Source organism: Hippocampus comes, unplaced genomic scaffold (genome assembly GCF_001891065.2).
Source record: "Hippocampus comes isolate QL1 unplaced genomic scaffold, H_comes_QL1_v1.1 scaffold168, whole genome shotgun sequence".
NCBI classification, from domain to species: Eukaryota; Metazoa; Chordata; class Actinopteri; order Syngnathiformes; family Syngnathidae; genus Hippocampus; species Hippocampus comes.
The window spans coordinates 1253547-1322285 of NW_017805955.1; the positions used below are offsets into that span (position 1 = coordinate 1253547).

The window sequence follows — 68739 nt, forward strand, 5'->3', positions numbered from 1 at the left end:
CCGAGACGCCGGCGGCCGGCGATCCGTCCCGCAGCAACTTGGCCACTCTGACGGTCAGCGAACTCTGACCGCTGGCGTCGCTCATGGAGGCCTGATCCTCCGGGTCTTCCGGAAGCGGGCAGAGACCGGCCGGCGGCGGCGACGCCTCGTCCGCCGCGTCGGGCGCCAGGGTAGCGAACGAGGCGGGGTCCCGGTCATCCGGAGTCAGTGGCGGTCCGACGGCTAGCGGCGACTGAGGGGCGGTGCTGCAGCCTTCCGGCTCGGCCCGGCGAAGCCAATCCGCGTCCCGGTTCCTGACGACGGGCGGCGCAACGGTGAGCTTCGCCGATGAGCTCGCACTCCCCAGGCGAGCGGGACCTTCTTCGGGTTTCTCCAAACAAGACGCTGACTGGACCGCGAACAGCGAAGAGCGAGCTCGGGGACCCGACGTCTCATCCAAGCGGGGATCGTGGACAGAGGGACGAGGGTCTTGATGACTGAAAGGTGACAATGTATTGGAGTCCAAAGGCTCGACTTTGGGGGGGCTGCCGGCTGGAATTAAAAAAGAACTTATTCAACAGAATCTACTAAGCGTGCTCAAAAATATCAACAGAACATCAATGCACTGCAATCTTCCTTTTCTCAATTTCAAGTCAATTTGGCAAATCCTCCTAATCACTTCACCTCCTGGCCAGCAGGGGGCGCTCTGTGCCTGATTGGCATCGTACCGACGGAAGCCTCGTCCAACCAAGCAACAAAACAAAGGGCGGCAAAACGCAAGCCTGCACTAAGTGCTCCCGCCTTTTCCATACACATTGAGGGACATTTTGGATTCTCTAAGGAAAGGAAAAAAATAATAATAATAATTTTGACCTTCTGATGACGTGATGCTCTTCATGGGTGTCCCTCCCGCAGAATCCTTGACAGTGCTGAGATCGGTGGGTGAGAATTCCGGCTCCCTGATGGGCCCCCTGGGCGCAAACGGGGTCAAGATGTCGGCCGGCGACTGGTCAATGCCGAGGTTTTGGAGATACAACTGGCAAAGAAAAACGGAGCACGTCATCGACTTTTTTTGAGGTGCTCTGATGTTTCTTACTTTCATGCCATGAAAATAACCGAAGACCCTTTTCCTGGCCTTCATTTTTGCTCTTGAGAGCACAGTTATGCAAATGAGCCACTGCTCACCCCGCCCCCTTCTACTGCTGAGCCAATCCGGAGCCGGACAAGACACATTTTCACTTACCGGAATCCTGTCCTCGATGTTGAGGTCCGCCTGCTTGGACGACGTGGTGGGCTGGGAGGTCCAGTAGGGGGCGTCGTTGTCGACTTCCAAACTGACAGCAGAAGAGGATGCGGCCAACTTGGAATCCGCCGATGCCTCGGAATCCAGCGACACATCGCTGGAGGGTTTGGCATCGGGAACTGGAACGATGATTAAAACGAGAAAAATAACTCGCTGAAACAAAGTCAGGAGGTTTTTTTTTGTTTTTTTGTTTTTTAAAGTGAATCATGACAAATTGGTTCAGAAATAAATGAAACAATAAGCGAATGCTGAACCACGAATATGCGAGGTAAAATGGACTTCTTTTCATCACGCACCTGACCCCATAGTGCAAAAAAAAAAAAAATAATAACCTGGCTGACCAATTGGCAAAAAAATGGCTGCTTTTTTTTTTTTTTAAACATTAGCATATTTTCAACAGAAGACAAGGATAATGAGATTCAAACAACCCCCCGTCCCCGGTCCAGAATTGGCTGATACTGAATGGGTTACCGGTAAATATTTTCTGTTAATTGCATAATTGGCCAAAATATGATTTTATTTTGAATAAGAGATTTTTTTTGGTACTGTAATTGAATTATTTGAGTTATTTAATGAAGAATTTCAGCCCAAAACCAACACCGAAACGAACCTAAGGACAAGCATTTTCAAAGGACTAAAACAAAACAAATATATGAAAACCAAACATTCTCAGAACGAAAACAAATGACAAATCCAGAGGTACGCTAACCTTGTTGAGAATTCTCGTCGCTGGAGGCGATGACGGAGAGTCTCCCCGACTTGACGGCAGACTCGGCCGGCCGCGTCGGAACCGCCGGCGCGGACTGGGAGTGCGGCAGGAAACCCAGGTAGGACTGCTCAGCGGCGTCACACTCGGATCCCGGGACGCTCGGTCCGCCTTCGGACATTTGCGGAGTGGACTTGTTGCTCTGAGACAGCAGCTCTCGGTACAACAGCTCGCTGGCGGCGTCGGGTTGCGTACTGCGAGACCCGGAGGTGATGTGACTGACGTCGGCGGCCTGAGCGACTGCGTCGACATCCCCCGGCGTGAGAGCGCTCTCGCCCTCGGAGGTCATGGTCTCCTGGGCCAGAGGGTGCTGAGACAAGGAGCCCTCATCAGACTCGTGCGCCACAGAAAAGTCGGGACTTGCGCTGGGAAACCAACAACACAAACATCATTCGTGACAATCATGACTAATTATTCTCATACGTCAAGCTCCCACTACACCGTGTAAGAAAAAGGGTCAGTGTGAGGCAATGTTTGTCTTTCAAGCAGTGACAGGTCAATAAAGAACTAAAAAAAAAAAAAGTAAATAAAACATTTCTTTTACCTTAAAGGTAGAAATTCTACATCGCTTTTTTGGAATAGGGAGTCGTCTGCCACACTGGCTTCTTCGGCAGCGTTCGCGGGCAACAGGGCGAGGGCTGGAGACAAAGCGCTATCCTGGAATTCTGAGCAAGGTCACGAAAACATCAGCTCATCTCGAAAGTCCCCAAAAACTAGAAGAGAATACGTGAAGACTAAAAAGATTTCCTACGGAGCTGCGAATGCAGAACACTGGTCTTCAGCTTGCCATTTTCGTGAGAACCACTTTGGAAACTTCCCGCTTTGTCCGCTTGGTTTGCTGTTGTTCCAAAAGACGCGCTCATGTCCTCATCGTCGGACAGCTCGGCAGACATCCGCCCTGCTGGGAAACAACCCACACGAAAACATATAGGACAACATTTATATTCCATTACAGACCACAAGACAAAGATGCCACACCGCCAAAAAGGTTTCGCTACCTCCACGACCACAAAATGGCGGCAAAGCATTATTCATGTCAAAATGAAACTCCAACTCAATCCAACATACTTCCCCGACCAAAGCCAATCATGTTATAGTTTTGACGCGAGCACAAAAACACCAAATGTTCGAGCTATTTGGATTACATTATATTTTACAAGCAAAGTTTATTATTATGGGTAAACATTTAGATGGGACATGGCTACTCAGTAATAAAACAAACAATTGAGAGGTAATTATGAAATGCACGCGAAAAGCTAATTAAAAAAAAAAAACTATCTAAACAGACGTTAGTATTATGCGACAGCAATGACGTAATTGAGGGTGCGCCCAGAGAGTGTTCCTAGTCAAATGACTGCTATCAATTTGTCCAGAATCCCTCAATTATGATTCGGGAACGAGTGAATGATTCCGAACTCAGCCTCTATGCGGCAGGCCCTGGGGTCGTTCCAGAATGTTATGTTGTCTTCCACAGTGATTCGCAATTTATTTCAGTTAAAAAATAAAGAAAATACGAATCACAGGACGTGTTCACGCGATGCGATTCGTGGACATGCGCCAACCTACCGTTGACGTCGCCCTCGCGGTCGTTCACAAGTGCAGAAAAAGTGAGGCATGAAGTGACTAAAAGCACTCTTATCACGAGTCGCAAACAACTTAGCCAAGAAGCAACAGTTTGCTAACGCCACCTAGCTGGCGAAACAAGCGTGGCTCGAACACCCAAGACAACTGTTAACAATGCCGCTTGAGTGATGACTTTGGGTCACCAAATGTTATTTTGATTACTTCAAAAGAGACGAGCCCACTAAGCGTGTCACCGAACTGTCTTTTAACTTACTAACGCTGCTAGGCTAGCAGCAAAGCTAGGCTAACTTCACTGCTCGCCCGCCTAATAAGGTGGATGTGTTCTGTGCAGCTTGCTTGAGTAAACACAAGACGATATGATGCGACAAAGCCCAAATAAAGCACATTAAAGATATTCTGGAGGTCAAAATTACCGTTGAGCAGCACGCATCTGATGCGACAGCTTTTTCTTTTTTCCGCCAATTGACGCGCGCTTCCCGACTCCACTAGTCAGTCGGTATCCAGGCACAATTGCTATGGGGATTTAAAAGTAGGTTAAACGCTAATAAACGCACACACACTGACCTCAATATAACCAAATATAAGTCATGACCGAATTCCACTAATTCTAGCGTGTCAACGCCACCTGGGTTCGGTTGTTTTCGTTCCAAAACGTTCAATGTTGTGGTTGTTGTACTCCAGAGCGACAGGTGGCGGTAAGGAGCTTCTTTTTTTTCTACCGACGGCGAACAATCACCATCGTCCGAAAACAACGAAATTTGGGACGAACACCATTTTAAAAAATTCGTTTCATGACAACAACATTTTAGAATTTGTATTTTTAAGGACAATATGAACAGAAACCATTCGTGTTTAATTCTGTGCCTCACCCTAAGTATTTTTGCCGTTATCGTTTGTTGACAATCGATCCTCCATTCATTGAATGTCTCAGTAACTTTTTTTGCTACGTTTCATAGTTGAAAAACTTTGAGACGAGCTTTTCAAACTGCAGGCGTGTTTTGTATTTGACTGGCTTTTCAGTTGATTGTCAAGCAAGCGCCTTCAGGGGGCAGCCTCTCCTCAAGTGTTGTCCATCCATGTCTTCAGTTGTTCACCCACTCATGAAGTTTGCAGTCAAACATTCCATTTCAGTGAGGGAAAAGCTCCCATTTCATTTTTCTTTTGTGAAAAAAAAAACACGCTATTTTGGGAAAATTGGCAAGGTGAAGTAATGTTCTGTAAAAGTACTGTAATTATGATACCAGACTAGCATTATACTTAATTTGGAATTCATTTTGTGGTTAAAGTTTTGAGTTAAAAATGGAATTTAAAGAGCACAGGTTTAGAATTGTTCATTTTTCAGATAAGAATTAAAGGATGTATTTTTTTGGTAATTAATTTGTAAATTCCTTAACATACAGTGTATATGCCATTTTTCACAGGTGGAGTGCCTCAAATAGTGACTGTTGCCGCGCGATTACTGTATCTGCATTGAAGGAAGCACATTCCTTCAGCTAAGGAAGTACACCGTTTAAAAAGCTGTGAGATTTTATTGCATGTGTCTCCTGTCGTAAATCAGTGATTGATGGTGACATTATTTTGCCTTGCTGTGGCTTAAAAAAAAATACAGCACTTTTTCTGCCCCCGATGTCTACTGTTGACATGTTTTTTTTCTCCCCCGATGCCCCCTCAGTAACAATGAGAAGATTTACAATGTCGGGACAACGGTTCTAGTATTATTTCAAATACGAGCTGACAGGAGAATGGAATGATGGCAGCTCAATTATTTTAGTGGGAAGGAAACATGGTGAATGGAGCTCAACAAAGCTAATCTTTTTGCTCACAGTAAACTGTTCCAGAGTGCTTCTAAATTTCCTCACAGGAAATACAGTTGTCGCTCGCTATATTGTGCTTCATTTCTTCGAAGTTCAGTGCATCACAGATTTTGGATTGTACGGTACAGTTATCCAACTGCATGTTTCCATTAACGCAAACAGCATTGAATACAGCCTAGCACCGCTGGTTGGAACGAAGTGTATTTCATGATAAGGTGCTTTGGAAGAAGGAATCAGCCGCTTGTGGGCTTTCAATCGCTTTATTCAACAAAAAGGAAACAGAGAAATCAAAAGCAGTCTTCGCACACCTGGCAGTAGCCTCAACGAAATGGACACCACGCCGGCTAATGCTATAGCTAAGAACTAGCATGTACGCTTGCGTTCACACCTACGTCAGTCAATAAGGCAGCCCGGCTTTTGAACATAAATACCCAGTTTGTCCAAATGTTGGATCTCATTGGGGAAAAAAACAGTTCTGAATGAAATTTGACCTTTTGGCCATTTAAGCGGGTCACACACATACTGACAATCGTGCCTAATTTGAATGTTGAATGTTGAATCGCTTCATTGTCATTACACTTTTGTGCAACGATACATCACTGAACAGGCACGCTCTGCACAAGAAGCATGAAAACAATTTGAGCAAAATTTGAGCATTTTTCAGCTTTCTGTCTCTGATGGGCTGTTCTTCCTCAGGCATTGGCGCGGTTTCCATTGGAGACAACAAAGGACCCGTTCCGAGAATTTTTTTACAAGACAGTCGATCGTCTTTCCCCGACATTGTCCTGGTTAAGAGCCATCATGCAAATGCATCGCACGCTACGCCAGCGACGCGAGGAAAGGGGATGCCATTGAATCTTTTTTTGGGGGGGGGGGGTCGCTTAGACCTCCCCCCCAAAAAAAAGGGCACAGCTGATTGCCCGAGTCAATCTCTTTCCGAACAAAAGACGAGGCAACCAGTAAACCGTCCGCCTTTGATGCCGCCGAGGACAATGAAAGCCAAGCAATCAATCCCTTAATTGAGTTTTGCGCCTCTGCCACGCGTTAAAAGGGGAAGGTCAACTTCTCAGTTCGCCATTTCATCCTCTGGGTGTCAAAAGCCCGACACAAAGTGGACAAAGGCGTGAATGATGCAAGTCAACTGGAAATGATGTCACAGTGGAAAGTACCAGTAAATTGTAACTGACCAGGAATAAAAGGGAAAAAGGAGACAATTCTCTGCAAAACATTATGATTTACATTTTTTTTATTTTTTATTTTTTTACAAAAAGCATAATATTGCCTTCGGAAAGTCAACTAGCTTAATGCTAAAACGTAACTCAAAACACGATGGACAAGGTAAAAAAATAGCATCGACGTTGTGGTCATGATAAAACCCTTCAAACAACAGACAGGTGAACACAAACGGTGGAGCAACGCATGTAGACAGACGACATAACTCACAGGCATACCTTTTTAGACCCTGCAAAACAAACAAAACTCATTTTACTGACGCTTATATAGCAGTTGTGACTGTCTTTGTTTCATTTGTGACACCATAAGAAGGCACAAGGAACAAATCATGATGTCTGGACTCTGACGTTCTCTTTTATTATGTTATGACACGTTTTTATGAAGAACAAGACTTGAATGCTATTTTCTTATGTTTAAAAAAAAAAAAAGTTTCGGTGGTGTTCTTGGAGGGGCTGCAACCGATTAGCCAAGGCTCCGCTGCATCTGAAATCCTCCGCATTGGTTTCTGCCAAGCAGCACAGAGACGCCGTGAGGCTGGCCAATTAGTGCAATCAAATACATGAGCCCCAAAGCATGCCTGTTTATGTGTGTGTGCGTGCGCACACGCGCGCCACAAAGCTCACATCGTAAACGCCCGGGCTGAAAGGACAATAAAGTGGCTGGCATCTTAAACGCCTGCTCTCGGCAACTGGACACTCTTTCTATTAGAGAGAGAGTGTGTGTGTGTGTGTGTGTGTGTGTGTGTGTGTGTGTGCGTGTTTGTGTGTGTGTGCGTGCACACACGCGCGCCACAAAGCTCACATCGTAAACGCCAAGGGCTGAAAGGACAATAAAGTGGCTGGCATCTTAATCATAGACAAGAGAGAGTTTCATGAAGCCAGATAATGGCCATCGCGCGCGCGTGCGGCATTTCATTAGCATAGATAACAACTCGGGAAGATTTAGATGAGGGGATGGTTGGTCGCCGTGGCAACCTGGATCCCGGCAAACAAAAGAGTCTCGGGAATGCTTGCCAAGCGACGCAAATGGAAAAGGAATGAAATGGAGCACGTTTGTCCGCCGATCCAAAAATAAATAAAAAATTTACAATTCCTTCCCCGCATGCACATGAATTTCAAATGAAGACGAAAATGACAGATCGGTCTAAAATGTGACCTTGGGAAATGAGGTCACGTCTAAACGGGGTAAATGACAATTCCTTCCCCGCATGCACGTGAATTTCAAATGAAGACGAAAAATGACAGATCAGTCTAAAATGTGACCTTGGGAAATGAGGTCACGTCTAAACGGGGGCAAAAATCATGACCGAGGACCCCGTCAATTGCAGGCCTTTTCGTTTTCCATTCCAACACAATTTATCCATCCATCACCGCAAATTTTGACCGGCAGCTGTTCTGTCCTTTGTTCGCAAAAAGCTACTCGCTAAGTCGGCTAACGTGTACGTCTTCGTTTTGCTGCTCCTGCTGGCCGGACGTCGCAAGTGCACCACACCAGTCAGATAAGATTTCACGAAGCTGTATTGTTCACAAAAAGAAGCTCAATACGCTGGATGTTCGACCTCTTGACTCGTCATTTTTGTACATAAAAAGCTGCTCGAGAGCTCCCGTTTGTCAGGCGCCGCAGATAAATCACACGGTGCTCCTGCTGGCCGGATGTCGCAAGTGCACCACACCAGTCACATAAGATTTAACGCAAGCTGTATTGTTCACAAAAAGAAGTTCAATACGCCGGATGTTCGACCTCTTGACTTGTCATTTTTGTACATAAAAAGCTGCTCGAGAGCGCTCGGCGCTCCCGTTTGTCAGGCGCCGCAGATAAATCACACGAGATTGAAATCAAAAAGTCATTTGTTCGCAAAAAGCAGCTCGGTTAATCTGTTCGCGTCAACATCTGTCGTACTTTTGGCGTACGTTGCAAACAGATGCCCTCGAATGCACCACAACAGTCACATGAGATTCAAAACAGTAATTCATTCACAAAAAGCAATTTTGTCAGCCGCTCATGTCAACATCTTGACTTTGACGCTCGGTGTTTTTTGGGCAAACGTTGCAAACAGATGCCCTCAAATGCACAACAGTCACACAAGACAAAAAGGAGCTTGAGTAGTCGCTAATGTCATCACTTTTGTGCTCCTTGTTTGTTTTTTTTCTTCAAACAATCATAAACAAATGCTGCCAAATGCACCACACCGGCCACACAAGCTGACCAAATAACAATGCCGGCGACTGCTCTCCGTTTCCAGAAGCGAAATGGCCACGCGCTCTCGGCGACGAGCTGAAAGCAGATCGCTGTCCAGATGGACGTCCGCATTCGTCTAAGCCCGACGGTCCACTTTAGCAGGAATGCAGCGCCGCCATCGGACCTTTGCCACGCGGGGAATTCGGCCGGCCCGTTTCATTTTCAGCGGCCTTCGTCTGTCCAGCTCGTTCGAATGTGCTTTGTTAGCTGTTGTCTTTTCATCCAGTCAGTCATTAGAATTTTAGAACCCAAAGATTGGCACCATTGTCCCGGAATGACTTTTTGTTCTTCTCAACTAAACTGAAGGGAGGGCTGCGCCCCTGTGGGAGAGGCCACAGTCGACTTCAATCGTGGCCAATCAAAGCGGATGCTTTTTGTTCTCTTGAAATGCGGCGCACTAGTTGTACACGAGAGTCTTGAGGAAAGCACATTTGCAAGTGTCGTGGTCGCTCGGGGGATCGATGCCCGTCGTTGACGAAATATATGGCGTTAGATCCGCTCTCTACTCCGCAGACAGTGACCGGCAACCGGCAACCAGTCCAGTGCTTTGTTAACACACAAAGCAAGTCCACAGCGGCGTGACGGTAAACCGCCATCACGGGTATTCCCCAATGTGCGAGGCGGCAGACTCCCGTCTCGGCCTTCAGTAACTCGAGCCCCTGTCGGGGTGGCCCATCTGGCCGGCGCCCCGGCGACGGCGCTACTGCCCGGGCGGGGGAACCCATCTGTGCTCTCTGTGAGGTAACAAACCGACATTATTCATGAACTGCAAATAAAATTGAAAAGGGAGAAAGCTTTTTGTCAAACGACACGCTTGCAAAAAGCTGCTTGATGAATCAGCGATGGAGCAGTCGACATTTTCACTCGGTGTTTTGTTTTGTCAAGCATCACACACACACACGACTGCACAAAACAGATCACTTGAGGAGCTTTAGCCGAGCAACAAGGATGCTTTGTCTCTCTTTAAAATGATCCCTCACCGCTTTAAATGACATTTTCCATATCAAAAGTAATAGTGGTATCGGATACTCGGTATCGGTATTGGCGAGTACCCAAGAGTTGAGTACTCGTACTGGTATCGGTCTAAAAATCGGCGTATTTTTTTGAGCTGTTTGAATCGTGATCATTTTTCCACATCGTCGATGCAGTTTGGGCTCCGGCTCGAAATGTTGTCAAACACAAGTCAGAGAAATTCAAACGAAGCGTTTATTTCAGCTCATTTACGAATCGGTCCTTTTTCAAATACGCAACGTGAGCACAAACCGGAGACCTTCCCGTGATGAATATTCCACCGTGCAGTCAGTTTGTTTGTTTAAGCGGGCCTGGAGCAATTGATCCCCATTTTCCCTCTGGTGAACACATTTTATCAGGAGGAGGCGTGTGTTTATAAAGATTAAAAAAAAAAAAAGAAAAAATGGAGGGGGGGCAGAATGAGGGTTAAGTAATAGCTGGCGACAAAGCACTTGATGTGCCTGAAAGGCAGCCCACGCCAGCCCCTGCTTAATTCCCCCTTGACCTTGGCCTGTTGGCGGCTCCCTGATGCCGCTGCCGGTGACACCCGCACCCGTCTGGGGGGGTCTCCATTTTCGGACGTGCAGATGGAGCAACCGTTAAGAGACGCGCTTGCATATTATCCCCTGTGGGTAGGGGTGGGCGTTCACGGGGTAGTGCAGTGGTCAGAGGTGAGGGATCAGAGTCGAGCCCCCCCCGCCCCCAACTCCCCAACTGACTACCAGGAAAGCTCCCGTGTGTCTGGGGACATCCAAGGATAAATGACACATTATGCACTTTATGCTATTAATGCGGGGGGGGGGGGTTCAGCTGGCCCGTGCGACACACATGTATGCACACAGCACAGACAGACAGATTTTTTTTTTTGGCAGGGGGGGGGGAGGATTTGAAATGATACAGGACAAACTTAGTAGCTGAATAATATTCAAATTTTGAGTGAGTTGATTTTTGTGAAGAAAAAAAAAACACAAAATGAGTCCTTGCACTGAATGTCAGTTTCTTGTTGAGCAGTTTTGTGCCATCCTTGAAGTTTTTTTTTTTTTTTTTTGAATGCAAGAAATAAAAAAGCAATTAGGCTAAATATATACAGTATCTCCAATGACATATGGCTATTTTTCATTGTTGTGTGCCGCTACTGTCAATGTGAAATTTCCTCTTTGCAGGCTTCAAACACGCTACTTGTCTTCTCTCCCCAAATTTAATTACATGAAATAGCCCCCAACACACACACACACACACACAGTGAGCAATAAATCAGCGCCTCATCAAATGTGTGCAAATCACCGCGGTCATTGTGCTCGCAGTCAAGCTGAAGTCGTTGTGTGCGACCGACTGCCTTACCGGCTAATGACACGCGTGTGTGCGCGCGCATACACGTTCGGGTTGAATGCATATTCATGAGCGGCCTGCTGTGGAGACAATGGGGTAGAAAGGGGAGGTGCTGGGGGGTTGATGCGAGGGGGAGGCATAGCAGGTGCGGGATGGGGTCATCACTTCACGTTCACTCACTGTAAATTCAACAAAAGGGACGCCGTGTTTGAGAGCACGCGCGCGTGCCACGTCCATCATCTGGAACGCAACGCGTTTCGTTTGGCGGATACTTGATCAGTCCGCTGCACCCAAATGCGGGTTTTTGTGTTCTGGACGACAGATGATTGAAATTGTAGCCCGGTGCAAGCATCTCCTCGCCGCTTACGATATTGACGAATCATGTGGACATGCAGGACTCGGGAAAAGAGTCAGTGTGAGATTGGGGGGGGTGGGGATCTGACTGGTGCCTCCTTTCCAAAGCCACGCCCCCTTCACCCTGCTAATGACGGGCACTTAACCGCGCCTGCACGTTGCCTGTCCCGCACACTGGAAGCAGCTACAGCGGCAAGAGGAAGAAAAGTCCAAACAAGACGACAGCGAAAGCGAAAAGAAGAAGAGGAGAACCTCCCGCAATTAAAGTTTGCCCATGCGGACACTTTTGCCCGCGCGATGGATTTGGCGGAGCGCCGCTACTTGTCTCCGTACAACTACACCTTCAATTTCTGGAACGACTACCTGGGCTTGTCCACCCTCGTGGCCCCGAACCGGATCCGGGGCCCGACCGGGTGTAGCGGCCCCAATTCCATAACGGAGTCGCTGAAAGCCACGCTGGGTTTGGACGACTCGCCGGACGAGCTCCGGCAGTGCTTCTCGCTGCTCCGCCGACGGCCACTCGGCGACCTCGGGGCGGCCGGGGACGGAGACGACGCGGCCGCCTACGCGGGGTGCGGCTCCACGATGTTTGCGGAGGGTCCGGAGCGCGGACGCAAGCCGGCTGCGCGCGGCAAGGCCGAGCCCAGGGTGTGCGTGTTTTGTCGGAATAACGGCGCCCCGGAGGAGGTGTACGGCACGCACATTCTGAAGACGGCGGACGGCCGGGTGCTGTGCCCCATCTTGCGGGCGTACACTTGCCCGCTGTGCAGCGCCAACGGGGACAACGCGCACACCATCAAGTACTGCCCGCTCTCCGCCAGGGAGCCGCCCGGGGGCCACAGGATGATGCCGCAGGCTAAGGGGAGCAGAGCGCCCGGCAAGAGGCTCAAACTCTTCTCCTGAATGTCAATGTCATGTCATCCGGATAACCGCCGCCAAGGTTGAAAAACATTCATCGCAAGTTTTTTTTTTTTGATGGGTAGGAGGTCACCACCAATCATTTGCGGGGGGTTAAAAATTCACCCACGTTCACTCTCATTTATAGGAGGTCAAATAATATCATCTCTGCTATTTGTTAATTCATTTGGACCAAAATGATGTAAAACCGGATTTGATCCGGATTGCACATTTAGGGTGAATGCAAATGGAACATGTTTCAGATGGGTTACGAAAGACAAAATGTCGAAGTCATTTTATGGGTTGGGAGAGAAAAAAATTAAAGGCCATGTCCAATTTGAACGTGGTGTATGCTGCAACGGCAAACGAAATTGAATCCAGATATGATGCTGATTACATATCCGGACTGATTCAAAGTGTTTCAATATCTTGTTTCTAATAGTATATTTCAATTATCTGCCCACTTATATCTTTATACGAGACAATGATGATCTAATTTCCACCATATGTTCTATCTACTTCGAAGAAAGTCAGAGAGGCGTTTTATGTGTATTAATCCAGATCTAATTCAGTTTGCACTTTTGCAATTTTAAACTTGTTGAGATGGTTTACAGAGACAAAATGTTAGCATTTTAATGAAAGGTGTTAAGATCCAATGTTAAACATAGTTTAATCCCGGTCTGATCTCGATTGTGGATTCACGACAAGTGTAAATGAAAAATGTGTATGTGGTTAATAAGAGACAAATGTGTTTTAAAAAAAAAGGTGAAATAGAATTCAATTCGGAAAAAAATGCATGTACGCACTGAAAAGTGACATCAAACCAGTACCAAAGTAACACCGTGTTAACGTATGTCGCCTCCCGGATTTCTTACACACAGCAATGTTGACTTTTTCATGTCACGTGGATGGTGTTTGGCATCATCGAATGTAAAAAAAAAAAAAAAAACGGCAGAATGTCGACATGACAATGCATTTGACGGATTGTTTCCTCAAGATGCTCCAATGGATCCTGTAAAATGTTTCAAAAGGGTCGCAGAGGAGCAACATTCCAAAGTCTCTGTGTGTGAAAAGCAAATGTTTTCGATGCTCTTATTTTTTTTACCTAAGTGGGCAGCAGGGGGGGAATTTTCACTGTACATAAACTCTGAATTAAAAAAAAAATTGCATTTGTTGCGCGAGAAACGTCGCAAACACTCGGATTGGCGGCAGTGATAGGGCGCCCTCTAGTGACTCAAATGAGTGACGACTGGCAGTAGATATGTAAAATTGATTACTTATAACGTGTTCAATTGAAATGCTTTCATACATTTGTATTTTATTTGTAATTCAACTTGAAGTAACCCTCCTGATGTCTGTTTCTTAAAAATAAAAAAATAAAAAACAAAAGCAGAAGTATTTGCCCGACCCACATATTCGGAAAAGGGACATTTGCATAAAGGGACAAGATGATGAATTTGACATTTGTGTTCGCGTCATTAAAAAACAGACTGGAACGAATGAAAACAGCCTTCTACATGGCTGCTATTTTCGGTGCCACTATTATGACAGCAAAGCCGGTTTTGTACTGCACTGTCTGTTCATTGCTTCAAGAGCAACTTCCACTGTCTCTGCAGAAGTCTGCTATTGGCCGGATGGCTGCTGACATCACTCGTGTGTGTGCGTGTACTTTATATAAAAGTCTGCAGCATCCCAGCATCCCCGACTGCTATTGGCCGGATGGCTGCTGACATCACTCGTGTGTGTGCGTGTATGCGTGTACTTTATATAAAAGTCTGCAGCATCCCCGAGGTGGTGCAGTGCACAAATGCTCGCTCATTGTGTGCAGGACGAGGGGGACTTCTAATGAAAACATCCATTTCACTTCCATAAAAAAAAAAAAAACAACAACAAACATCACCATGAGCTCCTCCGTCTTCTGCCGTCGACCTTGGGGCGACTTCAGCGGTTCGCACTTGAAATCATCCCCTTCCCGCTCCTCACCTGCATCTCCCGAGTCCCGCAGGAGGCTCCCGGAGGAGTCATCCTCCCCGGCCCGGGCCGGCGTCCTCGGCTCGCGGTTGCGGGAGAAGGAGCAGCTGGTGGACCTCAACGACCGCTTCGCAGGTTACACCGAGAAGGTCCGACTCCTGGAGCTCCACCACCGGGCGCTGCTGGCTGAGCTGGAGGCGCTGCGAGGGCGAAGGAGCAACCCGTCCCGCCTGCGGGGGGTTTACGAGGAGGCGGCGCGCAGTTTGAGGGCCGAGATGGAGTCGGAGAGCCGAGAGAAAATGCGGATGGAGGCGGAGCGGGACTACCTGAAGGAGGTTCATGGGAGGGTGAGGGAACGCTGCGAGGAGGAGGCGCGGCGGCGGGAGCGGGCCCAGGAGGCGCTGATGCGGGCCCGGCAGGAGGCGGGACGGGCGGCGCTCTCCTACCTTGACACCCAAACCAACGTGGCGTCCCTTTGCGACGAGATGGTCTTCCTCAAGAAGGTCCGTCGCTCTTTTGCAATGCCCTAAGATGGGTGATGGGCTTAATTTGCAGTAGATCCAGAAAATTTTTGTACGGGGCTGTAGTTTAGACACTCCTGGTCAATGAAATTTAAAAGCTGTACATGGCGTACGTGTCATTTGTAAGGTGTTTGCGGAGGAGAACGTGGAACTGCAGGCCCAGCTGGAGGTGGCCAACATCGGCGTGGAGGAGGTATCAGGGGCAGCGGCAGCGGCGATGCGGCCCCACCTGGGGGAGGCGCTGCGGGACGTCCGGGTGCAGTACGAGCGACTGGCCGGCGAGAACATGCGAGCCGCGGAGGATTGGTACAAGAGCAAGTGCGGCGCGGCGGCGGACGCGGCCGGCAGGGACCGCCAGGCGGCGCGCGCCATTCGGGAGGAGACCGCCGAGTACCGCAGGATGCTCCTGGCCCGATCCTCCGACATCGAGGCTCTCAGGAACGTCGTCGAGGCGCTCAACGGGCAGCTGGCGGAGCTGGAGGAGACGCAGGCCAAAGAGGTGGACAAGTACCAGGTGAACCTTCAAGCCCTTCCACAAAAGACGCCAGAAAAAAAAATCTTGTCGCGCATGGGCATTCCAAGTTCTGTCCTCGCAAATCCATCCCAATGTTTCGTGTTCCGTTCCCAGACGAGGATCAGCCAACTGCTGCGAGACATTGACGACGCCAAGCAGGAGATGGCGCTCTACATGAGAGCGTACCGAGACTTGCTCAATGTCAAGATGGCGCTAGACATCGAAATCGCCGCGTACAGGTGACACACTCTTACCGCAACACGCACGCACGCACGCACGCACGCACACTGTTTTACTGATTAATGAAACGCTTGCTTCGGGTTCCTGAGATTCATTTACAAGAATTGCTCCTCAAAATGATGAAGTCACTGAATCGCAAAACTGCTCCACAAAGAAGAAAAAAAAGTTATTTCAAGGCTTGAAATGCTCTTCTTTTTAATTGTAGGGGACTTCTGGAAAGCGAAGAGTTGCGGCTGTCGGATCCCTACTTTCCCACCGTACACTGAACACCCAAACACAACATGACAACATTCCCGCCATGTTTACAAACCGTCACCAAAACGTCATCCGCATCACGACAGACGCGCCCTTGCGCCAAAAAGCAAGCGAGAGGTCAACATCAAGTCCCCCTTCTTCTCCACACATTTTGACGTAGAGAAAAAAAAACCCGGCTGCACTGCATGAAGCATCATTATTGTTAAAGTCCAAGCAATTAGCTTTGTACAAACACTTGAGCAGGTGTTTGGAACGGGGCAGAAATACTGCTTGCACTTTAATAACTGCCTAGTAGTAGTTGAGCCAGTGACCTTAAACCATTTCTTTACATCTTCTTTTGCATTTACGCCCACGTTAACATCAATGGGGGGGAATGTAAATGCAGAGGAAGCCTAATCGTCGCTGGTGTCTTCGATTTATGATAGTCTTTATTGTTTAGCCGGGAATTCATGCTCAGCTACGGTCAAACATGAAACGGAATGAAAACTAACTGTAACCGCGAGCGAAAAGTTCAATAAAGAAATAAGAGCTGACTTATGACTCACTTTTTATTTTGTATACTGTACAGTATATGCTTTTTTTTATTACAGCGTATGAGCGGAGGCAGAGCTACATTTTTACCCTCAACGACTGTGGAATCGATTTCAATTGGTCTCTGTGAATGTTGCGATGAATATCGCACATATACTGTTGTGTCCCTTGACGGAACAATATTGAATTAAAAAAAAATCAGAATCAATCAGAATAAAAATGCAACCACGCTACGTATGTAATGAAGTTATTTTCTGGTTAGCCGCGGTATTAACTTTCTACCGGTAGAGGGTGCTAAAAGACAACACATTTTACTTTTTTTTTAATGTTTGTTTGTAGCAAAACTGAACACAAAAGCGATTCCAAACAATGACCCACCAAATAACAAAAGTGACACTTACTTCAGCAAGAGAGTTCGAGTGTCAGTTATCCTTCTTTTTTTCTTCTTAATTTGCCAGCCGTCTTCTTTTGCCAAAATTCAAACCAGTCTTCTTCAGGAGCGATTCCTCTTCCTCTTGTAATGTACAATATGTTCCGATACACAGCGCCAACTACTGCACAGGAGAGACACGGCAGTCAATAGGCGTCATTGTTTTTGCATGCAAAACTATCTGCAACCACTAGATGACGATAGAATCTCCAAGGAAAGGCTCTCCACCTTGTTATCGCTTCCGGGTCAGAGGACACACACAAGATGGCCGCCGCCTATGGACGCTGAATGTTGTTATTCTTCAGCGTCAATGTGACACTTTTGGACTTGTTCAACTTTTCGATATCGGCCGCGTCGAGCGACTAACAAGCCCGACAAACGACCTCCGGGCGGCGGCGGCGGCGATGTTCCGAAGCGTGCGGGTCGCCCGGCTTCTGGCGCCCGGGCGGGCCGCGCTGGTGGAGGCGCAACGCGGACGAAAGTCGCGCACCGACCCGGTGGCCAAGTCCAAGCTCGGGCGAATCAAAGTCCCTCCGCCGGTGGACCCGGTGGAGATGGTCGTGCTGCGGGAGAGATACTCCGACTACAAGCTCATCATGAGGGCGCTGCGGTACCCGCCCACACTTGACACTTCAAACCTGTTTTATTGATTTGGACAGCATTGTTGAGGCTACTTGTCGGGGTAAATGTGGTCCTGCTAATGCTAAATGCTAAGCGCCCAAACGGGGTTGAATTACGTCGCTTTAATTTAACGGAGTGTTTTGAAATATGAAAATGAATATATTTGCTTCAATTCATGTGTTTTGTAAATTGGATCATTTCAATTTAAACCCTTAGTATTTGTTGCATGGCAAGAAAAATGATTAAGAAAATAAAAAAAATGTTTGTGAAATTTGTGAAAGTCTTAAATCAGTTTTCACCGAGATAGCAATGCGACTGCTTCCATTTTATGTGGTGGGCTTTTCAGTGTGGAGTTCAAGGAGGAGGTGCTGCGGAGGAAGTACGAGGAGGAGACGGGCTCCATGGCGGAGGAGCGAGCGCGGCAGGAGGCCGAGGAGCACCGCAACCTCATGGAGTTCAACCGCCAAGAGAACTTGCGCCTGCTGCAACTTCGGTCCGCCTTATGACACTTTTGGGAAACCTTTTGTGGCTTGACATGTTCACACGCATTGTTTTCCATTTAATAATTTCTTCAGCTATGGTGTTGATTAGAGTCGTGGAAATGTCAGAGATTTACTACAAAAAATCTTAAGAAAAAAAATTATCTTCTTTAATGAATGTGAACAAACGTCTTCACAATTTGCAAACCACACTGCAACACTTTCGCGTTTGTCGCCTTGCACACTGGATCGTTCGCACCGTGCAATAACACCTGCAGTAGCTAAGCGTATACAGTATACATATATTTGTAATTTTCTCACAAAATGAGCTTCAAAAACGTTCACAAATGACAAGAGTTTGGCGTTTCCAATTTTCCTGAGCTTGTTTGTGTTTTTCCAGAATTGTGAGAATCCAGAAAGAAACGGAAGAGGCGGAACGTCAGAAGCTGGAAGAGGCTCTCCAGCGAGAACAGCAACAGCAAGAATTTATCAAGCAGAAAGAGGAGGAAATTGTGCAGTTGCAGGTACACTTTTTCACCTCAGTCAAGATCTGTATGGTTTTTTTTTTCACACCGCCTTGAAATTGGTTATTCGTATTTTGTTTTTTGGGCCACAGGAGGAGGCAAAGAACTTCATCACGTTAGAGAACTTGGACCAACGCATCGAGGAAGCTCTGGACAACCCCAAGAATTATAACTTTGCCGTGGACAAGGCGGGTCGAGTTGTGAAACAGACTGTGTTGCAGTGACAATTTGGGGACAAACGATCGAGCTCATCGTTGAACATCAAACAAGATGGACGCTTCCAGCAATTCGGGGATGACCCCGAAAAGCTCTTCTACGATCGTCTCTTGACGGCTGGCTTTTATTGTTCATGTTCTGATCGTCATTTTCAATGTCATGCCAATAAATCCGTGTACACACAACTGAATCGTTTGTATCACTTTAGTGCGTTGTGTATTAAATAGTTACGATAATAGCATGGTTGTTTTTTTTTTTTTTTTACGTTTTCAGAAAACAAGGCCGGTGGCCTCGAGTCAACCTCAGCGTTATTAAAATAAATAAAAACAGTCACCTCATGAGGATAAAGCACTTCGAATAATTGCTGGATGGATATGAATTTGAAATCTTTTTGCTTTGGTCCAGGTTGTCTCAGTATAATTGTCTACATTTTGTCACCAAAACAAATTATATTTGCCTTAATTGACCATAATTCTAAAAATTTTAAAATAACATATTTGCATCCATAAAAAAATACCAAATTTACGTTTTTGTCATTTGAAAAAAAAACATTTAATTATTTTATTGCTGTTTGAAAATATTTTACAAAACAAATTCTAAATAAAAATGAATATACTTGCCCGAGTGCACTTACAATCCATTCCATCCAAAAGGAATGTCTTACTTTCATGATTTTAAATTAGAAAATATATATACAAAACGATTTGCCTTGCTTTTACGAATTATTCCACTTCAACTTGGTGACCTTGAGAAAAAAAAAAAAGGGGGGTGGAGGGAGGGTGCTGCTGAGCGAGCCACGCGACCATCCTCGACATGCCAACATGAAGCTTAATGGGATTGCGCTAACGAGTGAACAGCTAAGCACTTCTTAAGTCGATTGAAATAAACTTTGCACAAAGGCCAGCAACACACGCCAGCCAAGAGCGCTTTTGCGCATTCAAAACGTACCCCCACTGTCATTTGAGGGTGCTGGGGCACCACCCCACTGCTGCCCAATACGGCTAAAAGAAAAGAATAAACCTGAATTATTTGAATTATCTGTTTTTATGACCAATTGATTGATCGTCTCCTTTAAATGAGTGCAGCAGGTGTGATTGCATCGGTGTACATACAGCATCATCATGCCATTTATTGATTTTTTTTTTTTTTTGTCCAATCCTTTGTCATAAAATCCTAAAAAAATAAAATAAAACAGCACAGCACCTCACAAGATAATTTTGGGTATCTTTAGAGCAACTTTTAACACGTAATAAATACATTCACAAGAAAGATAAAAACATAAGTGTAAAAACAGCCCCAAAGACGGATTTTCAAAATGGAAACTTCCTCACCAAAGCCTCATGACATCCAGTCGAAAAAAAAAAAAAGACGTCCGCTCCACAAAATGTCCGCCGCGCCAGCCGTCGGTGGTTTGGATTAAGAAATCTGGTTGTTCAACTGTCCTGGGTACTTGTCGAACCTTCTCTCCGCCTCCTCGCTGAAGGCATCGCCTGCGGGTGATTGTTTTTGCAGGTTTGAGCAACAGACAAAATGAAGACATTTTCACGCCCCCACCAAAAAAAAGTGCGTTGCTTTTTCAGGGTGCGCCTTACCGACGTGGCAATTGTGGAACCAGATCCGATGGCCGTCATACTTGCAGTTGCACTTCATGGCATTGTTGGTGAAGTCGCTCTCGGCCACTTCCAAGTTAGGGTTGATCACCACCTGAGTGGACCAGGAAATAAAAGCAGTCAGGGTCGATCAATGGATTAAAGAAAAGAAAAAAAAAAGCTTCCTTGTCAATTTGATGAAATTATGTGTCCGTGAACAGCCGCAGACACAAGAACAACCGTGGAGACGCTACTTGGAGAAAATATTTGAGATACATTCCACCTCAAGAAAGTAAGGATCATGAAAACTCAATGGACCTTGAACATTGCCCAGAGGAACTCCACAACTCCACATTGTGTCTGATTGATTGCTACATTGAGTTTGAAACCTCTGAGCTTGTTGTATGTATTTAGAATATCCCAAACACAACCCCCCGGAAAAATAACTCAGTCGCGTTTGGAAAAAAAAAAATCCCACCAGGGATCGATTCCAGCAATTGACACCAAATTGGTCATGCGTGTCTAACATTAAAAGCATGCACACAAACTACCGTCATCACAGAGAGGAGGTGATGCGAAACGGTGGGTGGGCTCATACCTGCATGATGTAATTTCCGGGTTTCACGTCGGTGATGTCGATCCACTGGCAGTCAATGTCGTGGCGGTACATGTCCCAGCAGCCCACCGTGATGCCCTGGTCGCCAAAGTTGGCGCACTCGTAACGCTTGGAAATGCCTGCATGTGGCGCAAATACGAGGATTAGATGCTTGCCGGCTACTTCTTGAAGAACACACGACCGACCGGGACCCCTGGGTGGTCTTGTACCATTTTACGTTGAACAAAGCACGAATGAGAGCTGCTTCGTGGACATTTGCAAACTATAACCACATCTTGGTGGATTTTACTGAATGTGAAAAGTTTCTGTGCACCTTCCTCGCAGTCGGAGTCCTCCAGACAGAAACTGGCTTTGTGCCCCTCGGCCACTTTGGTTCCGTTGGCGTTCAGAAGATCGTAGTGGGTGAAAATGTCCATACTGTGGTAATGTCTGAGAAAAGATTGGGGGGGTGGGGGGGGGTTCTTGTGTTAGCAATGAACATCCAGACTATTTGTCTATTTTGACTGTCTGTCCTGTTCAGTCCATAATTCACGCGCTTTTTGCCAAAGCACCTCCTCACACAGAAATTTAAATTTACCCTCTCCTAAAAAAAAAAAAAAACCACAACAATTGTAGCAAAAGGAAGTCAGGTCGCACAAAATTACACGGTGTATCTAAAAAAAAAAAAAAAAAAACTAGCAGATTGGGGGTTTGGGGACAAGTGGGGCAGTCCCCCACCAGATCCTTGCATGTTATTCTATTATAATTTTTTTTTTTTACCCGTGACAGGCGTGCCACACCCACGAGTGGCGTCCAGCTTTGGGCTTGAAGTCGGCCCGGCCGATGTTGTGGATCTGCGAGGAGAAGCGCAGGAGGCGGCGGTGACCGTAAGGCCAGTTGGCCTTGGCGGCCGTCTTGGACAGGCAGTCCTCCTCCGCCGCGCAGTAGAGCATGTGCAGGGGCCGGTCCTCGATGTAGACCGACTGTTGCACCAATGTGGCGTTCAGAACCAGGTCAGATGCCGCTGCCACCCAAGAGGGAAAAAAAAACCTTTTCATCACATTTTTTTCCAGATTTTAAGCACACTGTTAATTGGCTAGCCACATTAAAGTGGAGAGCTCATGGATGGACGTTATTGGCATTTGGGGGCAAGTGAAGCAATGCCCCACCAGTTCCTGAAGATTGTAAATAAAAAAAAAGAAAAAAAAAAAGAGGACTTGAGTTAAATTTGAGCAGAATGCTCAAGAAAGTCCACCAAACGGTCACAGCCGGAACTTGACGTCAGCGTACCTTACAAGAGCCCTGCATTTGGGGGCCAATGGGGGCCAATGGGGCAGTGCCCCACCAGATCTCGGTGATTATGAACATCAGAAATTCCAAAATCGATGAAAAGTTTTCCAGAAAGAGGCTTGGCCAAAATGTGTGCCATTTTATCTCCCAATGTGATGTGAGATGCCAGGATACCTCAAATGGATACCGATTTTGCATTTTGGGGCAAGTGAGGCAGTGCCCCACCAGTCCCCGCAGACCAGGAACACCAAAGAAAGTTCAATTTGCGTGGAAGATCGAAAGGGGGCGGGGGAATCACACAAAATTGCGCATTGTGAACTGACGTGCTGCGAAATATCGCACAACTTAAATACGCCACACCAAATCCCGCAGTTTGTGAACATCACACATGGCCTCATCTGCAAATATGAAAATCAGACGATAGACTCGGATCAAACGGCACAGTTTGAACAATAAACATATCTTAAAATCTAACCGTACTTTTTGAAAAAAACGTGTGAAAAAAATGGATGTAAATGAACACCAAACTTTGCGTTGCCACTCACTCTCTGAGCAGATGACGCCAGCGGCGAACTTGGCGGCGGCTTTCTGGCAACTGAGCGTCTTGTGTCGCTGGCACTGCGTCAGCGACATCTCATTTCCGGTGCACTTGACGCCACTCAAAATCATCTCGGTCACGTTGCTGCTGTCCCAGTACCATGTTTCCTTGGGGGTGGGGCAAACGCAGAGTGGCCAGCCAATCAGAGTTGAGAAGATACACACTCAGGAAGTAACCGCGAGATCGCTGACACAAGACCAGGGGTGGGCACTTTTCGTGCTCAAAGGGCCACGGTAGAAGTTTGAAACGGACAGACGGAGATGGACTCAGGAAAAAAAAATCTAATAAAATATGTACGGAAATACTTTTTTAAATTTATTTAAAAATGTAACTGTCAAACGTATATTCCGACATTTTTTCCACTGTTTTTTCTAACCTTATTTAGAATAAATTAACCAAGTGGTAAATAAAAAGGTTTCTTATTTGGAAATTATTTTAGTGTTATTTACAATAAATAATAATAAACTAACCAATTATTTCATAAAATTAATTTCAAATAATATGAAATAGATGTTAAAGATTGGATTTCACAATTTTTTAAAATTATTTACAATTTTCAACTGACCAATTAAAAATATAGTTAAATGTCGATTTCTGACAAAATACTTGATTTGAATAAAAAAAAAAAAACAATTGTTAAAAATGATTTTTACATTTATAAGAAATATGACAGTTTTTAAAACAGTTTGACAATTATAAGTCAATATTTTATTCTCTTATGTATAATAAATAAATGAACCAATTATTCACTATAAATCAAATCAAATGTATACAGAAATGGATTTGTTGGTCATATTGTATTATGCACAATAAATACATTAAATAATCATTTCAGTGATGCATGTAAACTAAATCAATTAAAAAGAAAAAAAAAACTGATTTTAGGGAACCAATTTTAGGAAAATGCAACAAATATGACCTGACTGCCGATTCTCTTAAAGGAAGGGAGCGGCCCCCCGTGTAATTTGCCCACCCCTGCACTTGAAGTCGGCTATTCCAACTCCCAAAATAAGATTGGCGCTTTTATCGCGAAGGGCGTCGAGCAATTATCTCATTTTGGAAGGTCGCCGCGGCACTTACGGTGATGGCGTGCATGGAGTAGCCCAGGCCGAGCTGCCTGCACGCCACCATGGCCTCCCTGGTGCTCCAGCCTGCGCTGCACACCGTACCCCACCTGGAGCCCACCCGAACCTCCACCCGGCCCTCGTACGTGCTGCGGCCGCCCACTAGCCGGATCTGCGGACCACACGCCCTGCTGGGAGTCACTCGGACATCGGGGGCACATGCACTTCCTGTCCGTGATTCGCTAACGCTAATGCTAATCACTGTTAGCATAGTCAAAAACTCCAAATTCAGTCTAATCATCCTTCCAGCGTCACATGACCGATGGAGAGTAACTTGATTGACTGGATGTTGGGAAAAAAAAAAAAGAGTTTTGTGCCATCTGAGTGTATATTTTAACTTCATTTTTTTTAACATCCCAAATATTTTTAAAGGAATACTTCAATGGTTTAAAAATAAAGAAAATCAGCTCGGGTTAATGTTCAAATTAAATCTTAGATGGCACAAGTTGTATTCAGGCAGTGGAAAATGTGTGCTGTGTACCAGGCGGTCCAGTTAGTTTTTATATTTTTATTTTTTATTTTTTTGCGAGGGTGGGATGAGGTCAGCGTTTGGATTGCGGTAGTGTTTCCACTTGGTGGGGCCGCGTCGGGGTGTTGTAAGTTGTTAGTTATAAATGTACTGCCACACTTCAAGCCAAAAGCACAAATTAAAAAAAAAAAAATGACTAAAGCACTGTGGTCTACCTCCAAAAAAATGCGAGCGTTGAATATTCAACTTCACTGTTTGTCACGTTTGTCAAGCAACAGGACGGCATGTTTGCCGTCTGACAATTCACGCGATTGCGCCGCTAAGCTAATTCTGCCTTGCAACAAGCAACGACATCACCGGGGGGAACACGGATGCCGTTCTCTTGCTATATGGGAGGAGTTTCATTTTGAAGCTGACGATGTGTTACTCCAGGCTAGCTGCGTCAGGCGTTAGCGACCTACTTGGTTAGCCTGGTTAGCGTAGCCCAGGCCTAGCTGCCTGCAAGCCACTATGGCCTCCTTGGTGGTCCAGGTCTCGCCACAGATCAGACCCCAGCCTTCCGTGCCGTTGGCGTCCACGCCCAGGACCTCCACGCGGCCCTCGTACCGGGTGCGGCCCCCTCCGAGGCGGATCTGTTTGGCGGGGCCCAGCGAGCGTTAGCGCAAAAGGTCCAGTGGGATCAGAACCAAAACCTCTTTGCCTTCTTTTCGGGGAAAAGGCGAGAGAAGGATTCCACTGGAGCCTTTGTAAGCATTTCCATGGACAAAACGGCGGCGGAGCTCTTTCAAGCTGCAAAGAGTCCATGCTGAAGCCTCGTCACTGCTGTCAAGACTAATTTTACCAACAAATCTGATTTGGCTCGATATACATGCCAGACTCGAGTTGAGCAACCACAGATTAGGACCAATTGGAACGTCAATGTGCAAATAAGCAACGGCAACATTGTTGAGTGTCCCGGAGTTGACTAGAAAGCAGACAAGGACATACACAACATTGCGGCGTGACCACACAGGTACTGCATTTGCGTAAAAGTTCGTCTTGACGCCAGTGAGGAGGCCATATCAGTTCGTTAGTGTGCTTTTGTTATTCAGGTTAGAAGACTAGCCACTAAATTGGCGTAACAATGTCTCAGCGTGACATCATGCCAAAAATATTAGTAGCCAGAAATAAATAAATAAATAAAATTCCTGCCAGACCAATCACAAGAGCTGCACACACGTCACGTGACTAAACTGGCTGGCCAAAATAGAGAGGCGGAGCTCTGACCGAATTTTCCAGGCCCATGTAGGGAACGTTGCAGCGCACGGCAGCGTCCTCCGTGTGCTGGCAGTCCTCCGACGTGATGTTCTTGAACGGGCACTTCCAGATGGAACGCTCGTAACCCGAGCACTTCACCTCATTCATGTAGATGGGTCCCACTCCTGGGAGGGGGGGGAATAAAAAAAAGAAAAAAAAGTTTGTGGAATGTTTACAGGCACCTGGAAAACACTTTTAACCAGGAAGGTTTATTCAGGAAGAACGTGAGCAAACAAAACATTTTTGTGGGGGGAAAAAAATGTCCTGGATTTGCTGAAAAGAGGAACTGTACCACGAAAAGACTCTCGACATGGATTGAAGAAAAATCCCTTCCTTGATTGAATCACAGTGGAAATTCGGCAGGCTTCGCAGGATGGAATCATGGCAGCTTTCAGGTATTGATTCATGGGTCAGCCGATTTAGGTGGCTGATATTAGCGTGACAAAATTGGCAAATTTTTGGCAGATGTTTTTTTTTCTAACACAATAACATATGACATCATAGGACAAAGTTTCAACAGATTCAAACACGGCACCCTCCCCAACCACCCACCCTCCCAAAAAATCTCTTAATTTTTATCGATTTTTCTCCCTGATTGACACAAATACAAGACAAAAAAATGTAAAACAGTAAAATGTCCCAAGTATTGAAAAATATCTTTCTTGTTATCAGCATGAAGGGACACAAAAATTATGGGGTAATGGGGTCAAATGTCAATTATAAATAATATTAAAAAAAATATACCCCCCCAAAAAATGTAATTCACTTGTGTTTTTATTAAACAGATGATTAATCTGTTACCGGAATTTTATTGCTGAAAATCAATAATGAGCCCCCCGCCCCCGAAAAAAAAAATCCACGTTGGTCAAACCCTTCCAACAAAAGAAAGAAAAAAAATAAGCTTCATGATTTGAATTTGGGAATGATCACTTTCTTCCTTCACGCCGGGTGAAAACATTTTTTCTTTCACTGAAGGAATTCTTCCAATTTTTAGACATTTTGAAATGTGACACGGACTGAAGTTTAGGCATGTTCTGTTTAAAATGTCCGGGAAAACAAAATAAATCTGAGATTTCCTGAAAAGAGGAATGGGAATCAAAAAGTCACACGTTCTGGATTTGGGAACGTTCCCTTGATGGAATGATGATGGAAATTCCAGAGCTTGTGCTTTCCGTGAAGGAATTCCTTCGTATTATTGACATGCGAATCCTCATCTCTCAGCATGCACATAATAGTCACAAGGAACTTGTCTGTGTCCGCATTCCCTCACTGCGTTTCAAAAAAAAAAAAAAAAAAAACCTCCAAAGAAAAATTCCAGAGAGAAATGAGGTCTGTGAGTTCAAAGTTGTCGTCTCGGGGGTCAAGCAAAGTCTGCAAAAATGTGTGTGCGCGCGCGTGTGTGTGTGTGTGTGTGTGTGTGTGTGTGTGTGTGTGTGTGTGTGTGTGTGTGTGTGTGTGTGCGTGCGCGTCTGGGCGCCCCACCTTGGCCCATGCGCGCCCCCGTCATGGCCTCCTTGGCGCTGCCGAAGCCGAGCTCCCTGCACACCACGCTGGCCGACTGCAGGTTCCAGCGGTCGTCGCATACGCTGCCCCACTCGCCGCTCTTCAGCACCTCCACGCGGCCCTCGCCCAGCCGGGCCCCGCCCTTCAGCCTCACCGTGCTCTGGCCAATTGATGGCGCGACCACGAATCAACGTTGACCGGAACGCAACACCCCCAGAGTCCCACAACATTGCGCAATGTCTACAGACAAGCGGGGCCCTTACCGAAGTTTTGGCTTTCTTCTTGAATCCGCCGTGCTGCCGCACGAAGAGCGGCCCCGGCATGCAGCTGACGACGACGGGGGAGCCGCCGCGGCACGAGGCCGTGCCGTTGGGCCCGTTGAACTCCATGGGGCACGCGGCCAGGTGCACCTCCGTGCCCGCGCACGCCACCGAGTGCACGCGGTACACATTCTTCTGACGCTCCAAAAACAACCTGCGAGGGCGCAAGAGAGATTGGCAACCTGAGTTCGTTTTACCCTGGCTCAACACATTTGGGGGTTTTGTTCTGTTTGTTTTGTTTTCATCAAGATGGTTGTTAGCAAAGACTTTTTTTTTAACATCATAGTCCAGTTTTTACCACAAATATGGGTCAACGTTTACAATGACTCAGTTCTTCCCATGAGTCTTTTTTTTTTTTTTTCATTTTTCTTTTCCCACCCTATGAGACAATTTCGGTCAATGTTTTGTCGCTCAAATTTTACCATCTGTCTAATTTAAGAGGGGTCAGTTCTTAGCATGACACGGTTAGCGCTCACGTTACCTTGAGTTGGCGCTGCTCTGTTTAGACTTAGCGTTAGCGTTAGCTTTAGCTGTCTGCCTGCAAGGTAAACACTGGTTAGACGCCACAATTTTAGCCCACGGCAATAAAAAGGTTAGGATCGACATTTCAAAACAAACGTGTCGCTTTAAACATTGCGGCGAACATTATCTGACCACGTAATACGATATATTTTTTTTTCCGTATTGTAGACTGTTTCCTGGCCATTGTTGAAAGTGACACGTTCGTCATGACGGTAAACAGCACGGTAGAATGGCACATCGAAGTGGACGCTGCGAGCAAACGAACAAAAATGCACTTGTTTACACAACAAATGCCATTTATTTAAAAAAACAAAAAAAAAACATCATTTTTTTGCCCAGCATATTTTTACCATGGTTCAAAGAGTCAACTTTTTTTACCATTGGTCAAATTTTCCCATGGGGCATTTTGTACCATGATGATTGTTTCTTTCTAAAAAGAAAAAATAAATCAAAATAAATCAAAAAGACTCAGCTTTATCTTAGGTGACATTTTACAACGGCTGTTTTTTAAAAAATGGAGCTATGAAAATTTTGAACTATTTTTTTTACACCGTGGGTAATTTTTTTGTCCTCCTTTTTTCATGGCATTTGAGTACTTTGATTTGATGACAGTAATCTACCAGGAGAACATTGGAGGGGGCTTCAACAAGACCGCGAGACCAATGACACTGGAGCAGTGGTTCTTAACCTTGTTCGAGGTACCGAACCCAACCAGTTCATATGCACGTTCACCGAACCCTTCATTAGTGAAAAATAAAAAATATCTTTTTTTTTACAAATTCAAGAAATTAAAAAAAAAAACACTTATTAAAAACAAAAAACGTAAATAAAATTACATGGCATAAGTACAGATTTTTTTTTTTTTATTGTATGACGTACTATCACGACAGTCACACGGTGACGACCGAGCCAACTAAATTTCCCCGCAGCACTGATTGGACAAGCAATGTCATGTGATCATCTGCTGCCAGCGATGATTAACCTCCATGGCAGAGGCTCCGTCGAACCCCCTGAGACCGATTTACCGAACCGCTGGGATTCGATCGAACCCAGGTTAAGAACCATTGCACTAGAGAGTGAAACTGGATGGAATTCTTCATGGCATGTTTTTAACCACGATTGTCCATTCAGTGCAACAAATGTGTAAATTTGGATCCTGAGTGGCCGACGGCGATGCCGCCAAGTTGTTTGTTGTTGAAGAAACCCATCACAAGGCATTTCCTGCATGCAAAGCTATTTCGAGGAGCACTAGTCCAAGAGAGCCAAACAGTCCCGCGGAAAAAGGTTGACTTCTTCTCTCCGCCATTGAAGAAGTCAACAGAAACCGTCAACGGAAGCTGTCATGAAGCAGGCCACACATGACAAAAGGCGAGGTCAACTCGGAGCTACAAATGGTTAATGGCAGACGAATCTGGCGGAAAGCATTAATAGCTACTCTACGAGGAAAGAAAAACAGAACCCGGCCGCACGTGGACAGTGCGACGGGCACGTTTTTTTTTTCCCCCCCCACCGGCGACAGAATACCTGGCCCCTGCCGAGGCTTTAACCTTTGACTTGGAGAACCTCTCGGCGGCGCGCTTTCTCAAACGTCTGCAACCACCAACACAGCCACATGCGGTCGGTCGCATTTATCGCACCCGCGCAACAGCGGGGGTCACCGTCCGGAGAAGAGAGACGCTGACCTTCAGTCAAGTCACACGCAAGTATTGCGGGTATTCCAAGTATTTCACATTCGGCGCCCAACTTTTTGCCTTCGTCAATGATCGCACTATCCATCGATCTTAACGTCTCCGTGGTTGTCACGATAAACATCCAAAAGGCAATCAAAAGTGGAAGAAGTGGAAAGGACGTGTTACAAAAAAAAAAAAAAAAAAAAAAAAACTAAGCCAATTCCTGTGAGGGGGGGAAAAAATGAAGCTAAAGGGGATTGGTTATGCTCAAAAAATAAATAAATAAATAAAAAGGTAAAATTAATCGTAAAAGGACATGTAACAGTGCAGGTCAGGGAAACTCTAAAAGAAAATGGTAAAAGTAATCGCAACGGTAAAGTACAAGGGGAAATATGGAATGTCAGTAAAAGTAATTGTAGTAAAGGTTCAATGTCAAAGCAAGTAAGCAAGTAGTTTAATAAAAAAAAAAAAAAAAAGGTCAAATGTAACGGTAACGAAAAAGGTTGGAGGAAAACGAAAGGTAAAATTTAATTAGTACAGGTCGTTTCTTGATAATTTTATTTTTTTTGTAATCGAAGCTTCAAATGGCTTTGATTTCGCTACAAACGAGGTCAGCAGAAGCACCTCGCGACCAAACTTTCTTTTAACAGGATGTACAGTAAGCCTCGGCACAGGATGTGGTTGGCTCCCGCCAGGGCTTCACACACACCTGACAGACGGCACGCGCACGCGCACACACACACACACACACACACACACACACACACACACACACACACACACACACACACACACACACACACACACACACACACACACTCACATGCACACGTTTTTAAATGAAAGCCTTTTTTTTTCCTCTCTCCTGGCCACCTGGAATTGGAAAGACAAATATCCTCATAGGAGAACAAATTTTCAAGTCTGCTGCAACTCCCATTACGGAACTTGAGGAAATAGTTTAAGCACCATCTTTTTTTTTTTTTTTTTTTTTTGTGCTCCAATTACAAGCCACATCACAATCGTTCCCATCTCTGCAGTCAATAAAAAAAAAAAAAGTCAAAATAAAATAAAAACACACCGGTGCACAAAACAACTCCCGCTGACCTCATTGAACCGCGTACCTAACATAGTGGCGGAACTGAGCGTCGCTACGGTAACGGGCGCCACCGACCTGTAGAAGTTCTTGTTGAACTTTTTCTCTTGAGGGAATCCCAGCATGCCGCAGACCACGCGCGTGTTCTTGGCCGTCCAGCCGGCGTCGCACACCTGCGCCCAGCCGTCCTTGTACTTGACCTCCAGGACGCCCTCCGTGACGGGCAGACGCTTCTTAGCCGCCGCCACCACCGCGCGCAGGCGCACCTCCTCCAACTTGTTCTCTTCCACGTGAGCCTGCTCGAAGACAAATAAAAAAAAAAAAATTACCGGGAATAAATCACGGTCAACGGTTACGGCATGCGGTCGACCATAAATTAGACCAAAGACCGCATCCGAGTGGACCCACCTCGATGACGTTGGTGTCGACGAATCCCGGAATCCTCTCGTCTTTGCACACCACGCCGGCGTCCTCGTCGTGAGTGCAGTCGCTGTTGCCCCAGCCGCGAGATTTGCACGCGGCGATGCTCCGCTCGCCGCCGCCGCACTGCACGTTGTCCAGCCAGATTTTGCCTTGAAACACAATGACAACGGCTCCAGACACTTGTTGCTCGCTAGCCACATTTCCGAGGGGCTCCAAAGTAACTGCCCCTAAAATACACTTTTGGGCTCTCCATGAAGAAAAAAAACAAAAACAAAACCATCGTCACTTAAAAGTTCAACGGACACTCGCTGCGAGGCAGATTCAGGATAACTGCCCGAAAATGTTTTTGGGCCGATGAAAATAAAATTGGAAATATTCTGTAGGTGAGCGACAAACTTTCGAAATAAGATTTTGAGCAATTGGAGTTTTCTGTGCAAATCAAAATAAACCACGACTTGTTGCCGGGCAGATATCATGCTTATTCACGACTGCCCCAAAACTGTGACAAAACGTGCGATTCGATTTTAGCTAGATAGCACAACTCCTGAGGTGATTGTATTGATTTATTTTTTAACCGGATACTTCAATGAGTTGGATCGCTGCTTGCTGTCAGGTTGACTTCATGGGGCTCCAGCATAACTGCCCCCGAATTTTTATTTTCTTTTTTTTCCAGGAAAAGTAAAATGCTACAAACTTTTAGGGTAAGTGCATTTAAAGTTTAGCTAGCCAGCACAACTGCGCCGATTATTTTCTTGGACACTTTGCAGATACATCACTTGTTGCTAGGCAGGCTTCATGAGACTCAATGACAACTGCCCAAAATATTTTAGCTTTTTGTGTGAAAATAAAATACTTATGAATTGAAATTATTTTTCCAGAAAGCTCGGCGGTATTGCTGTGATTTCGATTTGAGTCACTTGTTGCTAGGCAGACTTCACCGGGCGCAATCTACAAGGCCCCATCTGGACTCGTGCTTTGCCGTAAAGAAGTACAAAGTAGATCAACCCACAATGTGCTCCTGGCTGAAAAAGAGTGGCAGAGGGGACCCGTCCTACCTTGCCCCTTCCCGTATTTGGCACTGTGCGTCCATCCGGTGGCCTCGACAAATCCCAGCTGTCGACACAGCACGTTGGCATTGGAGATGGAGAAGTCGTCGTCGCAGATGGTGCCCCACTCGCCCTTGTAGAAGAGCTCCACGCGGCCCTCGTTGTGCTTGCGCGGGAATCCCGCCAGTCGGACCTTTAGCCTCTCCGTCTGGGGCTGCGAGGGCGACGGGGACGGAGAAGGGCGAAGGGTGGCGGGCGGCGTCTGGGCGAGGTAGCGGGGCGAGCACACGGCCAGGAAGAAGAGGAGGGACAAGTGCCCCCTGCCAGACATCATCATGCCTGCGCACACAAGAGACAAAGTCGACTCCATTCAGCTTTAAACGGCGCAAACGAAACGCGGCGCTCCCTCGACTTTCGCGTGCGTCAATTTTCGGCAAGTCACGAGCCGTCTCTCGGGCGAATGGCCGCAGTGGAAGTTGACCATAAAACAAAGATTTACACATGATGTACGCGACTTGACCAAAACATTATTCGACGAAAGCCTGCTAGCTTAACGCTAACAGATAACGAGAAACGCCATCGAAGGGCGAACGAAAGTAGCGCAATTTCGCAGCAGCTAAAAACTTAAAATCATTCAATTCCGTGTTTTCCTCTATGCCTGTGTAGCTTCTCTGTCATTCTTTTCACGATAACCGGTTTTTGTGTTAATCCGCACGGTTTACAGTAAAACCGGCCCCTGGTGGCCAAGGTGGGCACACAAGGAGCAACACCACAATGTCCATTGAATTGAAGCATGAAATCATGTTGCAAAAAATGTTTCATTCTTAATATTCGATCCAACGACGTGATTACTTTAGGTTTTGAGTGACGTACAATAATGTAGAGCGCAATTTTTTTTTGTTTGTAATAATTTTTTTTTTTTTTTGAGCCAAAACGGATATTGGAAAAACATTTAAGTAATTTCCAAGTCCTTATTTCAAGGAAGTGGCTCATATGTCTTTTGTAGCACAAATCCTGGAACAGGAAATGGAACGTACGTCGCCGTCGACTTCTTGTACGCTACATAAATGTGCTATTGACAACTTTGTGTGTGTGGAAGGTGGGAGAGGGGCACGGGGGGGGGGGGGCGCACAAATCCAGTAGTGTGTTGTGTTTGTATAGAGACCACTAGACGGGAGGCTCTCGCTCCAAAACATGACGGAGACTTTTTCCGCATCAGGGTCCATTTAAGGGGGGGGATTTCCATTAAAAATTATAGAGATAGATATATATATTTTTTTTTTCTGTGATGTTCGATACCACTTTTTTTCCCAGATCGAGAGCAGTACGAATATTCCCTCTGAGTACTCACCGATACCGGGTACCGATACCTCCAGTAGTTTTGATAAATACAATTTTATTTAACATAAAGCCCAAAAATTGTGAACAAGGCCCTTTCTGACCCGGATGACGATTCGCTGATCTGTTAAACTGTCACAATACAGCGCCATCTCCTGCAGAGGAGGACTTACTCGATGTCAGATTATTATTATTTTTTTTTTTTTTGCTTAATTATCAGTGTTTGTATCAACACCTTGCATGAGTAGCTGATACCTTAAAATAAGGCTGATATTGGCCTAATACTGGTACCTGGTATCGATTTTTTTTTCAACAACTACAACAAACGAATACATTTGGATTTTGCTGGGTTAAAAAGACTTCGTATTCCATTTATAAGCTCGCTTGAAAAAAAAAAAGAAAGGCTTTTCACAAAGCCTTTTTTTCCACCCCAGCCGCAATCACACCTCATGTGCTAAACTAAGCGATTGGTGCAGCGTGTTTGCTCGCTTCCCCGCATTGGTGCCAGAGGTTGCTGACCTCACTGACTGTACGGCAGCTGCACGTCTTCTGCTGCTCCAACCAGCAACCAGCCTGACTCAACATCGCAGTGGGAACATTTTGCACGTGTGTGTGTGTGTGTGTGTGTGTGTGTGTGTGTGTGTGTGTGTGTGTGTGTGGGTGGGTGCGTGCGTGTGTCCGGACTGTCTGGGTTCGGAATGAGGGAGGGAATACTTTCCCAAAGCCACAAAGAAACCTCTCCTAGCAGACGGATTCATTGGTGGTGGTGGCTGAAGTCGCACTGCATCATGGGAGGTTCATTAATCAAAGACCCTATCAATTGACTTCAGGTTCGTTTCAAAATAGATGATACAGAATTGCAAAAAAAAAACCATACAAAAGCTGGGAACTATGTGGGACTTAACTGCGTGGAACTAGATAAAAACTTGAGCACATTCGTTGACACCAGCGGGCGTACGATACAACTGCCATGTGCCGTTAGCTAGCTTTGCCCACGCCACGAAAATGCATTTCTCGTGGCCACTTTAGAGTGCCTCGTCAACAATGAGTGTGTGCGCATCAGGCGGAGAAAGGCGGGACACCAGAGAGCCCGATTTTTTTTTTAAATTTTAAGTCCAACGTGACAGCTTATTGTGTGGGGCAGGGCTTTAGACTGGCAGGGCTGCTATCGAGTGCCTCGTTGTTGGCCGCAAGTACGCGCAAGTCAAAAAGCAGAAGAGCAAGCATGACAATTTTTTTTGAACAACTCCTATATGGCTGCTAGTGTGTGGCCAGTGGCATCGTGCTGATGTGAAAAAAGGTTTGCTCTTTGTTTTCATTCAATACAGTATTGTAAACGTAATAATTGTAAAAAAATAACGATGACTATTCCACGGCTTTCACTTATCACGGATTATTTTTGGAACGTAACCCAGAGATAAACGAGGGATTCCTGTAGCCATTTTTCTTGAAGCCACATTTTCTGAGCGAACCGTATTTCTGTGAGAATATTTTTTCAAGATAACCTTGTATTGTTTTTCAAACATTTCTTTTTTGTCAATATGATGACAATTTCTTTCCAGATACAGCCGTATTTATGTGATGAAAAAATATTTAAAAATAAAATCAGCTTGATTATTAGGTTCGTTTTATTTTAGGAGGTCAAGCATTTTGTCCCCCAAAAAATGGAACCGCATTCCCTTCAAGATCGGTCTCTTGAACAGCAAAAGCAAAAGCAAAAAGTTTTCAACGTGACGTCATCATGAAAAAATTGGTTGATGCCCGGTGACATACATGACGGTCATTTAGCGTCACGCATTTCTAAAGTGACGCTTTCAAACTCGCACCTCTGATCTGTCGGCTTTTTGTAACCACAAAAGCCATTCAAACTCAGCGCACACTTTCACAAGTTACACAGTTTCACTTTTTTCTTTCAATATTGTCATCTAAAAGTCGAATGATGTGATCCATGAGCGTGCCTACCTTGTTGATGGAGAGTGACGTGCGTGAAACGGGTCCCCGCTTTTGTTTTCGCGGCGGGAAAAAAAAAATGAGTGGCGGAAAAAAAGTGGGAAGAGAAACCTCGCGTGATACTTAAATCCTTCACACTTGACTCCGTCTAATTGCTGGTACGCCCTAAGGAAAACAAATCAAGATGTCGAGCGGGTGTAGGAGGCTTCGTCGTCTTTTTCTTAGTGGCGTCCGCAATTTGCCAGCTGTACAGCTCGGTCGATGAAGAGGAGCAAGAAGAAGAGGAGGAGGAGGAGGAGGAAGAAGAAGAAAGGGAGAGAGGAGGAGGGCTGGGTGTAATTCCTGGGAAGCACACACACGGACTCTTTCACGGCTGTCAGGCACTTTCTTTATGGCAAGAAGAAAAAAAAAAGTCACGTTTCCGAAAATCGGTCACGTGAACAAAGAGCCAAGTAAACTTTTTTTTTGGGGGGGGGGGGCATTGCGAATCTGCCCTCGTTTTTTCTCGAGCACAAAATAGGTCATATATTTAGTAATAGTGATGAACTAAAGGTTCAGTTCAGTGGCAGGTGGATTTTTTTTCTGAAATGTCATCACTATTAATGACAACGCATGGTAAAAATCCGTGTTGCCTTTACTGCTCGAACATACAAAAAAAAATCTCAAGTGTTCGCAAAAACCACATTTTAAAATTCAGTGTCAAAAGTACCTTTAGGGAAACAAAGGCATCTCTGATTTGCTGATTAGCAGTGCAGTCTTTGAAGTCAGTCTTATAATGTAAGATTTCATAGGAGTTCAATTTTTCCCCTCAGTGTCATAATCCCACACCTATAGTCATTTTTTTAAATGATGAAAAGCATATATTCTTTTCTAGGTAGGACTACATGGGTGCAAGTTTTCAAAATGAAAAGTCTTCTTAAAAGATTGAAATTGTTTATTTTTGACAAGAAGGCATAAAAAGTGTATTTTTTGGCAATCAAAAATACTTTTTTTGCAATCTTACAATGACGACTTCTAGATTGCTGTATTTGCACAAGTCATATTTCAGTTTAGAGTTACATTCAAAATGTAATGAGAAACCATTTAAAAGATGAGAAAAACAAATGGTTTTAAGAAATCCATTTTAACCCCCCCACCCCTTCCCAAATTACAGCTTTAGCTGCTCGTATTTTACATTCTTCTAGAAAAACCACCAGACAAAAGTTTGCCACACTTCAGTGAGAACCCTGAAGTCAAACAAAGGTCGTTCAAACCGAGGTTCTTATTTTTGTTTAACCTCTCCAAAGTCACAGTATATAAAAGCGATTGTCACATGGCAGGCACTTCATAATGTTTCCTGGGACCACATACATCCACAAAACGGACGTGTTTAGAAACAAACGTGCCTTCGCCAAGTTAGTTAGCAACAGACGACGACTGAATCCGAAGAAGGATGCAGTTAGGACCCGCTTGGAAGGTCTATTTGGGTCGAGGCATAAACATGTAACAGGATGCAGCAATTACTTGGGACGCTAAAGACGCTTTCTCTGCGACCGTTTGGGTTCGCGAGAGAGGACAAATAGCTTACGGAGATAATTACAGTTCGTACTTTGCTTTGGCGGAGTCTATTTGGTTCAAGGTGTTGGATTTTTTTTTTTTTTTGGTGTAACATAAACATGGAGGCTTGCAACATGATGCAGCCATGACCTGGATGCTAATGACGTTAGTCTGCATCGTTGTTTTGGTTAGCAAGAGCTCAAATGGGCTCAGTAGTTTACTCCTTGTGAGGCTGTGAGTTACTGCCCGTTTTGGGAGGTGTCCATTTGGGGCGCGGCGTGGCGTTTATTTGCTGGCGCCGCACCAAAATGTAGAGCGATCACTTGGAATGCTAATTGTTGCCGCGTCCACAGCGGTTTCGGTTAGCTAATGTAATCCCATTACCTCGAGGTTTGGAACCACTGATCAAATTCGGATCGAGATCGCAATGGAGTAGAAAGCGCTTTTAAAATTGCAAAGGCTGCAGTTTTTGAAAAAAAAAAAAAAAAAAATAATAATAACAATAATAATAAAAATGGATCTGAGTCCGTCGGTAGGCCGTCCTGAGAGCACAGAGGAAGCGCCTCATGATCCTGTACCGTAAAGATTTTAAAGTGCAACATTTTGTTTTGCTCCGGAGCAGGTTGACTTTGTCCATGAATTTTTTTGTTATTTTTTTGGCTGCTTCAGGACGGATGGAGCAGTTCCAGCAGAGCTCCGACGGCCCCAAAGTAACCCTAGAAGGGAAAAAAAAAAAAAAAACAGGGATCATAAGATACAGCAAACTTGAAGAATTTGGAATTTTGTTTGTGTTGACTTACCTCGTGGCGCAAGAAGAGCGCTTTGAGTTGACCTTTGGACCAGTAGTCCATGGCGTAGGCCAGCAGCTTCATGGACAGCGTGTTGACACGCAGGAAGTTGCCCACAAAAACCACACGCTCGATATTCTTGGGTGGATGGCAAAAAGTCGGGAAAGCACAATTGATGGCTTTTAGTCCGATAAAAAAAAAAAAAAGTCCCCAAACTGGCAAGTTTACACAAGCGAAATCTAGGGCCTTGTTCAGTGGGCAATATGGGCTCAATATCGTTTGACAATATTGGAAGCCATTTTGGATTCTGTTCAAACTAACTCATCGAAAAAAAAAAGAAAAAAAAAAAAAGAGAAGCCTTGGCTTGGCTTGCTAAACAAATACATGTTAGTTGGATGAAGATGCCGAACCTGGCGCCTTCATAGCCCTGTACAATGCTGCTTGATCAAGACGCCACAAGGCAGCACCGTAAAGAGGCTGAAGGCATGCAGGACACGCGTCCACGCCACCTTTACGCTAAGCTAGCTGCCGTTTGGCTCAACTTAACTGTATTTCTAGAGCACTTTCAAACAAGCGCCGCTGCGTACTAAGTGTTGTAAAGGAGAAAAAATATTCCATGCAACAAACAATAAATGAAAAACAAAGACAGTGGAAAGCACAGAAACAGTCGAAACCGAAAATCAAAAGCCAAAGAATCAAAATGAATTTTAAGACGGGTTATGAAGATGGGCAGCGAAGAGGCTTGCCCAACGGTGGCGTTCGGGGCTTGAGTTCCTCCAGGCAGCATAAAAGTGGCCCCCATGAGAAAGCGTCTTTTTTTTTTTTTTTTGCTCAGCGGGATATCGATCTGACAGTCATCCGCACAGCAGTGGAAGGAAATGTTTCCTGAAGACGGAACCCAAGGGGAGCGGATGGAGCGAGAGAGAACAGCGGCGGCCCCGAGGATTGAACTCACCTCGTTGAGCGCGCACATGCGCGTGATGGAGCCGATGTTGTTGGTGATGGTGACCAGCGTGGCCCTGGCCAGATCCTGCTTGGACACCGACTCGCGCTTGTCTTTGGACATCATGTTGCCGAAACTGTGGAGGCCACGCAAAACGGGGAAACGTTTCATCGCAAATGAATTGCTTTTGTCAGGGCGTAAAAAGTCGCAATATGACAAGAGTAGAGCAGTCAATAAAATGGCAACAAAAAAAAAAATAATTTTTCTGATTTAAAAAAAAAAAAAGTTGCACAAGTATTTTTCTTTTTTTTTTCCCACTTCGGGATATTGTATATTGGGGGAGCAAATATTACGAGAGCAAAGTCCTAATTTTGAAATTTTACAAATCTTCATCTGCGGAAAATCTTCCAAGAATTTAACGTTCCGATTTTTTGTTATAAAGTGAAATATTTGGAGAATGAAGTCATACTTTTTAAATATATAAAGTTAATGATTTCTGCAGGAAAAAGCTGGAATATTATAATAGAGCTGCAACATTTATGAATTGCAGTCTTGCGAGAAGAATCACCTTTGAATTTTTGAAGTTGTATTTCTCAAAAGGAACTTGCAAGTGGGCGTTTTGAAAGAGAAGTCGCATTGCGACATGAGTCAAGTTGGAACATTGCGAGCAAAAACAACGTCAAATTGGAAAAAAATATAGTTGAGCATATACATCGGCGGACTAATGGCATACCTGGAGGCCACGGCCCAGCCCGGCAGTCCGAAGCGCTCGTAGTCGCCTCCGTAGATGTCCCTGACCAGTTTGTCCACGCGGGTGCTCTCGCCCTGCGACGCCATTTCCAGCGCCTCCTCGAAGGTGGAGCAGCCGGTCAGCAAGCAGCACAGGCCCAGGAAGGTCCCCCCGCCCAGGCTGAAAAGTCACACGGCCGTTAGCGCTTTGTCTGGAAAAGTGGCCACCATTTTGTCACCCAATCTCATTCAATGCATTCGATCGCCGCTTTTCATGCAACTCCACAAACACACTTCATCCCCACCTCCGACCGAATATGGAGTACACACTCGCATGTGCGCACACATTTACATAGAAACATCCATCGATGCATATATATATATATACTGCTGTCGGCCGATAAAAAATTGTAATCGTAAGTAATCACGATTCATCACACATTTGATACCTGCTCTAAATCTACAATGCTTAACAAAAGGGACAACGCACCTGGTCCCGGTAACGCGCTTGTAGTTGTTCTCCGAGTAGACGGCCAAGATGCTGACGCCGGAGCCGATGTTGACCAGCAGCAGCGGGTAGGGGTTCTCCAGCGCGTAGGGCCGCTGCACGCAGCGGTCCGGCTCGGCGGGGTTCTCGAAGTAGTAACACTCGGACGGGCCCCTGGAGACCACCGCATCGATATACAGCACGCCGCGGATCAGGCAGTCCAGCTCGTCCAGCTTGTGGAGCTCCAGGTCGGCCGTCTGGATCGGTGGGAAGGTGACGTCAGCGGATTGGAGATGCCACATACGCTTCATGCATTTTTTTAACATTTTGATAAAATTTTTAATGTATAATGAACACAATATGAAGCACAAAAACAGTCCAACTGAAAATCAAGTCTCACGCTGAGTCGAAGGCCAAAGAATCAGTTTTCAAGATGGGCAGCGAGGGGGCTTGCCAAATGTTCAGCGGAAGGTCATTCCAAAGAGAGGGACCGGCGACGGATCCATCCCACTCTGAGCCTCCGCTTAGTTCTCGCTACCTCTAATCGTGTCCGGTCCGCAGACCTGAGGCACCCGGCATTCGCGAGGGGCTCAGAGTTGGGGCGAGGCCATATCACGATTTGAAAACAAATGAGAGGATCTTCAAAGGAACTCTAAAATGAGCCAGTGAAGGGATGCCAGAGTAGGAAGGAGTGATGCGCTCCCTCTTACGAGTACCCATCAAGCAGCATTTTGGACCAACTGGAGATGCTTTATGGAGGATTGGTTGACTCCATAGTAAGGTGCTTTACAGTGCATTCTTAGGTCATTAATTGTCATAACTTATTTTTTTTAATTTGGTGTTATTCACACTCGAGATAGTGGTCTCCTATTGGATGACGATGTGCATTTAAGGTGGCGGGGCACGGCGAAATCCGAATGCCGTCGCAAGGTCGCCGAGGCGAACGCACCGTGCGGAAGTCGTCCTCAAACTTATAGGCGCCGCCGCCGGTGGCGCAGAGGCTGGTGTGCAGGCTGGAGAAGTGCTTGCTGCTGCCCATCTGCAGGAAGGTGGGCAGGTCGTGCGTGGGGAAGCGGATGAAGTGCAGGTTGCCCGTGCGGCCGCACAGCGTCAGGTCGCGCAGCTCCAGGTGCACGTCGCGGATGCCGGTGGTGCCGTACGCCGTGTTGGACGTCAGGTAGCGGCGGATGCTCTTCAGGTTCTCCACCTCCTCCTGCTCTTCCTCCGCCGTGATGTCGCGGGGCTCGAAGTACACCAGCTTGACCAGCGTGCCGCCGATGTCCATGCCAAACCAGGGGAATGCTACGGTTCAAAGGACAACATGCAGAAGGTGACTTTCTCACGGCAGCGGTTACACGAAGAAGTATGCTCCACATACAGAGGTTGATAAACAGCAGGGTTAAGTATATATTAGGGATTTCAAAGGAACACTTTCTTACGCTAAACGACATTTGCAGACGTGAAGAAAAAGCAGAAAAAAAATAGACAGCAGAATTGTATGTATATAAACTATACATCAACTTGTATGTAGTCTCTAGAAAAACAGCATGCAATAAAATAGAAAACAACATGTTCAGATTTGATTGTGGAAAATAAAAAACAGTAACCACAGTGGGCGGCGTTGTTCTTGACAACAGCATACTATCACCAGACTGACAAGCATGAATAAATAAACCAAACAATTATGTTTTGGAACGAAAATGTACGAAATGAAGCGTCCAGCCGAGTTTTGGAGGGAAAATGTCAGACGATGAGGAGGAGAATGACGACGTTGGTGATGGCGAGCACAAGACGGCGTCCAGCTTCATCCTCATAGCCCATCGTGTGATCATCATCATCACCATCAGAGGAACAGCGAGTACCGCCAACGCCATCTTGTTGCAAAACAGCAAGAGACTACAACACTTTGTACCTCAAATATTACCTTTGTGCGCCAACGTCGGCCTCCCCAGCGCGCATCAAAGCCCGCAAATTTACGCCGACGTTTTGCCTTCATTCATTCATGTGTCGAATTCAATCAAAAAAAGATGTTACCGGATAGACTTTCATACTGGGATTGCAAAAGTCTTCTTTCCAGTCAATTCAATAGCAACACATAAACAAATAAAAAAAAAAAAAATACCGAGTTAAAGGGCACGACAACACTTACGCGGCCTGCTCTTCTTCACCGAGTCGCTGCGAAGCCGCGCCGTCGCGTTGGAGGCGCGGCGGGGAGAGCGACCACGTCCAGCCGGCGCGGCCGCCGCCGCCGCCGCCGCCGCCTCCTTGTCGGCCTCGCTCCGGAGAAGACAGCCTGAGCCGGTCACGTCTTTGTCGGAGCGCGGCTGCTTCTTCGTGGGCGTTTCGTCCTCGTCGTCCGCGCTGTCATCGTTGCGCTGGTGGTAGCCGTTGGTCGCCATTAAAAACAACAACAAAAAACAGAGTTGGCCAATTTACTACATAGATGTTGTTGTTGTTAATGGTAACGGTTGATGATGTTTCGGTGGGTACAAAAAGGCCGACGACGAAGATGCTAATTCCCCAGCTAACTAGCTATGCTATACTGTATTGACTTCGCGTTTTCTGCTCGCCGTGGTCTTCGTAATGTGGGCGTGGTCATCGGATGGGTGACGGGTGAGGAGCAAATCACAACTCGAAACATCTCCAAAGACACGCCTTTCATTGCAAAAGTAGCGTCACTGATGCAAAATAGTTACAATTACAATTTGTGTTGAAGTTCAACATATAACCAATAAAACCAAAAAAAAAAAAAAAAGTTCAGTATATTTTTGGGGGTCCTTTAAATGTTTCCAGAGCTGTATATACTATCTATTACAGACATATCATTTCACATTTTAATCAATTTTTCATTTTGTTGATAGAAACCGTACATATTATATTGCGGTTCACCTATTGCAGATTTCTTTTTTTCCACAAGTGCAATTTTGCATCCTGTTTTTTTACAGCTTGCAACCTTCATTGAGTCCTAATTGACTTCCCGTGTTTTTTACATTGTAATTCTGCATGCAGTTTTTTTACCTTTTCGAATAAATTGACAAATCAAATCATGACAATCACCACGAATTTTCAAGTTACAATTTTATTTTCATACTATAAGATCTCTATATACATCATTATATGTACAAAGAAATGGCTTCAAAACAAGACTATATTTGTGAAACACATTTTCACCGGTATGCACAGTTTTCACATTTTTACTGCTTCTTTTTACACTTGTATGGCAGCCAGGTATGTAAAAACTTTTTTTTTTCTTTTTCAATGGCAACAGTTTAAGCCCTCAACGAACCATTACCATCCTTTGATATAGATGGACTAATTGTTTTTAGGTTTTACAATGAAGAGCGATTGGCTTCTTTTTACACTTGCATGATTATCAGGTATGCCATTTAAGAACAAGTTTTAAAAAAAAAACTACATTACCCTGAAACAGACCATTTTTCTCAGGCTTTAAAATGAATATCTATGGATATCTACTTCAATATGAAAATAAACAAGTGCACATATTTTACATACAAATTTTAAAAATTTCTTCCCCCCAATTTCATATTATAGTCAAATCTGGCCTGTCAGCACACGTTTCCCCACCCTTCTGAGTGACGCTTAAAATGCTACCATGACTAAAACTGCCAATCAATCAATTCAAACATGACATTAAAATGATAACAGCGTATGTGTTATCTAAGTGCTAAGGTACCTATTGAGAGTATCCAGCATAGTACAATAATTTATGTTCAAATAAATAAAAAATAAAATTGCATCTACAAAGTGCTGATGACTGGCAAATTTAGCCTTAAAAACCATTCCATCCTTTCCTAACAATAAGGCACCTGTCAGATTTTCTCCTGAAAGTGGGCATTCCCAACCACTGTGCTGTGGCACATCAGCGTGTCATGAGACAGGTCTGCTGCAACTTCATTTAAAGTCCCAGCTCAGGGAAATAAAAGGGCCGATAAATTTAACACACCACAGAGAATTGGATTGCCAACACGCTTTCAAATTTGAATGAATAAAAAAATATATATAAATACATCATCGGCGATTCGATAAAATGAGGCTCCAAAATTGTGAAAAATCCAGCTGTCGGACACTGTTAGCGTGTCGGCTGAATGAGCTGAAAACATGCCCCCGCTCGACTTTCACCTGTCACTCAAATACGTTGCTATGCGAACGAATGTACTCGACTCAAGTTGTCGGTAGTGTGAGCCACGGGCTGAAAAATATTTGTTGAATGGACAGTGCAAGTTGACCTCAAGTGTCCTGTTATGTGGACCGACACAAAATGGAGTGGGGCAGTGACCCGGTGGAGGACACTGACGCCCGTCCGCGGGCTAACGTGCTAGCGGGCTGGCGACGCCCAGTCTCAGCGCTGTCCAATGAGTCATCGCCTCACTCGGTTTTGTGTCGTGTAGGGGTCCACATGACATAGCGAGCGAGCGGGGTAGCGGGCTATCAAGCTAGCGAGCGGACTGGTGGCCCGGTCATGCGGAATTACATCGTCGGAGAGGCCATACGAATGCCGGAAAGCTCCGGTGTGTACTTGGGCTGGTTGTTAGCCACGCCGCCAAAATCCAGGCCAAAATGAGTTTGTTGCTATTTTGCAACAATTCAGCAATAAATTGCTCTCTGTCCTTGCATGGCGTGGCATTTAGAGTGCCCCGTTGTCGCAGCAAGGAAAAGCCTCATGACGACCGAGTGGGATAAATTCCAGCCACCGGAGGTTTTTTTGTGGATATATTTTTGCGGCTTAAACGTGTAGTTATGTGTCGGCAGAAGAAAGATGCTGGATAAAATAGCATCTCTATTTCTAGACTGGAGTGGAGGTATTTGACATTTGAAAATCAAGCGGGGTGGGGTTCGAATTTTTGTTGAACTAAACAGTAAATATGTGTGCAATTTAAGACAAGATCATTATTAGCGTATACAGATTTTGGGACATTTTTGTTCGGTGATGTGCAGTGAAGACTTTTTGAGTGTAAAGGCTCAGAAAGTGGTTGGGAAACGCTGCCTTAAAACGAACCTCAATGCTTAAACTTCCACGCCAGCAACAGCGCGCAGGCGGCCACCCCCACCGCCGTCGCCGCAAACTTGGCGTTGGCGGCCAGCGCGCCACGAGGGGCCGGCTTCTCGGTCTCGGGGCACATAGTCGTGGAAGCGGGCTCCTGAACGCTAGCGACTTCTTTGGCGGCGTCGCCGTTGACCGCCAGCTGGCCGTCCAGCACGGACAGCGGCTGGGAGACGTGCACCGTGTGCACCCGCACCTCGTCCTCATCGTCATCGTCCTGATTCTTGCTTATTTCCAAACGGTCCGTGTCACCAGAATACGGCTCTGTCGACGATCCGGCTCCGGTGGGGTTGGAGTTCGGATCCTCTTGCGGCAGGATGCTGGCGAGTGTGCGGGGCGTGCTCAGAAACACCGAGGAGGCGTCGGACGCGGCGGGAGAGGCGGGGCTTGCAGGTGTACTTCCTGCTGCCGTACAGTTCTCGACGACGATCTGAAAGTGGAAAAAGAAGCGAGCGAGAATGTGACCAAAGCTACTACCTCTGTGACGGCTCTGATAGACTTTCGTTGTTTTGGTTTCCCTGGACAAGACAATTGAAGCAGGAAGTAGTTCGAGCATGATGAAAACACCGACGCCTGATAGCGATTACAGGCGTGAAAGTAAATACGTCGGAATTTAACTTTCCGTTGACCTTATCTACCTCTCAGGTCCACAGACCGCAATGATATTGTCCCGCATTGTAACATTGGAAAAATGTTACCAGACACGTTTCGCGTCCATTTGGTCTGACTCCGGCATTAGGTGAGTAAAATGACATTTCCCATGAGAAACGAAAGCAGGAAGTAGTTTGAGTTCCGCTATGACAAAAACATGGATGCCTGCTCATAATTAATTGCATGAAAGTCAATAGGAAAGAAATTGAATTCAAGACAATGAACTGCAAAGTCGACATCCATGCATACTGTGTATCGGGCGTTATTTTTTTTGAGAAAATGAACGTTTGCCTTACAAAAAAATTAATTAATTAAATACGGGATGTCACGTCATGTTTACGTTGTTCTTCTCACCTGTGTGTTGTCCAGAGCTTCCGAAATATCATCAAGCGGGATCGCAGCGGCAGGAGTGACTTTCTCCACAGGCGGTGCGCTTTCCTGCACGGGGGGCTTTTCACAAGATACTCATCGTAGTATTTTTAATGTGACGTCTCTCCTCCTGACAGTTGATTGCATCATGCAAATAAAAATATATAATCCACAAGGTTGTTTTTCTCTTTTTAAAGTCCCGCATGGGCACATGCATAACTCCAGCTTCTTTGAGCTGACTAAAGTCAAGCGTCTCCTTTCTCAAGAGCACTTTGAAACAAATTCATCACCTCCCGGCTGGCTGACTGTAAGGCACTTGATTTTGGAGTCAGCCAATCCTCCATGAAGCGTCTCCAGTTGGTCCAAAATGCTGCTGCAAGCCGATTGACTGGTACTCGTAAGAGGGAGCATATCACTCCTACTCTAACATCCCTTCACGGGCGCCCTCTTGAGAGTTCTTTTGAAGATCCAATGATTTGTTTTCAAATCTTGAAATGGCCCCTGCACCTTACCTCTCTTGAGTTTCTCTGCACACGCCTCGCTGCCCATCTTTCAAACTCGTCTTAAAACTCATTTTTAATTCTTTGGCTTTTGACTGCGCAGCGTTGTTACGTTCTGTTCGGCGCTCCTCTCGACAGTTTCCCGATGCTGACCACCTTGCGGAATATCAATCAAAAGGCGAGGAACAATCCAGCCAGTTAAAACGGTCGCTTACTGCCGGCGCCAAGGAGCTTGTCGTACTCCGCCCGGATCTCGGCGGCGATGGCGCCGTGCTCGCACTTCTCCAGAGCTCGGATGAAGTGCTCGGGCCAGCTGTCGCGCCTCTTCAGGCAGTCCAGCAGCAGCACCATGCCGTTGAAGTTGCCGCACATCTCCCGCTTGGCCTCGATCGTCTCCTGCCAGCGCACGTCACATGACAAACATGCAATTGGTTCGGTTGTACGCGTACTTGGAAAAGAACGTATGAGAAGAACCACATGCTGCTTCACCGAGTCTAAGGCAGTGTCTAATCATGGAGCAGCTTGCTAATAAGCCACCTTGTGAGGACAAACGTACAATTGTGTTTTTGCTCTCGGAAATTTCCACTTGGCCAAGTATTCAGATATCGTCTTTAGACTTGGTCAGGCAGCATGTGGCTCATGAGCACGAGTTATTTCACTCTCCTTACACCCTAGGTGTAAACAATTGTCCGTTTGTCGAAAACACACGGGAGCCAGCACAAAACAAGGTTCTCACCCGGTCGTAATCGGTAAGACACGGCAAGTGGACCACAATCTGTCGCACTTTGACCTTGGTGACGATGGTGGGCATGTTGGTGCGCAGGTAGCCATTGTAGAGCTGGTCACTAGCAAACGACATCTGGAAAGAAAAACGCAACGACAAATGTACAGTTGTTTTGCTCCTGATACAGCAACGTTGTTGAGAGAACATGGGAAAGGACAGTACGTCATATTCAAAGTAGCAAGACGCAAGCGCTCCACCCCCCCCCCCGAGTATCTGTGGTTATCTTCTTTTTACACTTGTATGACAATGAAAAATACTCAACCTTTTTTAATTTATTGAATTGTATAATTGGTTAAATAGTTTAGTGTGAATAATAAAATACATAAGTACTTAAATACAAAAACAAAAATTCTAATTATTTTAAATCAAACAATGATTATATTCAGTAGCATGAAATTAATTATAACCAATCTGTCCTAAAATGTGTAACACTACTTTTGTACGCTGTACCTTGTTATATGACAATTTTATTTTCTATCCAGTTCATTTATCTTGATACTTGAATGACAGTTTAAAACGTTAAAATTAAATTCACTTCATTTACAAAGTATTTCTGATTTAAAAAAAAAAAAAGAAAATCTCAAAACTGCGTTTTGTAGTTATACCACGTTCACATTTCTTTTTAACTGTCACTTACAGAGTCATGTCATTTTTGTTTTTCTACATTAAGAAGGAGTAGCTAACGTTACACCTGCAGAACAAATATATATATATATGAAAAAAGCGTGCCTGTAACAGTTCAGAAGGTTTTTATGATTGCAACTGTATCATTTGTATTTCCACGCACAAAAAAAAAAAAAAATGCTGGGTTGTTTTGCTCAGCCACTCACGAGATACCGTAGCTTTGTCTTTGGAGCAGAATGGGTTACTTTTCCCCAAAGTTGGGTTAATTACTTTGCCCTCAAAGCTTGGTCTGAGGATTGGATTTGGGTGAGCTGAAAGCTGAAGCTGCTCGCCATTTGAAACAGTTTCGTTGGCGACAACCCACGGGGCAAAGATGCTTTTTTTTTTTAACTTGAAAACGTTGGGAGTAAAACCCGATTTGGGTTACTTTTAACCCAGCATATTGTTCCTCAAGTCAACCAGCGGTCTACCTTGAGGATTCAACTGTGGGTGAACATTTGCTCACAAGTGAAATGAAAGGCTCTAAGGAGAAAATGAATACTGTATAGTGAGTCCAACGAAACATCCTCTCAAGGAAAAGGTGTCATGTCACAGCAGTTGGGTGACGCTCAATTTCACTTTCACTTTCTGCGTCCTCGTTACTGATGGGCTCCCAAAAAAATAAGACATTGCCAACAAAAACGATCTCACAGACACTTGGTATCACTTTGGGAACCCCCTGAAAGTGAAAGTGAAAGTAAAAGTGAACATGTGACAGGCAGGAAGAAACTGAAACACACACACACACACATTCGAAAAAAAAACCCCTTCAGATTCAATACAACTTCAAACTTTTTGTGGCTTGTTCGAGCAAGGAGGGGTGGAAAAAAAGGTAAATATGTCACTGATTAATCACCTTTAACTCCATATGGAAACGCCCCCCCCCCACCCCCAACTCTTTGTTGTGTGTCCACTAGCGTTTTGTTTGCACACAACATTTGGAAATGTCACCCAAATTCTGCTGTCACTTTGCGGTCTAAACAGGCCCGGATCGCCTTAACACTCTTGGACTCAGGTGGTCAGGTGTCTCTGCACTAAAATTAGGTAGGTGCACTGTTTAAAACGATTTGGGTGCGCGTGTGTGTGTTGCTTTGTGAATGTGTGTTGGCATGACAGATTGCAGATTAACGAGGAAGCACACACACATGCAAGGAGGTGGCAACACCTTGACGCAAGGGCAACGGTTGACCTCTGTGTAATATTCCAATAACGCCTCTTGCGTCATTATCATTTTTATGTCACTCTATAAAGTTGCTTTTTCGAACTATTATCACAAAAAAAAGCCACACACATACAAAATCCGGTTTGACATGGATATTTACAGCCCAGCACTGGGAATCGCTTCTTAAACCCGTTTAACAGCATATCAATGACTCACACATTGATACTTAAGTGTGCGAAAAGTCCCCGATAAGCAATTTGGAGCACGTTTCCATATTTTTTAAGCGTTGTGTGTTGCTTTGTGAATGTGTGTTGGCATGACAGATTGCAGATTAACGAGGAAGCACACACACATGCAAGGAGGTGGCAACACCTTGACGCAAGGGCAACGGTTGACCTCTGTGTAATATTCCAATAACGCCTCTTGCGTCATTATCATTTTTATGTCACTCTATAAAGTTGCTTTTTCTAACTATTATCACAAAAAAAAAGCCACACACATACAAAATCCGGTTTGACATGGATATTTATAGCCCAGCACTGGGAATCGCTTCTTAAACCCGTTCAACAGCATATCAATGACTCACACATTGATACTGAAGTGTGCGAAAAGTCCCCGATAAGCAATTTGGAGCACGTTTCCATATTTTTTAAGCGTTTTTAGGTCAACAAGGAGCTGCTGACCCACAGCGTTTCAAAGGCTGCAGTCGCGGCGATAAAACGTCACTTCTTCGACGTGCCAGAGCAGCACACGGCGAGGAAAAAAAAAGATCGAGAAAGTGTTCCAAATTTACCTTTGGCGTGCGTGGGTTGCTTCGGATCGGCGAGTGTCACTTGAAGACCAAATCCTGCTCTAAAACCGGACGGCGGACTCGCGGTGCTCCTTTCCACGCACATCTGCCCCGATTCCGCCCCTTACGCCTTCCCGTTGGAGGAAAAAGCCGTCAATCTACGCTAGGACCAATCAACTACAGGGTGAACCTGGAAGGGGGCGTGGTTTTACATCTCCTAATCCAATGTCAACACTCTGCCTTTAGGATTAGATTTGATCTCGATTTCTGCTTTACATCTGTCTCTAATCCCGTCAAAATAATCCGTGTACACGGACAAGGACGAGGCACACTAAAACACCGCTACTCATGCCATAAATGTGCCGTTTTATCATTATTTATTTATTTCAACAAGAGACCACTTTTATCCTCAGTGACAGTCTACAAGAAATTGAAAAGAAACAAATATATCTCAACTCTCAACAACATGTTACAACAGCGACATTCAAAACAATATTTGGATTAGTCCTTAATGTTTCAATGTTAACTCAAGATATTAGCTATAAAATTATTGAAGTTTAAAATACAAGATTTTTTGTGAATTCCATATGTTTTGCAGATATTTTCACCTTTTATAATGGATTAACTCAACATGAATAGAATGAACACGTGTGTTTTATTCTGTTTTTGATTTTTTTTAACAAGCCAGTCACAGTTCCTTAAATTAAAATGAGTGTAATTTAAAATATATATCACGTTCATAAATTTTCAATACGAATTCAAATTCAACGATAATCAATTTTTGTTAAATATGTATATGAAATACAGTAGGTCATATATGGAGCAAGAAATTGAAAAGAAACAAATATTACCGATTATGGCTATCTCAACTCTAAACAACATGTTACAACAGCGACATTCAAAACAATATTTGGATTAGTCCTTAATGTTTCAATGTTAACTCAAGATATTAGCTATAAAATTATTGAAGTTTAAAATACAAGATTTTTTGTGAATTCCATATGTTTTGCAGATATTTTCACCTTTTATAATGGATTAACTCAACATGAATAGAATGAACACGTGTGTTTTATTCTGTTTTTGATTTTTTTTAACAAGCCAGTCACAGTTCCTTAAATTAAAATGAGTGTAATTTAAAATATATATCACGTTCATAAATTTTCAATACGAATTCAAATTCAACGATAATCAATTTTTGTTAAATATGTATATGAAATACAGTAGGTCATATATGGAATATGACAAAAATGTTAAATACGTTATAAAATAAGTCTAAAATAATGTTCATTACGCGCTTCATTATGTTGAAAATGGCTTAATTTTTAGAGTGAACTCATTGAAATAAAATAAATGCGTGTTATGCATTGCATTCACATGTATTTAAATAATAACCTAAAATACATTGCAGAGTACAGTAGCACTTTTGAAAGTCTGCTTACCCATTTCATAAAATAAAGAGAAAATATTTTTTATGAATTAATAATTATTATATCACATATTTATTCAAATATTACATAATTTTTAGACCGAAAATGATTACGGATAAATAAAAAAGGGTGTGAGTCAAAAATGACATTTCGTGTGTCTGCAGTGCTCTCCTACAACCACACGATGGCGTCATCTTCACACTACAGTGTTGGGAGGCGTTAAGGAGGCGTGTCAGCGTTCAAAACCAATCAACAGGATCCACACGGAAAGGTAGGGTGACGTCATTGGGCAAAATCAAAGATGGCTGTGTTGTGTAAATGTCATTGAAGGTGATGATGATGATGATGATGATGATTATGATGATGATATGTGCCCTTTGGACTCCAATTAGACGCCTTTGCTTTTCCCTGTCGAGTGCCTGTCACTTTGGTGATTTAATGCTTGGGGTCGATTTTGAGGAAAATTCCAAAAGTGTGAACATTCCCTGTTCCGCTCATAAAATTGGTGTCAGAAGTGGAACGGTAAATAGTCATCACGACAAATGTGTATATGATCTCGCTACTATTTATTGATTTTTTTTTTTTTTAACCCAGTGAACCCTTGTTCAAATCAGTTTTGTGTGTACGACTCCTAAAGTGTTGTGAGAAGCGTCCTTGGAAAAATGGTGTTAGAAGTGGGGTGGCAAACTGTTGAGACCACACATGTGTATTCAGAAAATTGGTGGCAGAAGTGGGATGCTCACCATGAAGACATCTATTAAATCGACAGGTCCATCACTTTAGAGTGTGTCTGAAGTGTTGTCAGACAAAAGTCATAAGTGCTCTTCAAAAAACAAAAGTGTCAGAAGAGTCCTAGGAAGAAAACGGTGTCAGAAGTGCGATGGTGAACTGTTGTCACTATTGTGGTGTTAGTCTACATGTTTTTCCATCCAGTGGAAATCTTGTTTAAATGTCAATTGAGGGTGCTAATCCTGAGATAAATGTTGTCGGAAGTGTACTCAAAAATTGGTGTCAGAAGTGGGACAGTACACCGTGAAGATATCTGTTTGGCCTAACAGCACTGCAACTGAGACTGCAACTGAAGTGTTCTCAAGAAAATGGTGTCAGAGGTGCCCTTCAAAATTTGGTGTCACAAGTGGGCCAAATAAAACATGTTTTTGGGTGTGGGATTGTGGATTTTTAAAATGTTTTTCCACCCTAAAAAAAATGATGTAATCACCTATGACGGCAATACAAAATGCAAGGTGTCTTGACCCAGAATCCTCCAAGCTGCTTTGAGGGCAAAAAGCAAACATTTGTTGCCATGTCCCAGTTTAGAAAAAAAAAAAAAAAAAAAACTTCCGAGAGAGACAGGACAGGAAAATAAGCGAAGACCCGCAGAGAGCTCAGGGCGACAACTCATCTGTCACGCATGAGAGAAACACGAGCTGAGAAAGCAGAGAGCAGCGGCGACGTCGCCACAAAAAGAGCACGGCAGACACTCGCTGACCTGAAGCCTCAAAATGTCTTTATTCTATTTTCTTCATTTCAAAAAAGACTGCTTGACATTGTTCTTGGTTTTATTTTCTTTACCACATTTTCCTTCCGACCCAAAAGAGATGATGCTGGAATTTATTTTTTTTTAATGGGGGTGGGGGGGGGATATCCTGTGGGAATAAGCATGTTTTTCTGGGGAAAATACGAATTGAGAGTTTGATGCGTCCCTTAGAAAAAAATATAGCTTTATTCTAAAAGAATTTGGAGTGTCTTTCTGGAAAAAAATTGTAAATTTAAAAATAAATGTATACTAGCTAACCTTATGTTCTATTCAGGGCCCTTTCCATCCCCACCCCTCAAAATATGATGCAATTATCATGAGATTAAGTTAAAAAAAAAAAATTGTACTCCAGAAACATGAACTCGGGAATAATTGACAAAAAAAGATGCATTAATAAAAGTAGGTTGCAAGACCAGCAAAGTTCAACAAAAAAAAAATGCTGCTTGTCAATAACTGACAAGAAAAAAAAAAAAACACAAAAACATATCATATAAAAACCGTGACTATAACTTCAACAACAAAAAACAAAGGTAAAGGGCAGAAAAAAAAACAAAGAGCTAAAACATGGAACAGCTCGATGAAGGCAAATTGACTGACATTGGAACCCTGAAATAGTCGGTTGATTACATTGGCAGCAGGTGTGCAAGCTGGAGGGACGGCCCTCCTCTGCCACCTGCTGGAGGAACACAAGAACAGGATCATGACAGAGTGTTGGGCCTGTTTTAATCATCCAACTTTATTCTCAGAGGGCTATCGAAGAAAGACAAATACAACATTGACATTTTAAACCTTTTGTAGCTGTTTATTATTATTATTATCATGATTATTATTATTATTATTATTATTATTATTATTATTATTATTATTGTTTTACTGGTTAACTTTCAAAACCGGGCAAGACGGCACTTAGTACATCTGGATAAAAAAGCCAAACTCTCCCCTTCAGCTCGAAAATGACTACACGCCGCTGAAGCTAATACTCCAAATCCACCCTAGAGAAGCCACCAAAATAGCGAGTCAGCAGCTAGCGTAAGGATAACATACGCAGTAGCTTAGCGAGACCTTCCCCCCCCAAAGGCATGTTTTTCACTCCTGGTGCCCAGCCAGCGTGCTTTTGTTCACAAGTGAAGCGGAAGGGACGCTCCATTGTAGCATAGTAGCATCCCGAGCTACGCATTAGCTCACATAGCGGGACCTTGGACCTGTGCAGGAGGCGAATTCAAATCCACGTTTGATGCCCAGTGAACAAACGTCAAAGAAGCGCCGCCATTATGCATTGATGGATGATGTGGGTGCTGACAAAATCAGCAGGATGAATTTTCTCAAGAGTTTCGGGCAACCTGATGATTTGTAAAGTCAATTGGACACTTGAGTTTGACCAGGTGTCAAGTAGCCAGACACTGAAGCAAAAAACTTAAGGTACCAAATATCATGCGCCGCTAGCGAGTTGACCCAGCAAATAGAATGACTAAAAAAACGTCTTCATACTTTGAACATTTTATTTTCTTACCGCACGTCAACCAGCAAATGGCTGATGATGGAGTGTAGCCTGCGCGCCGTGTAAAAGGAGAGGGAATAATACGCGACTCCCGAGGGCAGACGCTCGCGGCAACCGTCCATACTGTCAATGAATAAATGATGTGCCGCCACACAATGGCGGTCAAGAGCTTTTGAGGAGGACTTTTTTTTTTTTTTCTGGGGTCCTGAATTCCGCCTTCCCCCTCCACCTGTAACCTTTTCTTTTCACTCAAGACGAGGAAAATGTCAAAGCCGCCGTGTCGCAGCCACGGGGCTCCACACTCGGCCGCCAAACACACACGAGCGCTAAAAGCTCATTTTCTATCTTCCCTTTTACAGCCCAAGAAAGCTTCGCTGACCCATTTTTACACGTTAACCCTTCTAGAACACTTGCAAAATGCTCATTTGGATGTCGGTTTACCGTGTGTCAAGTCGCCAAAAACTCGAAGATATCGCTCTTGTCTGTTTCCTACTTTTAACTCTTTGATCTTTTTTTTCCAAGGAGCCAAACAGGTTTTTGGTCGATAACAGGACGAAGGTCTCTGTTATCGACCAAATCGTAATTTTTACGTCTCGGCTTACAACCGAAAACCAGTTTTCGACCAAACTGAGCAAACCCGAAAACGCCACTCGACTCCTCTCAGCCTACTTACACGAGGAAGTGACGCTTCCTCATGTAACATTCATTGTGAGCAGACGTGTTTGTTGTGATTTACGCAAATCTGACTGTTTTTATGTTATTTCTGCATAGTATATTAGCCCCTAATCATGGGCTCGTAAAATAGTTTCGGATGACAAATAAATCGCTTTTTGAACTGCCTTCTTGAACGGATTATTGTCAAAAACTGAGGTATGACTTCAAAAGAACTCGAAAATGTTTTGGGAGCCAGTGAAGGGATGCCAGGGTCGGAGTTTTGCGCTCCCTTTTACGAGTCCCAGTCAAGAGGCGAGCAGCGACATTTTGGCCCAACTGGAGGCGCCTCACGGAGGATCGGCTGACTCCAAATTTAAGTGCACGACAGTACTCCAGCCGAGACGTGAACACGCCGGCATCAATCTTGAGTTGCCAAATCTGGTTCATCGGTTAACTCAACTCGTACGGTAATCCAAATACTTAAATGAGCCTCTTTTTCATAACTGTTTTACCACGTGTCAACGACAGCCAAATACTCCTTCTTCTAACCGAAGTTAGCAAACATGGCTCCGTGACTGTGAGCTAATCCAATACTTGGATTAGCATGTTTGTTTTCATACTCTAAAAGTGCGTCAGCGAGCGATCATATCGCAAAGGAACCCAACACACATCAAGCTCAAAGACTCAGCATCTTTTCATCCTTTTATTCAACCATTTTTAACCATGTGACAAGTCGCCGTATCGTGCTAGCATAGCTCAAAACACCTCATCGCACACGTTGCAGCATGAAAAGAACGTTGGACACCTCGTAATCATCCGAAGAATAATAATGCGGGTTTTACAGTCTGTACAATGAAAGTGTGTTACATTCTGCTAGGCGGGAAAAAGACGCAAGCAACCACGACAAGACTTGACTTTCGTGTAAAAGATGCTCAGTGTAAAAGCAGGAGCACACGTTGAACTATTGACACTTTTTTTTTTTTTTCACGAGCTACAGCTGCCTCGGGCTCGTCACGTAATCGCCGCGACAGGATTTTGACCGGCGAGATTAGTGGCGAATGCAATGAGGAGATGTGATATGTTTTACCATGTCTGAAAAAAAAGATTGGATTGTGTTTTTATCGGTGATTAAGAGGCGGTTTGCCTCGGATTGAAATGGGATGAGTCCATATAGCTGATCATGTTTTGTTTATCATCCACAATGAGAAATTTAGTCGGCCGCAATTTGGCAAATTTGGAAACAAATCCAGTCTGTCTTGAGAGAAGAAACTCCAAGAAAAAGTTTTTTTTTTAAACAAGATGAAGCATTTTTTTTTTTTTTTTAGTTTTAGTCAGCCGCAATTTGGCAAATTTGGACACAAATCCAGTCTGTCTTGACAGAAGAAACTCCAAGAAAAAGTTTTTTTAACAAGATGAAGCATTTTTTTTATTTCTTACTAAATGTCAAATGTCATTTAGGAATTTCAATGAACAAATGTTGACTATTTTTTTTATTCAAAATAATAAAATAATAAAAATGATGACTATTCAACACTATCACTTGGTCTAAACTTGATTTAAAAAAAGATATATTTAATGCTACAAGATGACACATTTTTACAGTTCATCAAAACATATTTTAAACTAAGACAAAACATAAACAATGAAATCCAACCTTTTTTTTAAATAAACATTGAAACTTAACCAGATAGCACTGTTTTAAAAGCAAAATAAATCAATAAAGCTTCCGCTTATATTAAATCTAAAGATTCTATAAATATTTAGCCGTTTCTATCAATCGACGTAAAAAGTATTGAATAATACAAGGGAGCACACGTTTTTTCTTTTTATAAAAACAACATGAAAAGCTATCATGTGACATTTTATATACAAACTGCACATATGTAGAATGTGAAACACGTTTTTAAAGATGTTGCTTGATGTCTATCGAATGTGACAAGATCGCATTTTAGTTGTTGTTTGAAGTTACTGGTTCGACCGTGATTTCTAAAGACAAAGCAGCCCGCGGGACGCGAATTCTTCCATGGAAGTCTTCCAAGCGCACAGCAGCGGTCGGACTAGAGCATTTTCTCTTCTTTCTCCCACGGGATGGGGTCCTGCTCCTCCTCCACCTGCGTGTTCCTGCGCCCCGTCCAAAAGTGCTCCACGTCGGGGAAGGTCTTCTCGGCGCTGGCGAGCACCGCGTTGGCCCCCGGGCCGCCCAGCTCGGCTCCGTTGCCCTCGGTCGCCTTGGGGGCCGCGGCCGCCTTGGCCCCGCGGCAGGCGGCCGCCACGCAGAGCGCCGCCAGGCCGCGGCGCACGTCGTCGTACATGGTGACCAGCAGCAGCGGCGAGAGCGCGCCGCAAGCGTACGCCAGCGCCTGGGCGCACAGGAGCAGCCCCGCGGGGGGCTGGCGGTAGCCCAGCCGCACCCAGGTGAACGTGCCCCACTCGGGCAGCAGCAGGAGCCCCAGCGTGCTGCTCAGACACAGCAGCGCCAGCGTCACCTTGCTCTGGCGGCCCGGGCTCGGCGCGTAATTGAGCGCCCCGTGGAGGCTCTTGGTGTAGTAGGCCACGGTGAACAGCACCGGGCCCACGTAGGCGGCCGCGGGGTAGATCTTATAGAAGACGGCCATGAAGTGCGAGGCGCACGCCGGCATCCGGGACACGCACACGACGACGCCGGCGTGCCCGCCGCGCGGCCGCAACGCGGCGAACAGCATCTGCGGGATGGCGAACATCATGGACGCCAGCCACGCGAACGCCACGGCCCAGAGGATCCAGCCGCGATGCGCGGCGGCGCCGGCGGTGGCGCCGGGCGCCGGGGTGTGCTTGGCCCGGGTGCTGACCGCCAGGAGGAGCGTCTTGGCCACCACGCACGAGTGCTGGAACCAGTCGGCGGTGGCGCACGCGAAGCGGCCGAGCACCCAGGCTTGCTTGTAGACGGCCAGCGCGCGCACGGGGGCGCACAGGACCAGGAGGAGCGCGTCCGCGGCGGCCACCGCGGCGAGCAGAGCCTTGGCCTCGGAGCCTCGCCCCGCGCGGAAGTCGCGCGCCAACACCAGCAGCACCAGGAGGTTGCCCGCGGCGCCCGAAACGCACACGCCGACCAGCAACGCCGGCACGGCCGTTCGGATGTCCTCGCTGTCCAGGAGCTGGACGCCTCCCGAGAAGTCCACCCAAGTCCCGTTCGGATCGGATTCCATCTCTTGCGAAGGTTTGGAGGAGGACGCCGACCGGCTGCGAGCGCGCGTCTGGACTGAGGCGGACGATTTGGACTATTTACGGCGCTGCCATTTCGGCGGCGTCGACGTCACGGCGCGCGCACGAGCCCGGACGGGGGCGCGCCGCAGCTTGAAACCGTTCATGGTGGGCGGGGAAGCCGTGACGCCACACCACCTTTATTCGGCAACAAAATCAAACTAAGCAAATGCGGTGGAGCAACACATGTAGTCGAGCAAGAAGCCGGCAAAAGGGTGGGCGGTGAACCCTTTTGCTGTCAAAGATGTGGCGGTTGAGCGCTTTCAGTGGGACAATTGTGGGAGGCAAATATTGAGGCGAGTGTGGGTGTTGAACCCATTAACCAGGAAAAGTGTGGGTGTCAAAAGCTTTCACTTGGAAAAATGTGGGTGTTTTTCGACTTTCGCTCAGAAAAGTAGGCGTACTCTTGAACTTAACCCTTCAAAGGAAAAAAAGTGTGGGTGTACTGTTACACCCGTTGACTGTAAAAAGTGTGGGTGTTGAATCCTTTAACCGGGAAACGTGAGTGTGCTGTTGAACCATTTTACTGGAGAAAATGTCGTGTTGAACCCCTTCACCCGTGACAGGGTGCGTTTTGAACTTTTTCACCAGGATCAAAGTGTTTGTTGAATCCTTTCACCGCAAAAAAAGTATGAGTTAAATTTCAGTGTCACCATTTCGAACAATGATGCTGAATTTCCTATACTTGCATTCTTCCTATTTTCTGAATTGATTATTTGAGGTGAAGTACGCTGCTTAGTTGAGTTAAGCGGTCAAATCAAACCTCCAGACACTCAACCGCGACATTTCGCTGAAAATATTCGTAGTCTTTCAAGAGTCATCATCAAGGTCGCGTATGGAGCAGCTGTCGGAAGGACTGTTGCCACGGTTACCGACCGCACGCGGCGAGGTGTTTACTCCAAGAGCATCTGGGGTGCGGGTGCGCCGGGACGGCACGCAGAGGTGAGGGGGCGCCCACTCAAATGCTGTCACCTCAATGGAGAGGCTTGTTTGCTTGGCGACCGCGTTGGGCGCTTTAGTCGCATGATGGAGGGTGAGCCGAGTGCAATTTGAAAAGGTTTAATACCCAAATATTTCCCAGTCAAAGGGTAGAAACATGGGCTAGTTTCGGGACAAATTGACACTGTTCCCATTGAGGTTCAACGCCTACACTTCAAAAAGGTTCAACACATAAACTTTTCCCATTGAAAGGGTTCAACACTCAAACTTTTTAAATGGTTCAACACCCTCACTTTTCCCAGTCAGAGTTACACTTTGAAAAATTTTAGCACCCATATTTTTCCAAGTGAGAGGTTTCAACACCCACACTTTCTCAGGAACTAGGATCAACACCCAAAGCATTGGCAGCCACACTTTTCTTGGTGGAAGGCTTTCAACACCCATATTTTTTCAAGTGAAAAGTTTTGACAGTCACACTTCTCTTTAATGATTCCAGTAATTGTTGAGCACCCACATTTCCCCTCATGTTGGGAACAACCTATACTTTTACCGACGTAAGTTTTCCACACCCACACTTTTGATGAGGTTTTGTACTGCCCGATTCTGCCCGCCAACAAGAGGCAAGTGCACATTAAATATTTTGTTTCTCCACATGGAGAGTCTGGAGGCGGGACTGTTTTTCCCTCCTTGCCGCCTCGCTTCCTCGCCTCCTCCCGCAGGCTGAATGACAAGAGGACAAATGTGGGACACACAAAAACAAAATGAAATAAATAAACAAAGTAGTCATGTTGCCTTTGGACGTCCAGACAGGGAAGTGCACTTACGCGTACTTTTGATACCATTTTTTTCAAAGCACAAAAGCTCTTTCTGATTATGAAAGGAACAGAATATCGACAAATATGGCTGACACCCACATTGTTCCTGGTAAATAAGATCAAATCCCACATTCAAAGCATCCATCTTTTTCTTGGCAGACAAGTTCAACACCCACAAGTTTCCCAGTTAAAGGGGGTTGAGCCACCTACAATTTTCCAATGCTGGAGTCAATTCTCATCGCTACTTATTCCCAATGCAAGACTTCACTATACCCACACTTTTACCAATGAATAGAATGGGCACCCCTACTTTTCCCGGTGATGAATCAACATTGAATTTCCGATTGAAAGTTGTTTTTTTTTTGTTTGTTTTTGAGTGTGAAAGTTGACATTATTACAGTCGAGCCTCGCTAGTGAAAATCCACCTATGATTGACGCCCTTGAAACGCATTGGGAGAATTTTTCTTGTTTTTTCGCCCACCTCAAAGGTACAGCTCTCCAAAAATGTTTTTCAAAATATTGCTGGGAAAAAATCGGTGAACATGCGAATCCGCGGTTGTCAAACCACAAGTATCCAACAGTCGACTCATTTCCCCATTCGCGACCCCCTCGCCAGTGACCCCGGAAAAACAAATTTTGAGGAGGAAATGACTTTTATGGTTATTATTTGAAACTGAATGCATGTGTGACGAGCTCATGACACCAACGTGTCTTTATTTGATTTGATTTTTTTTTTTTCTGTCGGGCATCACGCGAAGAGCTCAATGAGTGGCCGCCTTCAGCGAAAGGGCAAGTCACCTCCCGCCTGCTGCAAAATAGCAAATAATTCATGGCAGCCTAGTGGGGGGAACGACGGGGGTTGGGGGGGGCGCTTATGGGGGTCGGCGTGCACCAAAACTAAACGACAAAAGCTGCCGCTGGGCAATTTGAACATTAGGAAACGTTACGTCACTTGTGCAACGGCCCTAAACCGAGAGTTGGGACTTTTGAATGTATTCTCGAGAAAGTCTTGATGATTGATTCATTGTTTGATTGATTGCCTGCCCAATATTGACGTGGCCTGATGCAGTTCGGCACGGAGCCGGTAAAAGCAATCTGACTTTCAATCAACAGCGACCTCGTGTGGTTGAAAGGAGAAACTGTCAATAATTTGGATTGACAGGGTTTTAGCACTTCGAGAGAAAAATATGATCGCCAGAATGTATTACAAAATCACATTTAATAAATACATTAAATTTTAAAAAATATATTTTTTCTTGTCATAACTCCATAATACGTTTTTACGATGGATTGTAATTTCTTGTATGATTCACAGTCACATCTATTGGACAATAAATTTTGTGTCGTACAATTTTTCGTGTCAGTTTGCTTTGTGTCATAGCAAGAAAGATGTATTTTTTTTAATTTGTCAATTTTTATGTTTTATTTATTGAAAATACAATAACGTTACAGTAGCGAATCTGCATTAGAGATTTTAATATTTAAAATGTTCTTGTTTAATTTGCTTAAAACGTAACATTGCATGGTTATTGGATTGAGACTCGGTATTGGCAGATAGTCAGAGTGAAGTTTTAAAGATTTTATTCTGATTTAAAAAAAAAAAAACATTTTCATGTAAAATCCACCCAAAAAACTTGCTTTCCTTTGCCGTCCGTCGGTTGGACAAATGCCAGGTGATACATGACCACTAGAGAGCAGCAGACAATTATTTCTCTTTTGAGGATGGTGGACAAAACAGACGTTGACATTTTGGGCCTGTAGGGGGTAGAATTGACTTGTGCAAAAAACAGCATCAAGGAAAACCAAGTACTGTATTAACAAATAAAAAATCGGTGTCACTTTTTTACACGTGCATTTTGAGAAACAAAAAAAATTAAAACAATTTACTTTTTCTTTTGTTTTGTTGGAAATTTATGAAAATAAAGCACAAGTCAATCTTGTGTGTAGTAAATATTTTTTTTGTGTGGAAAAAGAGTAATTAAAAACAGACAAAAAATGTTAATGATGGAAAAAAAACATTTTCAAGGACAATGTCACAATCTTAAGCATGAAACTTCAATGCTATCAGAATAAATAATAATTGTTTTGAGATCAACACTGCAACCTTAAGAGAAGAGACATTTTTGGGTTGAGAGACCTTATTAGGGCCCGCGCAGTGACCGCTGAAATATTCTCAGATTTATTGAGCTATTTGACCACCACTAGGCAAAGTATCGATAAATCCCTGAAAATAAATATTTCCCAAGAAAACAGAAAAAAACATCTCGGTCCGCTGCCTTGTGCTTTGTGTGTTTTGTAGTAGTTAGGAAATAAAATGGACATGTGTCAACACGGCGTACCTAATGTCGAGTCCGCGGCGGTGGCAAGACGAGCGAGAGTCAACGCCAAAGGCATCCAAGATGTCAAGGTGTCAAACTCAAAGGCGTCCGTCCGCGTGCATTCGTTGTGCGGCTTATTTGTCGAGGCGTCTCATCGATTGATCCCAACGCAAACAAAAAAGCGCCGGCTCGCCTCCTGAATGCCAAACGGGCGGCGACGGCTCCGCGGCGCCCTTAATCCCGACGGCGAATGGGAGCCGGCGGCCGCCTCGACCTCGCCGCCTTTCGAGAGGTCGGCCGCTACGAGGGGAGCGGCCGGCGTCGTTTGAAAGATGAGTCGCAATCGCAGCTGTCGTCCGACGTCGTCGTCGTTTGCGTACGCTTTTGTTGCGATTATTATTATTATGATGTCAAAGGTGACAAAAGTTGTGTTGACCACTTCAGCGAAGCATGCTAACATAAAACCTGCTTGAGATTTGAAAATGTTGTCATCAATGCCATCTAGTGGTCATCGGAGATATCGCAAACAAAACGAATTCTAGGTCTACTTTCAAGGGATTTTTATTTAAAAGACCACAATTTTATGTTTTATATTTAAGGAATGAGTTTTTCTACTCCGCCTCCCCCAACCCCCATGGAATCTTGTTTGGTTTTAGCTACTTTAAAATAATTTTTCTGAAAAATAAAAAACATTGTGTGGGATATATAATTTTATGATGAAATAAATAAAGTCTGTTAAATACAAAGTTTTTAGCCCTTGCTATACAAAAGTACCACATGATCTCAGAAGATGACAACTTTTTTTTTCCTCAACAACAACAAAACCAATTTGTTTTTTCTCCCTCCCAAATCTATTTTGCAATTTCACAAAATTACAGTTTTTGTTCTTGTAAGAATCCGACTTGACTCTGGTACGGTGACAGATTTATCTTCATTGAAGTGTTCACATTTCCACCTTGCATTGCCCTCTTGTCCTTTGACAAGGGGGGGGGCGGACAAAGGGGGTGTCACCGGCATGCGCGCCGCGAGTCGCTGACGTATTGTTTGCTCCTCACCGACATTGAACTCCTTCTTATTTCCCCGAGCAGATGAAGGATAAATTGTCTATTATTTGCCCTTTTAAAAAGCCAGCGAGATAAGCCCCTGCGCCGTCATTTGGCCCCCTGGCCTGCGGGGGCGCCACTATGCAGAACGCCGCCCCAATTATCGGCGCCTAGTTTGCCGTAATGACTTTCCAATGACGCTCTTGATTGAAATGTAACTGGCGGGGCCGCGGGGCACCAGCAAAAAAACAATACAGAGGGGAAAAGTTGGAGCAGGTACGGTGGAAGGGGGGGGGGGGGGGAAAAAACTTATTAAGGCACGCAGCGCTGGCAGCTAGCATAAATTAGCATATTGAGGGTAAATATGCAGACTATTGGCGATAATAAAGCGGGATTATTCAATCCAATGAATGTTAAATAGATGGAGGCAAGGCCGCGCGGCTCTTATCTGCTCAAAGCTTGCCTTTAGTTTAATGGCTTGACAATTGCGCTGATTGTTCCCATTCCGGGCTTTGGCCGTGCCGCCGCATTCCCAGGAGATTTTTTTTTGACCGTTTTCTTTTTTTTTTTTTTTTTGCCGCTGGTCACGTGACGTTAAGTGGCCGCTTGCTAGCTCATGTTTTTCTGGGCGGGAGCGCCAGCCTCGGGCCAGCATCAAGATAACATTTTCATTATGCACACGGCCTGATGCACACGGAGATTATATTCCGGTGTGTGTGTGTGTGTGTGTGTGTGTGCGCGCGTGAATAAAATCAGCATCTTTTCTTGCGCCACTGAAAGCTCATAAATCAAAAACCTTTGACTTCTTATTGTCTGCAATAAGACTTTAATCGGTTTGTGTGCGTGTGTGTGTATGTCAAAGTTACACAAAAAACATTTTTACTCGAAAAATAAATGTCTGTAGTCTCATAAAATTTGGACTTTTTCGAAAAAACAAATACAAAGTACTAACACTTGTCACAAAAAGTGAAACTTCATTCTTCTAAAATAGTTTTTCTGGTCCAAAATACAACCTTATTTTACTATGATGACGTTTTTCTTCAAAAATCTCAATTTAAGGCTTTTTGTCCGGCGAAAAATCGTTAGCCTTGTAGCATAATTGCCGATGCCATGGGTTTTTCTTTTTTTTTTTTTTTAAATCTTCAAAAACAACATTTGGCTATCAGGCTAAGAGTATGTCTTTATTCTCTTCAGGTTTTGATTTTCTTCGAAAAACAACAAAATTATTTGTTGTCACACAAAATAAATCATTAGCCAAGCAGCATAATTGCATGTCATTTTTATCTTACTGTAAGCAACAACAACAAAAAAGTATTTTTTCTTCTTTCGTGAAAACATTCAAATATGACATCGGCAAATGTGCTATTAGGCTAACAGTACGTCTTTATCCCCGTAAAGTTGCGATTTTCATGAAAAATGACTTTATTCTGTTCACATTGCAGTTCTAAAAAAATGTCTTTTAAATGATCAAGATTCTGACATTTTTGCTCAAAAAATATTTTTTAGTTCTCAAACAATAGAATATGATTGTGGAGGAAAGAAAACACAGCTTTGTTGCAAAAAATATAATTGTATTCATCCAAGATTATGAGCATGGATAACACTTTTCGTAAAAAAAAACAAAAAAAAAACAACTTTGTTCTCATATTTTCATTGTTTCTAAAATATACATGCAAATTCAAATCTGATTGTATTCTTGCAAGGTTAACCAAAAATACCACTGATATTTCTGTTATTAAAATACAAGTTTACTCACCTAAAATACTACCTTATTCTCTTTGGATTACGTTTTTTCTATAGGCCTAAAATTATGCCTGTTCGTGTCATAATCACAAAATGGCAATCCCATTCTCTTTTTTTTTTTTGGGATGGGGGGGGGAGATATACTAAATTAGCATTAGTCAATTTTCTTGACCCCAACAAAAAAAGGCCCATTAAAATGCAGATTAGATACATTGAAGAGCCACAAGTGTAAACAGCATCCGAGGCGGAACGTGACCAAATGCTACAGTTTGCTAATGCTAACGTAGCGCTAGTGTGTCTCTTTGACCGCGGGTCACCCCGCAGGTTACGTTGAAGGTCGCGCAGGTCTCCGGAGAGCAAATGGTGGCCCCGCTAATCCCCAAGACGTCCGCGGCTGACCGTGATGGCTAGCAGTAAGTCTGGAATTGAGAGTGAAAAAAAATTTGCTCGCTAACACTGCTAACGATGTTCTGAAGCCGCGTGTTTGTCAAGCGATTTAAGGAGACGTGCTAGTGAAAATGATGAAGCCAGGATGTAAACAAATCAAGTAAACGTGCTATTCATTCAGCTCAGAGTGGCCATGAACACTAAAGTTAGCAAAAACACCTAATGCTAGCATTAGCTTTATCGTACCATTTTCATAACCGCGGAATGAGGTTGTATGTATTTGGCAGGAAAATGTAATTTTAGGAGAACATGGTTGTATTTTTATGGAAAAAGCGTCATTATCTCACAAACATAAAAATGTATTTTTAAAAGTAATTCACTGAATTTTTTGAGAAGTCATTCTTTTTTTTTTTTTTCGAGAAAAATCACAATCCAACAAGAACGAAGAGATTTTTCATTTTAAAACAAATCGTATTCACTGAAAATAAAGTCGCTTCTTCTCTTTCCCAGCATCCGTATTCATAATGTTGGCCATTTATCAGGGTCAATACCCAAATGCGCATTCGCCACCGAGTTCGGGGGTCCATGGGGGGTCAACGAGAAAGGAAGGACATGGTCTCGGGGTCTTCACAAATCCTCACTTTATACAAGCAGCAGGAGAAAAGACCCTCGTGGGAAATGATCTGCGCCCGGGCAACGACAAACACTCAATTATGGGGGGCTTACGGCGGACTCCCGCAACCCCCTCCCTCACGTCCCTTGGGGTGTGTGTGGGGGGGGGGGGGACATCAAATAGGACCAAAGGACACTGCTAGTTTGAGGGGGTTATCGGGAGAGAGGCTGGGGAGGGGGGGTCTTCCTCTTGTATGGGCTCCTTGGTTTTGTTGCACCGTATTAAATCCGTCATCCCCTCCCGGAGTGCCCACCACTTGTCTTCAGTTGTCATGTCGTGTGTGTACCTAATCAAGTGGCTCCCTGGTGTACCTAATAGAACGACAGGGGAGACGAAAGCAATATAGACAGATTAAGAATAGATAGACCTATGATAGACTCAGACAGACAGAAGGATCTAGAAGAGATATACAGTATAGAACTACCCAAAACTGTTGGAGGACAAAAAAAATGGGGATGGAAGGGTTAATTTGATAATTTTCCAAACCTAAATAATTATTTAAAAAAAAAGAAAAATCAATGAGGTGGAATTAATCGCAATTGAATTACTGTAGCATTATCATTACGCGTTTGATACACTTGATAGATGTTAACACAGGTCAAACTCAATCGTCATGAGCCTGGAAACTGGGCGTCTTGCCCCCTTTTTCAGTCTTCTTGACAGTTTACAGTGAACAACTGTGACGTCAGCTCGATGAAAATGTTAAGTGAAACTAGAAATGCCCAAAATTAAAACGTGATTTAACTTTTGTGCACCAAATAAATGCACCACAAAATGACTAGCGCCAAAGAACAGGCATAAATGTCAAGCCTCAGTTGTTTCAAAGGTAAACAAGGTATTTTCGCGATCTTTTCATATGCTAATTAGAGCGATGCTAATTTAGCAGCACTGCTATGCTAATACACGATGCTCTAAACTAGCAAGTTTCAGTCCACCACCAACAGGTGGCGGTACACACACAGTTACTACACCTAATATTTTTTGGGGGGGGGTTGCTCCTGAGTTTTTTTTTTTTTTTTTTTTTTTCTGGTGGCTGCTTGAGGAATGATTGACAGTTGGCCGGAGGTCCCCAGACCGCCGTTTAGCAGCTAATTAAAACGTAAAGCAGACAAAGCGCGCCTAAACCTCCTGACAAAAGACCAAGCTTCTTCTTGGTCTTTTGCACAGCTGCTAAAGCAAACGAGACATGAGACACATGAGACACGGAGGAATGACTCCGACAACACAAACACGTCCAGCCGCCACAGCTGTTCCAGGGCGCAGAGCTGCCCTCAGTGGCCTGGCGCCATCACAGGCCGCTGCTGCGTTCAGGGCCCCCTCAGAAATAGCTGCGCTGTCGATACTGGATCGAATATCAATTTCATTACATGTCGGCTATAGTTGAAAGGTAAATATTGATACAACAAAATATGATATGTGATATCATATGCAGAGGTTATGGTCTTACTGTGCGGAGCTTGCATGTTCTCGCCGTGCCTGCATGGGTCTTCTCCGGGGACTCTGGTTTCCTCCCACAATCCAAAAACATGCATGATAGGTTAATTGAACACTATATTGTTCCTAAGTGTGATTGTGAGTGTGAAAAAATTGGCACACACACACACACACACACACACACACACACACACACACACACACACACACACACACACTTGTCCGTTTTTTGTCGAAGCTCGCGTCGTTCTCTGTACCCTTGGATAAAGGTCGATGGAATCCGTTCGATGGTATCGTAAATTCCATTTTTCCTGTCGGCACCTGAATGCAGCAGGTGATTATTGCTTTGCTGCTGCTCTGTGGCTTCTGGCGCTGAGTTAATCTCCTCGGCCTCGATAACGCGCGATCGCGCACACACACACACACACACACACACACACACACACACACACACACACACACACACACACACACACACACACACACACACACACGCACACACGCACACACACAACACAACATTTCCTCCTGATCACCAGGCCAATTATTGACATTTAATTGGCTGGTGGGAGCAATTTTATCACATGCAAAAATAATGTCGCTTTTGATAAGCACTGTTTTTTCAATGATCATTTCCCACGGAAATCCACTGGATATAAAAAGTTCCCTTGACAAAAACATCAACCACAAAAAGCACCTGTTCTCTATGTGCTTTATGAGCCCAGCGAGATACCTGATCTTATCGCTGCAACCTAAATATTTACATTTGACGCCCAATAAGATCAATCAGACCACGAAGGCAGCTGCTCACTCAGTCTTCATTTATGTTTTCATCACACCAAGTGAGGATCAGCGTATCGACAGCTCAAAATGAAGCAGGAAATGACGCCGTGACGGCAGACCTGAATTAAAAGACTTGATGGCAAATCGG

General features: G+C 44.7%; 7 protein-coding genes across 10 annotated transcripts; 3 read left to right on the forward strand and 4 right to left on the reverse strand.

Annotated features, from left to right (window-relative positions):
- The first annotated feature begins 11353 nt into the window (after positions 1-11353).
- On the forward strand, positions 11354-13281 carry LOC109528189 (nanos homolog 1-like). Its single transcript, XM_019890557.1, has one exon. It carries the CDS (start codon positions 11639-11641, stop codon positions 12512-12514), a length of 876 nt encoding a protein of 291 aa, XP_019746116.1. The 5' UTR covers positions 11354-11638; the 3' UTR covers positions 12515-13281.
- A 956-nt stretch (positions 13282-14237) lies between these two features.
- neff2 (neuronal intermediate filament family member 2) lies at positions 14238-16542 on the forward strand. The gene is made up of 4 exons (XM_019890556.1): positions 14238-14982; positions 15128-15514; positions 15629-15753; positions 15960-16542. Exons 1-4 carry the CDS (start codon positions 14410-14412, stop codon positions 16018-16020), a joined length of 1146 nt encoding a protein of 381 aa, XP_019746115.1. The 5' UTR covers positions 14238-14409; the 3' UTR covers positions 16021-16542.
- A 687-nt stretch (positions 16543-17229) lies between these two features.
- On the forward strand, positions 17230-19000 carry mrps26 (mitochondrial ribosomal protein S26). Its single transcript, XM_019890558.1, has 4 exons — positions 17230-17580; positions 17938-18084; positions 18471-18594; positions 18687-19000. The coding sequence occupies exons 1-4, from the start codon at positions 17375-17377 to the stop codon at positions 18816-18818; spliced, it is 609 nt and encodes a 202-aa protein (XP_019746117.1). The 5' UTR covers positions 17230-17374; the 3' UTR covers positions 18819-19000.
- An 852-nt stretch (positions 19001-19852) lies between these two features.
- On the reverse strand, positions 19853-36077 carry loxl3b (lysyl oxidase-like 3b). Of its 4 annotated transcripts, none has more exons than XM_019890552.1 (16): positions 35649-36077; positions 32358-32687; positions 31288-31451; positions 30958-31175; positions 29641-29706; positions 28076-28132; positions 27538-27748; positions 27254-27434; positions 25742-25896; positions 23963-24118; positions 22830-22989; positions 21775-22018; positions 21329-21444; positions 20998-21134; positions 20403-20514; positions 19853-20300 (listed from the first exon to the last, which is right to left on the reverse strand). In XM_019890552.1, the coding sequence occupies exons 2-16, from the start codon at positions 32683-32685 to the stop codon at positions 20227-20229; spliced, it is 2379 nt and encodes a 792-aa protein (XP_019746111.1). In that variant the 5' UTR covers positions 32686-32687; positions 35649-36077; the 3' UTR covers positions 19853-20226. The 4 variants fall into 4 exon arrangements, with proteins under 4 accessions (XP_019746111.1, XP_019746110.1, XP_019746113.1 ...); XM_019890551.1 differs by lacking the exon at positions 23963-24118 and adding an exon at positions 24937-25107; XM_019890554.1 differs by lacking the exons at positions 23963-24118; positions 29641-29706 and adding an exon at positions 24937-25107.
- Positions 36078-36939: 862 nt separating this feature from the next.
- Positions 36940-42699, reverse strand: pank2 (pantothenate kinase 2). The gene is made up of 7 exons (XM_019890550.1): positions 42269-42699; positions 41069-41421; positions 40123-40376; positions 39637-39813; positions 38916-39039; positions 37973-38098; positions 36940-37888 (listed from the first exon to the last, which is right to left on the reverse strand). Exons 1-7 carry the CDS (start codon positions 42516-42518, stop codon positions 37838-37840), a joined length of 1335 nt encoding a protein of 444 aa, XP_019746109.1. The 5' UTR covers positions 42519-42699; the 3' UTR covers positions 36940-37837.
- Positions 42700-43186: 487 nt separating this feature from the next.
- mavs (mitochondrial antiviral signaling protein) lies at positions 43187-50236 on the reverse strand. Its single transcript, XM_019890438.1, has 5 exons — positions 50104-50236; positions 47438-47560; positions 46903-47097; positions 46187-46282; positions 43187-45611 (listed from the first exon to the last, which is right to left on the reverse strand). The coding sequence occupies exons 2-5, from the start codon at positions 47558-47560 to the stop codon at positions 45138-45140; spliced, it is 888 nt and encodes a 295-aa protein (XP_019745997.1). The 5' UTR covers positions 50104-50236; the 3' UTR covers positions 43187-45137.
- A 6802-nt stretch (positions 50237-57038) lies between these two features.
- Positions 57039-58542, reverse strand: LOC109528134 (probable G-protein coupled receptor 151). Its single transcript, XM_019890440.1, has one exon. It carries the CDS (start codon positions 58399-58401, stop codon positions 57274-57276), a length of 1128 nt encoding a protein of 375 aa, XP_019745999.1. The 5' UTR covers positions 58402-58542; the 3' UTR covers positions 57039-57273.
- Between the last annotated feature and the right edge of the window lie 10197 nt (positions 58543-68739).

What these genes read in the sequence shown, in the direction of transcription:
- LOC109528134 (XM_019890440.1), bottom strand. Translation starts at nt 58,401, where the DNA reads ATGGAATCCGATCCGAACGGGACTTGGGTGGACTTCTCGGGAGGCGTC.
- neff2 (XM_019890556.1), top strand. Translation starts at nt 14,410, where the DNA reads ATGAGCTCCTCCGTCTTCTGCCGTCGACCTTGGGGCGACTTCAGCGGT. An exon ending in AGATGGTCTTCCTCAAGAAG is followed by an intron (nt 14,983 to 15,127) that starts GTCCGTCGCTCT and finishes GTCATTTGTAAG; the next exon opens with GTGTTTGCGGAGGAGAACGT. An exon ending in AAGAGGTGGACAAGTACCAG is followed by an intron (nt 15,515 to 15,628) that starts GTGAACCTTCAA and finishes TTCCGTTCCCAG; the next exon opens with ACGAGGATCAGCCAACTGCT.
- loxl3b (XM_019890551.1), bottom strand. Translation starts at nt 32,685, where the DNA reads ATGATGATGTCTGGCAGGGGGCACTTGTCCCTCCTCTTCTTCCTGGCC. An exon ending in AAAGCCTCGGCAGGGGCCAG is followed by an intron (nt 28,133 to 29,640) that starts GTATTCTGTCGC and finishes TTTACCTTGCAG; the next exon opens with GCAGACAGCTAAAGCTAACG. An exon ending in GTGTGGCACGCCTGTCACGG is followed by an intron (nt 21,445 to 21,774) that starts GTAAAAAAAAAA and finishes ATCTTTTCTCAG; the next exon opens with ACATTACCACAGTATGGACA.
- pank2 (XM_019890550.1), bottom strand. Translation starts at nt 42,518, where the DNA reads ATGGCGACCAACGGCTACCACCAGCGCAACGATGACAGCGCGGACGAC. An exon ending in GCATGTGCGCGCTCAACGAG is followed by an intron (nt 38,099 to 38,915) that starts GTGAGTTCAATC and finishes CATCCACCCAAG; the next exon opens with AATATCGAGCGTGTGGTTTT. An exon ending in CGCTCTTCTTGCGCCACGAG is followed by an intron (nt 37,889 to 37,972) that starts GTAAGTCAACAC and finishes TTTCCCTTCTAG; the next exon opens with GGTTACTTTGGGGCCGTCGG.
- mrps26 (XM_019890558.1), top strand. Translation starts at nt 17,375, where the DNA reads ATGTTCCGAAGCGTGCGGGTCGCCCGGCTTCTGGCGCCCGGGCGGGCC. An exon ending in TTGCGCCTGCTGCAACTTCG is followed by an intron (nt 18,085 to 18,470) that starts GTCCGCCTTATG and finishes GTGTTTTTCCAG; the next exon opens with AATTGTGAGAATCCAGAAAG. An exon ending in AGGAAATTGTGCAGTTGCAG is followed by an intron (nt 18,595 to 18,686) that starts GTACACTTTTTC and finishes TTTGGGCCACAG; the next exon opens with GAGGAGGCAAAGAACTTCAT.
- mavs (XM_019890438.1), bottom strand. Translation starts at nt 47,560, where the DNA reads ATGTCGTTTGCTAGTGACCAGCTCTACAATGGCTACCTGCGCACCAAC. An exon ending in CCGGCAGTAAGCGACCGTTT is followed by an intron (nt 46,283 to 46,902) that starts TAACTGGCTGGA and finishes TCTTGTGAAAAG; the next exon opens with CCCCCCGTGCAGGAAAGCGC. An exon ending in AAGCTCTGGACAACACACAG is followed by an intron (nt 45,612 to 46,186) that starts GTGAGAAGAACA and finishes TTCCACTTTCAG; the next exon opens with ATCGTCGTCGAGAACTGTAC.
- LOC109528189 (XM_019890557.1), top strand. Translation starts at nt 11,639, where the DNA reads ATGTGGACATGCAGGACTCGGGAAAAGAGTCAGTGTGAGATTGGGGGG.